The 72,089-nt window shown below is 46.0% G+C and overlaps 1 protein-coding gene across 1 annotated transcript; it reads left to right on the forward strand.

Moving 5' to 3' along the window:
• Positions 1–17,531: 17,531 nt before the first annotated feature.
• On the forward strand, positions 17,532–28,335 carry MEX3D (mex-3 RNA binding family member D). The gene is made up of 2 exons (XM_030219490.1): positions 17,532–18,238; positions 25,193–28,335. The coding sequence occupies exons 1-2, from the start codon at positions 17,692–17,694 to the stop codon at positions 26,497–26,499; spliced, it is 1,854 nt and encodes a 617-aa protein (XP_030075350.1). The 5' UTR covers positions 17,532–17,691; the 3' UTR covers positions 26,500–28,335.
• Positions 28,336–72,089: the final 43,754 nt, after the last annotated feature.

The raw sequence follows: 72,089 nt of genomic DNA on the forward strand, positions 1-72,089 counted from the left end.
CGCATTCATTATGAATTCAAGGTTTAAATCAACAGCAAACGTGATATTATTTGTCCAAAGACAAGTAGTAGGCCTAAATCCTGTGAGTGTCAAAAGTACATAAGTATTGCCATATTGGGAAAGACCAAAGGTCCATCAAGCCCAGCATCCTGTTTCCAACTATACTGCTTATCCCAGAAATAGTGGATTTTCCACAAGTCCATTTAATAACGGTCTATGGACTTTTCCTTTAGGAAACCGTCCAAACCTTTTTTAAACTCCGCTAAGTTGACCGCCTTTACCACATTCTCTGGCAATGAATTCCAGAGTTTAATTACACGTTGAGTGAAGAAAAATTTTCTCCAATTCGTTTTAAATTTACTACATTGTAGCTTCATCGCATGCCCCCTAGTCCTAGTATTTTTGGAAAGCGTGAACAGATGCTTCACACCTACCCGGGTGTTCAACCGCACTCATTATTTTATAGACCTCTATCATATTTCCCCTCAGCCGCCTTTTCGCCAAGCTGAAGAGCTCTAGCCGCTTTAGCCTTTCCTCATAGGGAAGTTGTCCCATCACCTTTATCATTTTCGTCACCCTTCTCTGCACACAATATTCGAGGTGCGGTCGCACCATAGAGTGATACAAAGGCATTATAACAGCCTCATTTTTGTTTTCCTTTCCTAATAATACCTAACATTCTATTTGCTTTCTTAGCTGCAGCAGCACACTGAGCAGAAGGTGTCAACGTATCAACGACGACACCTAGATCCCTTTCTTGGTCCGTGACTCCTAACGTGGAACCTTGCATGACGTAGCTATAATTCTCCGAGGACAAGCAGGCTGCTTGTTCTCACTGATGGGTGACGTCCACGGCAGCCCCCTCCAATCGGAAACTTCACTAGCAAAGGCCTTTGCTAGTCCTCGCGCGCTCATGCACACCGCGCATGCGCGGCCGTCTTCCCGCCCGAACCGGCTCGTGTTCGTCAGTCTTCTTTTGTCCGTGCTCGGTACGGTCGTGTTTTCGCCGTGTCGTGCCCCGCAAAGTCGACCTCGCGCGTTCTCTTGTGTTTAACAAAAAAAAAAAAAAAAACCATTCTGTGTGTGGAAAGGGACTCTTCGGTCTCTTTTCCCCCGATATTTCCAGCTTTTTCGCCCCGGTAAGTTTTCTTTCGTCGTCGGGGTAGGCCGCTTTTAGGCCTCGGGTCGAAGTTTTCTTCCCCTTGTTTTTGTGGTGCCTTTTCCGCCATTTCGACTTTTGATCTCGCCAGCGTGATTTTTCCGCCCATGACATCGAAGTCTCCCAGCGGCTTCAAGAAGTGCACCCAGTGCGCCCGGGTCATCTCGCTCACTGACAGGCACGCGTCGTGTCTTCAGTGCTTGGGGGCTGGGCACCGCCCGCAGGCCTGTAGTCTGTGTTCCCTTTTGCAAAAGCAGACTCAGGTAGCGAGATTGGCCCAGTGGAACGTTTTGTTCTCGGGCTCTTCGTCGACATCGGCACCGGGGGTATCGAGTGCATCGACGTCTTCAGCGTCCAGACCTTCATCCTCGGCCGCCAGTGCATCGAGTGCATCGAGGCATCGGCCCTCTGCATCGGCGCTGAGACATCGGACAGCTGCATCGATGTCGGTGGTACCGGGACCTCGTCTGCTGATGTCGTCAGACAGTGGTGCTTTGTCTGGAGTGCAGGTGAGGGCTGTCCATTCCCCTGCTGGTGGCGGTGAGCCTTCGGGTGGGTCTCCCCCTAACCTGAGGGCTCCTGCGGTACAGCCCCCCCAAGACCGACCTCCTTCGGCCTCGGCCCCGAGGAAGCGACGGCTGGATTCTACGTCCTCCTCGTCGGTGCCGGGAAGCTCCGGTGACATGCTTCGTTCCAAGAAGTCGAAGAAGCATCGTCATCGGTCTCCTTCCTGTGTCGGCACCGAGAGCTCTGGGTCGCCGAGGGAGTTGGCACCCAGTAGGCATCGGCACCGAGAGGACCGCTCACCCTCTGTTCAGGAGGTGTCGATGCGCTCCACTCTGGACAGCCCAGAACAGCCTCCACGCCCGGAACAGGTTCTGACGTCAACGCCTGCATCGACCTCCATGCCTTTCTCTGCAGCCGCTCTGAACGAGAGCCTCCGGGCCGTTCTCCCAGAGATTCTGGGAGAGCTGTTGCGCCCTACCCCTCCGGTACCGGCGGTGCTTGCGCCACCGGTACCGTCGAGCGTGGCGCCGGCTGGTCCATCGCCCGGGGTGAGGTCTCCGGCGTCGGTGCCGCGTGCGGTACCGGCTGCCGTCGCCTCCCAGGAGGGCTCCCCGACTACGTCGGCGGAGGGATCTTCGCCGATGCGGGCGAGGGAGTCTACCTCTCGACGCCCCCATCGTGGACGTGGCTCCACAGAGTTGAGTCGGGCACGGTTGCAGACACAGGTCCGTGAACTTGTGTCTGACACCGAGGGTGAGGCCTCGTGGGAAGAGGAAGAAGACACCAGATATTTCTCTGACGAGGAGTCTGAGGGTCTTCCTGCCGATCCCACTCCCTCTCCTGAGAGACAGCTTTCTCCCCCCGAGAGTCTGTCTTTCGCTTCCTTTGTCCGGGAGATGTCTACGGCCATCCCCTTCCCGGTGGTTGTGGAGGACGAGCCCAGGGCTGAAATGTTTGAGCTCCTGGACTATCCTTCTCCACCTAAGGAAGCGTCCACTGTACCCATGCACCATGTCCTAAAAAAGACATTGCTGGCGAACTGGACCAAGCCTCTAACTAATCCCCACATTCCCAAGAAGATCGAGTCCCAGTACCGGATCCATGGGGACCCAGAGCTGATGCGCACACAGTTGCCTCATGACTCTGGAGTTGTGGATTTGGCCCTAAAGAAGGCTAAGAGTTCTAGGGAGCATGCTTTGGCGCCCCCGGGCAAGGACTCTAGAACCTTAGACTCCTTTGGGAGGAAGGCCTACCATTCTTCTATGCTCGTGGCCAAAATTCAGTCCTACCAACTCTACACGAGCATACACATGCGGAACAATGTGTGGCAGTTGGCGGGCTTGGTGGATGCGCTCCCCCCTGAGCAAGCCAAGCCTTTTCAGGAGGTGGTCAGGCAGCTGAAGGCGTGCAGAAAATTCCTGGCCAGAGGGGTGTATGACACCTTTGATGTTGCGTCCAGGGCCGCTGCTCAAGGTGTGGTGATGCGCAGACTCTCATGGCTGCGTGCCTCCGACCTGGATAATAGAATCCAGCAGCGGATTGCGGACTCGCCTTGCCGTGCGGATAATATTTTTGGAGAGAAAGTCGAACAGGTGGTAGAGCAGCTCCACCAGCGGGACACCGCATTCGACAAGTTCTCCCGCCGGCAGCCTTCAGCATCTACCTCTACAGGTAGAAGATTTTTCGGGGGAAGGAAGACTGTTCCCTACTCTTCTGGCAAGCGTAGGTACAATCCTCCTTCTCGACAGCCTGCGGCCCAGGCTAAGCCCCAGCGCGCTCGCTCTCGTCAGCAGCGTGCGCCTCAGCAAGGCCCCTCGGCTCCCCAGCAAAAGCAAGGGACGAGCTTTTGACTGGCTCCAGCAGAGCATAGCCGACATCCAAGTATCAGTGCCGGGCGACCTACCAGTCGGGGGGAGGTTAAAAGCTTTTCACCAAAGGTGGCCTCTCATAACCTCCGATCAGTGGGTTCTCCAAATAGTCCGGCACGGGTACACCCTCAATTTGGCTTCAAAACCTCCAAATTGTCCACCGGGAGCTCAATCCTACAGCTTCCAGCACAAGCAGGTACTTGCAGAGGAACTCTCCGCCCTTCTCAGCGCCAATGCGGTCGAGCCCGTGCCATCCGGGCAAGAAGGGCTGGGATTCTATTCCAGGTACTTCCTTGTGGAAAAGAAAACAGGGGGGATGCGTCCCATCCTAGACCTAAGGGCCCTGAACAAATATCTGGTCAAAGAAAAGTTCAGGATGCTTTCCCTGGGCACCCTTCTACCCATGATTCAGCAAAACGATTGGCTATGCTCTCTGGACTTGAAGGACGCCTATACGCACAGCCCGATACTGCCAGCTCACAGACAGTATCTGCGATTTCAGCTGGGCACACGTCACTTCCAGTACTGTGTGCTACCCTTTGGGCTCGCCTCTGCGCCCAGAGTGTTCACGAAGTGCTTGGCTGTAGTAGCAGCGGCACTTCGCAGACTGGGGGTACACGTGTTCCCATATCTCGACCATTGGCTGGTGAAGAACACATCCGAGGCAGGAGCCCTGCAGTCCATGCAGATGACTATTCGCCTCCTGGAGCTACTGGGGTTTGTGATAAATTATCCAAAGTCCCATCTTCTCCCAGTGCAGAGACTCGAATTCATAGGAGCTCTGCTGGATTCTCGGACGGCTCGCGCCTATCTCCCAGAGACGAGAGCCAACAACTTGTTGTCCCTCGTCTCGCGGGTGCGAGCGTCCCAGCAGATCACAGCTCGGCAGATGTTGAGATTGCTAGGCCACATGGCCTCCACAGTTCATGTGACTCCCATGGCCCGCCTTCACATGCGATCTGCTCAATGGACCCTAGCTTCCCAGTGGTTTCAGGCTGCTGGGGATCTAGAAGACGTGATCCACCTGTCCACGAGTTTTCTCGAATCCCTGTATTGGTGGACGATTTGGTCCAATCTGACTCTGGGACGTCCCTTCCAAATTCCTCAGCCACAAAAAGTGCTGACCACGGATGCGTCTCTCCTGGGGTGGGGAGCTCATGTCGAAGGGCTTCACACCCAAGGAAGCTGGTCCCTCCAGGAACGCGATCTGCAGATCAATCTTCTGGAGTTACGAGCGATCTGGAACGCTCTGAAGGCTTTCAGAGATCGGCTGTCCCACCAAATTATCCAAATTCAGACACAAAACCAGGTTGCCATGTATTACGTCAACAAGCAGGGGGGCACCGGATCTCGCCCCCTGTGTCAGGAAGCCGTCAGCATGTGGCTCTGGGCTCGCCGTCACGGCATGGTGCTCCAAGCCACATATCTGGCAGGCGTAAACAACAGTCTGGCCGACAGGTTGAGCAGGATTATGCAACCTCACGAATGGTCGCTCAATTCCCGAGTGGTGTGCCAGATCTTCCAAGCGTGGGGCACCCCCTTGGTAGATCTCTTCGCATCTCGAGCCAACCACAAAGTCCCTCAGTTCTGTTCCAGGCTTCAGGCCCACGGCAGACTGGCATCGGATGCCTTCCTCCTGGACTGGGGGGAGGGTCTGCTGTATGCTTATCCTTCCATACCTCTGGTGGGGAAGACTTTGTTGAAACTCAAGCAAGACCGAGGCACCATGATTCTGATTGCTCCTTTTTGGCCACGTCAGATCTGGTTCCCTCTTCTTCTGGAGTTGTCCTCCGAAGAACCGTGGAGATTGGAGTGTTTTCCGACCCTCATCACGCAGGACGAAGGGGCGCTTCTGCATCCCAACCTCCGGTCCCTGGCTCTCACGGCCTGGATGTTGAGAGCATAGACTTTGCCTCTTTGGGTCTGTCAGAGGGTGTCTCCCGTATCTTGCTTGCTCCAGGAAAGATTCCACTAAGAGGAGTTACTTCTTTCTGTGGAGGAGGTTTGCCGTCTGGTGTGACAGCAAGGCCCTAGATCCTCGCTCTTGTCCTACACAGACCCTGCTTGAATACCTTCTGCACTTGTCTGAGTCTGGTCTCAAGACCAACTCTGTAAGGGTTCACCTTAGTGCAATCAGTGCATACCATTACCGTGTGGAAGGTAAGCCGATCTCAGGACAGCCTTTAGTTGTTCGCTTCATGAGAGGTTTGCTTTTGTCAAAGCCCCCTGTCAAGCCTCCTACAGTGTCATGGGATCTCAATGTCGTTCTCACCCAGCTGATGAAACCTCCTTTTGAGCCACTGAATTCCTGCCATCTGAAGTACTTGACCTGGAAGGTCATTTTCTTGGTGGCAGTTACTTCAGCTCGTAGACGTCAGTGAGCTTCAGGCCCTGGTAGCCCAGGCCCCTTACACCAAATTTCATCATAACAGAGTAGTCCTCCGCACTCACCCTAAGTTCTTGCCAAAGGTTGTGTCGGAGTTCCATCTGAACCAGTCAATTGTCTTGCCAACATTCTTTCCCCGTCCTCATTCCTGCCCTGCTGAACGTCAGCTGCACACATTGGACTGCAAGAGAGCATTGGCCTTCTACCTGGAGCGGACACAGCCCAACAGACAGTCCGCCCAATTGTTCCCAATAGGAGGGGAGTGGCTGTGGGGAACGCACCATATCCAATTGGCTAGCAGATTGCATTTCCTTCACTTACGCCCAGGCTGGGCTGGCTCTTGAGGGTCATGTCACGGCTCATAATGTTAGAGCCATGGCAGCGTCGGTAGCCCACTTGAAGTCAGCCACTATTGAAGAGATTTGCAAAGCTGCGACGTGGTCATCTGTCCACACATTCACATCTCATTACTGCCTGCAGCAGGATACCCGACGCGACAGTCGGTTCGGGCAGTCAGTTCTTCAGAACCTGTTCGGGCTTTAGGATCCAACTCCACCCCCCGGGGCCCTGTTTGTTCTGTTCCAGGCTGCACTCTCAGTTAGTTGGTAAATTTTTTAGGTCAATCTCAGTTATGTCCTCGCCGTTGCGAGGCCCAATTGACCATGGTTGTTGTTTTGAGTGAGCCTGGGGGCTAGGGATACCCCATCAGTGAGAACAAGCAGCCTGCTTGTCCTCGGAGAAAGCGAATGCTACATACCTGTAGAAGGTATTCTCCGAGGACAGCAGGCTGATTGTTCTCACAAACCCGCCCGCCTCCCCTTTGGAGTTGTGTCTTCCCTTGCTTTGTTTGCTACTTATGGGACTGACGAACACGAGCCGGTTCGGGCGGGAAGACGGCCGCGCATGCGCGCGCGAGGACTAGCAAAGGCCTTTGCTAGTGAAGTTTCCGATTGGAGGGGGCTGCCGTGGACGTCACCCATCAGTGAGAACAATCAGCCTGCTGTCCTCGGAGAATACCTTCTACAGGTATGTAGCATTCGCTTTCGGGTGCCTCTTTCCCACATGCATTACTTTGCACTTGCTCACATTAAACGTCATCAGCCATTTGGATGCCCAGTCTCGTAAGGTCCTCTTGTAATTTTTCACAATCCTCCTATCCCATGCCTCTCCAATTTCCTCTGGAGTCTTTCATGAGGTACTTTGTCAAACACCTTCTGAAAATCCAGATACCAAATAATCAACCGGCTCACCTTTATCCACATGTTTGTTCACCCTTTCAAAGAAATGTAGTAGATTGGTGAGACAAGATTTCCATTCACTAAATCCATGTTGACTTTGTCTCATTAATCCATGCTTTTGAATATGCTGTGTAATTTTGTTCTTAATAATATATACCATTTTGTCCGGCACCGATATCGGACTCGCCGGTCTATAATTTCCCGGATCTCCTCTGGAACCTTTTTTAAAAAATTGGCGTTATTTTAGCCACCCTCCAGTCGTCCGGTACCACACTTGATTTTAAGGATATATTACATATTTCTAACGAGCTCTGCAAGCTCATTTTTCAGTTATATCAGTACTCTGGGATGAATACCATCCGGTCCAGGAGATTTGCTACTCTTCAGTTTGTAGAACTGCCCCATTACATCCTCCAGGTTTATAGAGAATTCATTAAATTTCTCTGACTCGTCAGCTTCGAATACCATTTCTGGCACCGGTATCACTCCCAGATCTTCCTCGGTAGAGACCGAAGCAGAATTCATTTAATCTCTCCGCTACGGCTTTGTCTTCCCTGATTGCCCCGTTATTGGAAGTTAGAGAGGGCAGAGTACAGACAGTATTTCAATATTTAGGTACTTAGCGTCCATTACATGAAATTCTAAAATAAGAGCTTTGTCACAGACCTACATTGTAAATGGTTCACCTGCTGTAAACCACCTTGGGTGAATCTCTTCATAAAGGTGGTTAATAAATTCCAAAAAATAAAAAATATCACAATTGGGTAATGCTGATGATCCAAATGGCCTGGTCTTTTTGGAGAGAGCAACACTACACAGCGCATGCCTTCCTGCTTGTCACATCGATGCAGTCTCAGTTCTCTTTTTTTTCCATGTGAAGTGAAGGTGTGCTTTTTCAGGCATCTCCTCATTCGCCTGGTTCAGAGAGCTATTTTTTTCCTCAATTTTATTGTGCTTCCTTTATTTTTCTTACTTTCACAAATAAACTTGGGCAAAACAATGTCATTGGGCCGTTTTTAGGCCCTGACTCTGGTCAGGTTTTTCCTCTGTGCCTTGCCCCTTTTTTTAGGCACCATCAAGTCGTTTAATTTAGCTGATGAGATCTTCCTGTCCATGTCCATGAAGACTCCCAGTGCCTTCAAGCTCTGTACGCGGTGCAATCTGACCATCTCGGGAAAGGACCAAATTTCATCATAACAGAGTAGTCCTCCGCACTCACCCTAAGTTCTTGCCAAAGGTTGTGTCGGAGTTCCATCTGAACCAGTCAATTGTCTTGCCAACATTCTTTCCCCGTCCTCATTCCTGCCCTGCTGAACGTCAGCTGCACACATTGGACTGCAAGAGAGCATTGGCCTTCTACCTGGAGCGGACACAGCCCAACAGACAGTCCGCCCAATTGTTCCCAATAGGAGGGGAGTGGCTGTGGGGAAACGCACCATATCCAATTGGCTAGCAGATTGCATTTCCTTCACTTACGCCCAGGCTGGGCTGGCTCTTGAGGGTCATGTCACGGCTCATAATGTTAGAGCCATGGCAGCGTCGGTAGCCCACTTGAAGTCAGCCACTATTGAAGAGATTTGCAAAGCTGCGACGTGGTCATCTGTCCACACATTCACATCTCATTACTGCCTGCAGCAGGATACCCGACGCGACAGTCGGTTCGGGCAGTCAGTTCTTCAGAACCTGTTCGGGCTTTAGGATCCAACTCCACCCCCCGAGGGCCCTGTTTGTTCTGTTCCAGGCTGCACTCTCAGTTAGTTGGTAAATTTTTTAGGTCAATCTCAGTTATGTCCTCAGTTAGGATCCAACCTGTTCGGGCTTTCTGTAGACACAGTGTCTTGGGCCCAACCACACCGCTGCTGTGTTCTCTGTCTTCGTATGAAGAAGAGGACCCAGGTTTCCAGAGAGGCTCAACGAGAGAGGATTAAGCCCTGTGCATCGGCATCGAGGTTGGCGGCGTCGGCACTGACGTCGAGCATGGCATTGGGAGCGTCGGTAAGCGTGGCTGCTTCGAGATCCTTAGACACTGGGAGCAGTGAGGCGTCGAGTGGGTCTCCACCTGTCTCAAGGCCCCTCGCAACTAGCCATTGTCAGACCTGAACCCAAGATGACGAGGATTTAACGTGGGCACTGAGGAGCCTTGGTGACACGCTCCAGATGAAGGCCAAGAAGCATCGTCACCAGTCATCCTTGACACACTTTCCCCATTTATGACTATCAGAACCAGTGTCGTTCTTCCCCTCGTGGGTTGTCACCATTTGTCTGAGCAGAGCACTTTGTAAGGTGTCCACACTTACTTCTTTCCAGTGCCACAGATGGAACGTTCTAATCTGTAGGTATCTGGCAGGTTGAAATGTGCCAGGAACAGTACCTCTTTTCTTTCCCAGCTTTTTGATATCTGTAAACAGATCTTTATCTAGTTCATCTGATTGTGTCTGAGGTCTGTAGACAACACCTATGTGGACAGAGGTTTCATAATTTCTTTTCAAAAGTGATCCATATTGCTTCTTCCTTTCACCAGACCCCTGGCATTTCAGTCGCTGTGATATCGTTTCTCACATACAAAGCTACTCCTCCACCTTTACGACAATCTCTATCCTTCCTAAATTGATAGTAGCCTGGTATGTTTGCATCCCCTTCATGGCAATCATTGAACAATGTCTCTATGCTAGCAAAAATGTCTAAGTCTGTCTCTAACCTTTGCCCTTTGGTCTGACCATTCTAGAGTTGTCAATTTTTTCTTCTGAGATGGTACACATACTGTACAGCACCTTGAGTGAATGTTTTTCAAAAAAGCAGTAAATAAATCCTAATAACCTTAACTTACAGGTGCAGGGAAGGTGTTCAGTTTTTCTGTCAAAAATCAGATGTGTATGTATAGTCTATAATTATTTCACAATCCCTGCCTGATGTTAATGACATTCTATTAAGTTTTGCTATCCTTTCACTAAGGCCAACCCATAATCCCGCCACTGGAAGACCATATCATAATAGCACTAATACCCAAGATTCAAGGAGCAACCTTAGCTACATTTTGGGCCCTAGAATACCAGTATATCATCTAGCAATAAAACAGAACTGGGATTGCTACACAGAGTTCTAGCAATTTCTGCACCTTCGTCACATGTGCAAAGCACAGACAGACCTTCAGCAAATATGAAACAAGGGACCACAGATCAGTAATAAAGCTATGAAGGTAAAACGAAGGGCTGCTTTTATCAAACTGCTAGCGGTCCCCGGTGCAACAAAGCCCATTCACTTTGAATAGGTGTTGTTGGCACTGCAGTGTGGGAACCACTAGTGTTGCTTGATAAGAGGCCCAAACCCTCAAGAGCATTTTATTTTCCCATTTGCTGTGGTCTGTGTCTCTTCTGGTTTTCCTTTCTTTCCTTGACCTATTTGACATTTCTTCTCTGTCTACCCTCATCTGTCTTCTTTGTGCATAACTATCTGTCTGTCTAGCACTGCCTCATGTTCCTCCATGTGTAATTACTATCTGCTCTTAGTGTCCCTATCCATCCCTTCTATTTAACATCTCCCTCCATCCAGCATTGTGTCTGAGTCCCTATCCCCCCCCCCCATTCTTATATAAGCAGTATTGTATCCTCATGTTTACTCTATGTCCAGTATCTTCTCTCTAGGCCCTCTCTCTTCTTCCTTCTGCATCCTTAGTCCAGAACCAGCATATCTCCACTTTTCTCCTCTGCTTCCCAGTTTCTCTCCCCCCCCCCATGAATCCAATATACCACCCCACCCCTAATGAGGCAGGGACTCTCCCGATTGTCTAACATAGCTCCCAAGGGTCTTCAAAACTTGCCTTGATTGCTAGCAAGTGAGGCAGGAAGTTGCATCATAAGAATAGCCATACTGGCTCAGACCAAAGGTCCTTCTAGCCCAGTATCCTTTTCTAATTGTGGGCAATCCAGGTCCCAACTACTTGGCTAAATGCCATACTGTAGCGGAACGGTAGCGCCCCCCCCCCCCCCCCCCCCCCAAAATGTCTACCTCAAGAGCAGAGGGAGAAGGCCCCAACACTGGCCAGAGGTAGTGTGCCGTAAGTGCTGTCAATGATCAAGGCAAGATTTGGAGGGAGGGAGGGAGAGAGAGAGAGTTGTGGATTTGAGAGCAGAGTGGGGCGAGAAAGGACCAAGCTTGCTGTGGTGGTGGTGGTGGGGGGGGGGGAAACCTTTTATATTGCTGGTTTTAAGGGGGCTGCTGCCAGTTACCTTGAAGGCTGAAAACCTGGCCTCAATATCATTATCCATCATTTTACCGCCATCTGAGCTACTCAAAGATGCTACCATCAACTTTCTCAGCTAGAAAATCCTCTTACTGATTGTCAATCTGAGCTACAGCCATGAGTAATTGACCCACTGAAGGTGGTCTCTGCCTAACACCTTGTGTATCAACACTGCCCAGAGTCACCACTGGAGCGAAATAGCACCTGCACTCCACATCAGCAAAACAAAGCCGTTCCATAAGACTTCCTAACTCTTCATCACATCCCCAAGAGATGAGGCAGCTTAGTTATTAAGTGAATCATGATTGGCTAGATATCCCATTGCATTATATGTGCTGTATACATAGAGCAGTTAGACCTATCGCTTTCTGGCAGAGCTCACACACCAGCTGTTGGGTCTACTTACATTCTACACCCTAAAAAGATAGTTGCAATATTGCCACCTGGTCCTCCATACACATTTTCACTATTGCGTGGACATCTCACTCCAAATTGTTTTGGATGCTTGCTCCTCCAAGCAATGGTCCTTTGGGGCTACCCCCCCCCCCCCAGATACCGTGTCATAGTGTATGAACCACCTTCTGATTCTGTTGCATTCTCTAGATATACTAAGTTCAGGTATGTGTGCCTGTTGTGGGCTGAGTATATTCATTATCTGCATATATGTGATTCTCCAGTCAACACTGATGGTTCTGACTCTTTTGTTTGTTGCTAATAAACAACCTTTGGTAAGTCATATGGTCTCTTCTTATCTTCTATTGGTTGATTTTTGAGGGCTCAATTCATCCCACCATGAAGGACGCCTGTGTACCAGTACTTTACATAGAAAAAGTGAGGCTACTTAACTGGAACAGGGGTTCTTTGTGGATAGTAGGATAAGTTGGCTCCACAAGTTGCTCCGCTCCACTCAGCTGAACTGGGGCCTACTTGGGACTCTAAGGCAGAAAGTGGGTTAGCAATGCAAACAGGGCTGCTCATGTATACCCAGCTGGACCCTATAGAAAAAAGAAAGAAGTGCGTGGGGACTGGAGGGAGTCTGAGATATTGGAGAGCAATTCTGTCTAAAGGGATTTGGATTAGGTCACCTACATGTGGCCGACTTATCCTACTGTCCATGGTGAATCCTTACTACAGCTAGTAATTATTAGGGAGGACATATCTGTAATATGCTAAATCACTGATTCCACTTGCCTCTGTGCCTCAGGCATATTTACTGAGAAAATTCAGATGGCGGGGGGGGGGGGGTAGGATTACGAAGATATGCTTTAAAACTACTGTACTGAGGCATTAGTATGACAAAAAAGCTGCAGATGTTTTGTAAATCAACCTAAAGCACTGCCTAGAGAAGATGAGAAACAGGAGCCTTGTGTGACAAAGTATTGAAAAGGTTTATTTTTCAAAATGTATATACTGCAAAATTTTCAAAATCAAAATAAACCAAAATGCATAGCAACTAAACTTATCATTGGAAAGAGGTTCTAGAACTTGAGGCCACAATTTCAAGATCCAATAGGATAGATTCAGAACAATGTCAAAATATTTTTTCAACACAAAAAGAGTAGTAGATGTAATACATTTCCAAAAGTAGTGAAAACAAAAAGGGCAAGATAAAAACAAAAATGCTTAGTCTGTAGCATCATCCTCCCCCTCAGTCCAGCCCAACACTAACCACTACCTCCAGGAATCTCCAAGCTGTTGACCCCCCCACCTTATCCGCTGGTATCTCTGAACTCCTCCCGTCCATCACGTCCTCCGAGTCTGTCGACTAGGCTGTTTCCAATTACAATGCCACTCTCTCCTCCGCCCTAGATACCCTTGCACCGTCCGTTTCCCGTCCTACAAGGCGCACTAATCCCCAGCCCTGGCTTAACCCTTGCACCCGTTACCTTCGCTCCTGCTCCCGATTGGCTGAACGCCTATGGAGGAAATCTCGCACCCATACTGACTTCATTCACTCCAAATTCATGCTATCCTCCTTCCAGTCCTCCCTATTCCTCACCAAACAGGACTACTACACCCAATTGACTAATTCCCTCAGCTCTAACCCTCGTCGTCTCTTTGCCACCCTCAACTCCCTCCTCAAAGTGCCCTCCACTCCCCCCCCCCCCCCCCCCCACTCTCTCCTCAATCACTGGCTGACTACTTCCGCGACAAGGTCCAGAAAATCAACCTCGAATTCACCACTAAACCTTCTCCTCTTCATCACTCCCTCAACCAACCAACCCAGGCCTCCTTCTCCTCTTTTCCTGATATCACCGAAGAGGAAACCACCCATCTTCTCTCCTCCTCGAAATGCGCCACCTGTTCCTCAGACCCCATCCCCACCAACTTACTTATCACCATCTCTCCTACTATCACGCCCCCCCCCCCCATCTGTCATATCCTCAACCTCTCTCTCTCCACCGCAACTGTCCCTGACACCTTCAAGCATGCTGTAGTCGCACCTCTCCTCAAAAAACCTTTACTTGACCCTACCTGTCCCTCCAACTACCGCCCCATCTCCCTCCTACCCTTCCTCTCCAAAATACTTGAACGCGTCGTTCACAGCCATTGCATTGATTTTCTCGCCTCTCATGCCATCCTCAATCCACTTCAATCTGGCTTTTGCCCACTACACTCGACAGAAACGGCATTATCCAAAGTCTAATGACCTGTTCCTCCCCAAATCCAAAGGTCATTACTCCATCCTCATTCTCCACGACCTATCCGCCGCTTTTGACACTGTCAATCACAACTTACTTCTTGACACACTGTCTCTTTTGGGTTCCAGGCTCTGTCCTCTCCTGGTTCTCCTCTTATCTCTCCCATCGTACCTTCAGAGTACAATCTCATGGTTCTTCCTCCGCCCCTATCCCACTCTCTGTTCTGTTCTTGGACCCCTACTTTTCTCTATCTACACCTTTTCCCTGGGCTCCCTGATATCGTCTCATGGCTTCCACTATCATCTTTATGCTGACGACACCCAGCTTTATCTCTCCACACCTCCGGCACACTGCGGAAACCCAGGCCAAAGTATCGGCCTGCTTATCCGACATTGCTGCCTGGATGTCCAACCGCCACCTGAAACTGAACATGGCCAAGATCGAACTTCTTGTCTTCCCACCCAAACCCACTTCTCCTCTACCTCCACTCTCTATCTCGGTTGATAACACCCTCATCGTCCCCGTCTCATCTGCCCACAACCTCGGTGTCATCTTCGACTCCTCCCTCTCCTCTGCGCATATCCAGCAGATAGCCAAGACCTGTCGCTTCTTCCTCTATAACATTAGCAAAATCTGCCCTTTCCTCTCTGAGCACACCACCCGAACTCTCATCCACTCTCTCGTTACCTCTTGCCTTGACTACTGCAACCTACTCCTCACTGGTCTCCCACTTAGCCACCTATCCCCTGTTAATATATGGCCTAGCTTTAAGGCTACCACTGGAATAGTGATGGCCAAAGCTATGCAGCCTAAAACAACTGAAAAAGTACTGACTAGGCCAAACAACAAGTAAATGATTTAATATTTGAGAATCTGCAAAAAGCAGGTCTGAATAATGACTTCTGACACAAATTGGTACAATTTTTAAATCAAATATAGCATCTGTAATGAAAGATCAGATGAATAAAATGGAGCTTATTAGTTTTGGTATACAATGATACAGAGGTAATACAGAGTTCATGAGAAAGGTATGAAAAGTATTGCAGCCGGAAGATGTGAAACTGTTATCTCAACGCTTCCCAAAACATGTTGATAATTAGCAGTAGCTGAGAACGGAAGGAGTTGGGTACATCAGATAGCAGATCGCATGGGAAAGTATGATCTCAGAAAGTGAGAAAGATTAGGAGCAAGGTATCTCACCATTCACTTCTATGGAGAAGATAGAGTATAAAAGAGGGGAGATTTTGGCTCAGTTTGAGTGTCCTCTCCAAAGCTTCTGTCAGACGGCGAAGCCCTGTGCGGCTGAAACCAGAATCTGATGTCTGTATTTGTATCAACTTGAAGACTTGTGTTTGGGTAAGAAATAAAATGTACTTATCTATCTAAACCTATCTCTGTCTTTATTTTTATTGATTCCATCTTCTCCTTACCTTACATCTAGCCTACAAGGTAGATCATATACAAGTGACACTCAGTCTTTGCAGAAACTTAGACAGATGTTTAATAAGATTTATGTAGGAACATAAATGGCCCAGAATATACCTAGACCCAGAAAAACAGTAAGCAGTAGTTATGGGAATTAGTTTTCAATTATGGCTCCTAATGCCACCCTCTTATGATTGGGTGACAATGGAGGTTAGAAAAACTATACAGAACCTGATATATGAACTAAGTACCTTTAGTCCCCCGTGTGACGGAGTCAGAAAGAGGTCTAACAGGGGGGGGATAGAAAAACACCCCCCTTCAGTCCGTTTAGAACTCTGCTGCACGTCTTATCTTCCGCCTGAACCGATACACTCATATTACCCCTCTCCTCAAGTCACTTCATTGGCTTCCGATCAGGTACCGCATTCAATTCAAGCTTCTGCTAATAACCTATAAATGTATGCGATCTGCAGCCCCTCCTTACCTCTCAACCCTCATCTCCCCTTACGTTCCTACCTGTAACCTCCGCTCTCAATACAAATCCCTCCTTTCAGTACCCTTCTCCACCACTGCCAACTCCAGGCTCCGCCCTTTCTGGCTCGCCTCACCCCACGCGTGGAACAAACTTCCCGAGCCCATACGCCAGGCCCCCTCCCTGCCCATCTTCAAATCACTGCTTAAAGCCCAATGTCGCCTTCAGCACCTAACCACTACACCTCTACCCAGGAAATCTAGACTGCCCCAACTTGACATTTCGTTCTTTAGAGTGTAAGCTCCTTTAAGCAGGGACCGTCTTTCTTTGTTTAATTTGTACAGAGCTGCGTAACCCTAGTAGCGCTTTAGAAATGTTAAGTAGTAGTAGTAGTAGAGTCCCCCCCCCTTTTTTTTTGGTTACCCAATCCCTGAAGCAGAAATACGTAAAAGCCGGATCCCCTGCTTTCCCACCTTATAAACCAGAGTATCTTTTTACTTCTTTGCTCGTCAGGTTGCCGTGTCTTCTCTGGTTGTGGCACTTGTCCTTAAACCTATGGGGAGGGGGGCAATCTCAGGACACCCCCATATCTGTGTATTACCAGGAAAAAAAAAAAGTCTAAAGGTTAGTAATCCGAGGGGATTCAGAGCTAATCATCCAGATCCTCCGGATCTCCTTTTAGGTTTTAAAAGCAAGTGCCCCTCCCCAGCTCACCTGCATCCTCTGACATTTTTATGGTGCAAAGCAAGGAATCCGGTTTTTACCCGATCCCTCCATCCACTTGAGCTTACGTGTTATCCTGGAGTACAGAGATGCACACCCATGCCAGTACTTTTGCAGATATTTAGGTTTAGCAGGTCTCTAAAACTCAAGCCGCGAAAGGTGTATGTCACGACAAACACCACCCTTTGGTTTTATTTCTGTTTGGCACCTGGTCCTTGTCCATCCGACCGGTTCTAGAGAACAGATGCGCGCTATATGTGGGAAGATGGGACATGCAGGAGTAACTCCAGGGGCAAGATGTTATAGCCTCTTCGAGCTAAAGTAAAGCAGCTGCATACAGTTTTCCCGGCCTGAAGCAGCAGCAACAAAGTAATATTTCCCCTAACAGTGGCTCGAATTGCTCCCAGTACCACACGTGCAATTGCCTCCTTGCTCATCTCTCTGCCTGCGTCCTCCTCTTGTCCTGAGTACTTCCTGACCTCCTCCTTCCCCCTCCCCTCCCCCGGACCATTATTGCGCAGGGACATGACGTCACGCACTGAGGAGACGAGGCAGGACTGAGAGGCGTGGAGGGATGAGGCGCATGCGCCGGTGCAGGGGCTAGGGAAAAGGGGTAGGGGCGGGGCGGGGATGTGACGTAAAACTCCTTGTCTGGGGAGGGAGGAGGAAAGGAGGCGGGGTTACCCCGTGCGCGTGCGCGCCCGCTTCATCTTTTTCTGTCTATCGCGCGCGCTCTCGATTTAGCAGAGCTGACAGTCTGGCTCGCAGCTGGTGGTGAGGAGTAGGAGAACGAGAGGGAGGTAGCGGCGCGTGCGCGCACGTGTGAATGCACGAGACGGGGCGCGGGACAGCACAACAAAGGAAGGGAGGGGTGCCGGGGGGTGGGAAGAGTAAGAGCAAGCCGCCGCGGCGCGCGGGAGAAACCCGGGAGCAATAGGAGCCGGCCCCGGCACACAACGAGCGGGCGCAGTGGCTCCGGTGCCACCGCCGCCGCCGCCGCTCCTCCCTCCTGGCTCCTCTCGCGCAGTGCCATGCCCAGCTCCATTTACCAGCCGGAGGGGGAGACGGGCTGCGCCGGGTTGGAAACTGCGGGGGAGCAGCAGCCACCGCCGGAACAGGAGCAGGGGGAACAACCGCCTCCGCCGTCACTGGAGCCACCACCGGAGGGAGGCGAGGAAGAGGAGCAGCAGCAGCCGCCGCCAGATGATGAAGCCTTTAAGCTGGCCCTGGATCAGCTCTCCATCTTGGGACTGGAGGAAGGGGTGAATGAAGCGGAGGAAGCCGGGCAGCAGCGGGAGGAGGAGGAGGAAGCGGAGGCGGACGAGGAACAGGAAGGGGACCGGGATCTTGGCAGTACCGGCGGCGGTGGCTTGCTGACGGGGTTGCACATGCTGGAGCCCAGCGGCGGTAGCAGTCCCGGTGCGGCGCCCGATCTCTTCGCCAGCTTTCCCCAGCTCAGCCATTCCCTCCTGGCCGAGCAGCTCAGTATCATCGGCAGCCGCAAGAAAAGCGTCAACATGACCGAGTGTGTACCAGTGCCCAGCTCCGAGCACGTCGCCGAGATCGTGGGTAGGCAAGGTGAGGAGGGTCGGGAGCTGCAAGACATGCCCTGGCATGACCCCCGTGATCGAGAGGAGGGGGGGAGCTCGATCGCTGCTGCAGTGTGTGCCCACACCCGGGGGCGCCTGATATATGAAGGAAACGGAATGAATTATACATTAATGCTGGTGGCCTGAGTAATCATCTGGCTCCTTGGATTCTGTCGCCGGATAATATGCCCTCGCCCATTCTCTTCTCTTTCTGTAATAATAGCACTGTAGTAGTAAAGTCAGTTTTCGGTCTCTTTGTTCCATGGCTGCATGCAGACTGACCGATCCACTCCCTCGTCCCTTTCCTCCAATTACGGATCCCACTCACTTTTTTTAAATAAATGAACGCATTGGACATAGAGCAGATTTAGAATCCAGCCGCGCCTCTGTGGTTTAGTGCAAATTTTGCTCTGCTCTTCCTTGGGTCAGATAAATCACGCAACAGCACTGGAGAGTTGCAGAAGATAATGACTTATTTTTGTCCAAGCTTTGACACTAAACTATATTATTAAGAAAATATAGATTACTATACTGCTTAACTCAAAATAAGTCTAGAATAGATGTCATATAATTTTTAGAGGCCAAATTATTGACAGGAAAGGGTCAAAAGTCTGGTACAAGGTCTGCATGAGCATGCTTCGCGTTGTACCGATGATGTCTGTTTGCCCAGAATCTCTTTTTGTTTTTCTTTAATGAAAACCACAGTATACTACACATAAAGGCAAATGTTTATTATTTATTTCCTTTAAGATTTATTTGAACGTGCAGGGCTGGTGCGCTGATGAGTTTTGTCCGAGATCAGGTTTGCTTGATCTGGTGGATATCTGGCGGCTGCAGTGCTGAACTTCTTGTGCAAGGTGAAGGGGGGATTTATTGGGGGCAGCTGTCTCGCAGTTCCCCCTGGCTGGGGTTGCCCTATTGTTCTCTTTGTTAGAAGGAGCCATGCTGTGATTAGCATGGTGACATCATACCACTGGGCTCTTATTGGAGCAGGGACTCCGCCCATTCTTGCTTTCCCCTCCCCTGTCCGATGGGGTTGGGTGTGGGGTAGACGTGCAACCCCTAAGGGTGCAGAGATCGGGCTTTAAGTGGGGGAAGATTTCGAGGTGGAATGTATTTGTAATTGGCTTTGAACTTTCTTTATCGGTCCAATCCGAATTAGACAGCATGTCACACCGCAGCCTTCCAAATCATTGGATTCCTGTATATCCTCTGCTGTACAGCATGCTTTTATTTATTTACCTATTTATATTCTGGCTATAACTAAGCGGTTCATAATATACGAAATAACATGACATATCCAAGGGCTGAAACGTTTATTTTTAGTTTATTTCTTATATATTTCATGCAAGCCCGAAAGCTATTAAGTGCAATCGGGTACAATAGTGTGTTCATTATTGTTCCGGCCACACTGACTTTAATCAAGGGGAATGCACAGCATTTTTTTTTTTATAAACCGCTCTTTTGAAAGAGAATTATGTTTTTCATGTTTCTAGGGACAACCCCCCCCCCTTAGATTTTCCTGCTCTGTGCCTGCATGCCCTTTTTAACATTTATTTTTGGGAGGTAGTTGCAGTCAAAATGGACACATCTTGAATGCAGGGAGGACTGGCATCCGATTATGTAGGAGTGTGGCAGATATGTGTGTGTGTGTGGGGGGGGGGTGTAATAATGAGAATGGTGAGAAATCATCTTTCATAGCTCTGTGCTCAGACCCTTGTAATTCTAGGAGGTCAGATGGGGACATCAGGGATTCACTTAGTTGGGAGGGGGTGACACAATCTGGGCTTACTGTACTGAGAAAAAATGAAAAAAAGGGCTGGCTGTAGTGATTTGTCTTCAATAACATTCCCTTTTCCTGCATGATCACCTGCAGTTACACTATATTGTGATGTGTCCAGTGCCTGAACTATCCCTTTATAGAAACTCTTCTCCTTTACATGGAGAGCAACCCACAGTGCCATATACAGGGATCCCAGGATTTTGCTCCTTGTACAGTAGAAGGTGTGAGTTGAAAATGGGGCATAAACAGACTTGATTGGGGGGGGGGGGGGGCAACTAGCCCTATCATATACTGTAATATGGTTTACCATGTCTACAAACTTTAATCCTGTAAGAGTTCCCAATAGTGGTTGCTGTGGATGGGCCATTTGGCTGTTATCTGCCGTCATGTTTCTATCCTAAGGTCATGCTGTAGTTACCGTGTTTGGTACTACAGAGAACACATTGCTGTGCCTACCACTGGAAAATGTACCATTCTTTTCCTTAAAGTATAATTAAAAGGACAGTATTAACTCTGGGAGGTTTGGTTCCACTTATTTTTTCCTTAAACTAGGAGGATCCCAGAATCAGCAGGTATGTCGCATGGGATCCTGTTGTCCAGAGAAGGCCTCAGTGCAGTTTGTCAGCAAAAGGTCTAAACACAATAGTTGGTTGACAGTGAACTTCCTGAATTCCATAACTCTAGTGCACCTAATCTGATGTCCCTGTTATTGTCTTTTCAGATTCTGGGTTCAGCAGCAGTTGTAGTTCTTGCCCCTACTGTGCTTCCTAAGTTCTTACCCTATTTAAAAAATATTTATTACCCATAGTTCTGAGTGGGGTGCAATAAAATATATATGACAGCTTTTTCTATGGGAAGAATTAGGAATGGCGCTAAAAAGCATCGTCTTCACTGGTGCACATGGTTTTTGAATGCCATAAATGCCCATTTAATTTTTAAAATAGCTATGGTGTTTTGCTGTTTGGGGAGAGGAAGGCAACTGCATTATCTTGCCAAGAATTACATTTTGTTAAAACCACCAGAGATGGAGTAGACTGGATCCCTCTCTTTTAGGCTAATCAGGTGTCTTTCTTATGTGGTTTGTTATGTTCATGGTTTTCCAGGCTCGGGGAGAGTGAAGAGTGCATAAGTTTGGGAGAGAAGAGAAAGGGGAGATTAGTTTACATGGCACTTTGCTAAAATGAAAATTTACGATGACTTCTAGTACCTGTGTACTCCACTTATTATTCAAAATGAAAATGGTGTTTTGTATATTCACTGCAAAGTGGAAATACTGTGCAAAGCCAAGAATGTATTTAATCAAGAGTGTAATCATTTTCTGGTGATTTCAGCTTGAGGATCAGAAGACTGTTATGACCCCACTATTCAACTGAGTAAAGTTGAAAAACACACAAGCATATACCTTTTTTCCTCACAGTTTATGTATATATCTTTCCACTTTATTCGAATAGATGTAACAACAACAGGAAAAGATTAGTATGGGGTGGGTGGAGTGTGACCAGCAGCCTGTAGCTCTTTTTTTTTTTTTTTCTTTCTCAGTGGTGGGCACTGGAAGCCGTAGTTCTGGAGGAGCTGTAGTGTCAGACGAGCATGATGCTGCTTAGGAAGAAAAGAGGCGATTGCCAGCACCCAAAGTTACCGGAGAAGGGAGGGTTTGCACTGAGGATGTCGGTGTCCAGGGCAAGATAACTGGTGATAATCTGTATCAGATAAAAGGACCCCAAAATGGCCAAAGCATAGATTCTTTTTCATGTAATAGCTCTTCCTCTCTACGATTCCCTAATGTGTCTGTACACACGAACCTTATTCTACCACAACACTACTGTATTTGTTCATACCGGAATTGGCGAATGCCTTTACGGTACTATGTAAGCCACATTGAGCCTGCAAATAGGTGGGAAAATGTGGGATACAAATGTAACAAATAAATAAAATACATAAATTTTTAGCAGAAAGCTTCTGCTATCACGCTGTCCACTGGATCTCATCATTTCCCAGTTGGCAAAAAGGTGTTGGTTTTGTGACATTGGCAATTTCATAAAGGCCCGTGAGAACCTGTCTGAAGAAGGGTGGGGGGAAGCACTTGGGATGATGTTTTGTAGCAGAAGCTGCTGCTGGTATCACGTTTTTGTTTTTATGTTTGGGCAGTGTAAATCTAGGGTAGCAGTGAAAGTGCTTATTAGGTGCCTGGGAATGGTGAGATTTTTCTTTGCCGAAAGCCAATTTTCCCATTGGTATGCAGCAGCCACTAACCAAGAGTTGCATTGCAACTTGGTTATCCTGGATTAGGATCCCTTCCTCCCCCCCCCCCCCCCCCAAAAAAAAAAAAAAAAGAAACATTTTAAAAGCAGATATGTACCTGCCGTGTATCTTGCATGGGAAGAAAGGGGCATCATTAAAGCCTAGTGTATCCCAAATCTAAAAGCTAATTCATGTCTACAATATAATCTTAAGAATATTTATAATGATTCTTTGGATTCCATAATTTGGGGAGCCTTGTAAAACTTCATATTTATTTATTTAAAACTTATATCCTGACTATCAACAAATCTAAGCGGCTTACAAGAATATAAGTGTCTGTAAATGTAAATGCCTGTATCTGGTTAGATGCCTATGGTTTATTAGCCACCTAGAATCTATTGATAAGGTTAGTGCGGACTATAAATCACAAGAATAGAATAAAACTTGGAATAGAATAATAAATTTTGACACTGTACATGAAGGATTTGGCAGCAGGGGATCATTTTCATTCTCCTGGAAGATGCAACAGGGTTAGAAGAGATCCTTGCGATCCTATGTCCCTTCTGTAAATGGTGACTGGTTGTGTCTTTTTATAAGCGTTTGTTGCATCCCTGCTTTATGCAGACTAAAATATGGGGATTTCTATTTTCAGCAAGGTTGTGCAGTGTAACAGTTTTAACGGGATATAAATAAATAAATAAATAGGAAAACAGCCTTTCAAAAAGACATGCATGGTACCTGGTTGATCCCACTGGAACTATTTAGAGATGGAGGAGTGGAATTGTATGTAAGTGCCTGTGCAGGGGGTTGATGTCATGCAGACCTGCAGCAAGTCCAGAAGAAATAATCTCAGCCTGCTAAGGGCGTATAATGCTATTTCAGCCTTTGGAGAAGGCAGGGCTCATATTGAAATTTTCACAATACCTAGGGCAGTTAACTTTCTCTTGGGTCTGAGAATAGGACAGGGCAGCTAGATTAAAAGTATCCTTCAGACACAGAGATCTGTAATAGCTGGAATTTGTTAAAGCTCATACTGGGGTCCCCAGCTATAGGAATATGTTGGGGAGCTACTAGTTCCAGTGATCGGATCGGATTGCAATGCAGTGAAATCCCCATCCAGCGCTTGCAGGAGACCTTACTCTAGGTTATACAGGGAATAAGTAATGGTGGTGGCATGCAATAATTTGGTTCCCAGCAGAGGCACTTTTTTTAATTCTTATATATCGCCTGCAAGTCTGAAGCCATTGAAATGGTGTACATTCAGGTATTTTCCCGTCCCTGGAGGGCTCACAGTCTAAGGGGCTCTTTTACTACAGCTTAGCCTGCATTAACAGAATTAGCATGTGCTAAATGCCAAGAAGCCTATAGGCATAAAATAGGCACCTGAGGGTAATGGAGGTTTTAAGAACATAAGAATACCATACAGGGTCAGACCAATGGTCCATCTAGCCCAGTATCATGCTTCCAAACGTGGCTAATCCAGGTCACAAGTACCTGGCAGAAAGCACCATTTTATGCCACCAATCCCGGGGGCAAGCAATGGCTTCCCCCATGTCCATCAATAACAGACTGTGGACTTTTCCCCCAGGAACTTGTCCAAATCTTTTTAAAACCCAGATAAGCTGTTCAGTGACTTGCCCAAGATCTCAAAGTTGCAATGAGATTTGAACCAGGCTACCCTAGTTCCCAGCCTTCTGCTGTAACCATTAGGCTACTCCTCTGCTCCATTTCCCCCTCCCTGTGTCAGTGACCCTGCAGAAATGAGAGATGGATCACGGCATTATCAAACCACTTATCATCTCTGCTGCCACTAAATAGGTTACCTTCATTATATGTTTCACAGACATGCTTTTATTCCATGTGTAACAATCCAGCTTCATTTTCTAAGTTGACAGAAGTGGGTGTCTAGATGTGAGAAGCATAGCTGGACCGGAGAATAGGGGAGTGGAAGTCTAGTGAGTGAACATCATATTTTGTATGTTGGATTTATACGCTGAAATAACAAATGTCCTTACCACCTTTTGCTGCCCCACTGGCCACACATTTAGCAGAACAGCACAAACAAAACTAAGCTTCATTTTTTCATCCTTGCTTGCTCGGTGGTGTTGTATATCATTTGATGCCTGTGCTCTGTACAGATGCATTTAATTCTGTGTATGATTTTATTTTTGGGTGATAAATTAGAATGTTTGCATCGGTTTGAGCCATTTTATCTTTTCCTTGAGCCTTATAAGGCCTGTTAAAACCTTATACCTACTTACATAGCTTGGATCTACTCACCTGCTCAGGTGGGGCCAATATAAAGCTCCTGGTAAGAGCTACAATGACTCGAACTGCTGAAAAATGGGAGTTATCGAAAACAGGAGAATAAAAGGCTGCAATATTAAAATGTGAATCCAATAAACAAGCAAATATTTAACATATAAACATATAAGCTATTGTTAAGGCTTTTTGTTTTTTTACTGTGACATTACGTTGAATACTTTTTTATTGGAATCGCATTTTGAATATTTTGTTATGTTTTAATGATTACTTATTTTGGTTCGGTGTAAAATAAGCCTTAGTTTATGATTTATAGTTGGAGCTATTGCTGCCTTTTATTCCTCTATTTTTGGTTTGTTACACTTCTGTTGATTGAGCAGGGAATATTTCTTATTTTGTTTTTTAATTGTTGTAGCTGTTGATTATCTCCTGATTTTGTAGTTTAAATATGGTGATAGAATTTTCACTGGATAGCATTTTGTGCAGTCATGGGGGTTACAAAACCTTGTTGTCTTTGCTCAGGAAGGGGGAGGTGAAGTGGTCTGCAGGGACTGCCAGCAGGCTCTTCTAGGCCCATTAGAAAGGTGCAGCATTTATATGTTTCTTCCTGGCTTTACATGGTGTTTATATTTTGTTTTCTTCTCTTTTCATCCTTAGGATGTAAAATTAAAGCCCTGCGAGCCAAGACAAACACCTACATCAAGACTCCAGTGAGGGGAGAGGAGCCTATTTTCATTGTGACTGGCCGCAAGGAAGATGTGGAAATGGCAAAGAGAGAAATATTGTCTGCCGCTGAGCACTTCTCCATGATCCGGGCCACACGCAACAAGGTCAACGGGCTGACTGGAGCCATTCAGGGCCCTCCCAATCTGCCAGGACAAACCACTATCCAGGTGCGGGTCCCCTACCGTGTGGTAGGGCTGGTGGTAGGGCCCAAGGGAGCCACCATTAAGAGGATCCAGCAGACCACCCATACATATATTGTGACACCAAGTCGTGACAAGGAGCCTGTGTTTGAGGTGACAGGGATGCCAGAGAATGTGGACCGGGCCCGTGAGGAGATCGAAGCCCACATCACCATGAGGACTGGATCCTTCATAGACATGAACACAGATAATGACTTTCATTCCAATGGTACGGACGTCTGCCTGGACCTGTTAGGTAACACGGCCAGTCTGTGGGCAAAAGCCCCCAATCCTGCCCGAAGGCCTTCTTGCAGCCTCCGCAATGACAGTCTCAGTTCCCTGGGCAGCACCTCCACTGAGTCCTATTATAGTAGCCGTGTGGCTGACGCCAGCCCCAGTAGCCCTTTCAGCACCAATAGCAGTGGTGGAGGGGCTGGCAGTGGTGGAAGCAGCGGGTTCACCTTCAACGACTCCCATACCACCCCACTGAGCACAGAGGAGTGTGAGTTTGGATTTGAGTTTCTCGCTCTTGACCTGACCACACCCACCACCATCTGGTCTCCCTTTGAGCGAGCCAACCCACTACAGACCTTCAGCAGCTGCTCGGCCATCAATGGCACCCAGAGACGCAACAGCAGCATCAGTGGTACCGGAACCCCACGTCACTCCCCTACTCTTCCTGAGACTGGAATTGCCCTGGACCACCCCCTAGCCCGGCGCATCCACAGCGACCCGGTCAATACGCTCTCCTGGCTGCCTACCCAAGGTTCGCTGTCCTCGTTCTCCAACAGCACAGGGTATTCCTCCTCGTCTTCCCTGCCAGGAAGCATTTCTGCTGCCTCCGGGTCCCCGACCGATTCCAGCAGCTCAGCAGATGGGCACAGAAAAAGCACACGGGACTGTATGGTGTGCTTTGAGAGTGAGGTCATCGCAGCCCTGGTGCCCTGTGGCCACAACCTGTTCTGTATGGAGTGTGCAATCCGCATCTGTGAAAGAGCCACCCCGGAGTGTCCTGCCTGCCACACTCCTGCCACGCAAGCCATTCGCATCTTTTCTTAGTTGCCCTCCAGTGTCCACCAGCCCTTACTGTCCAGAGAGCTGGGGCATTTCTTGAGGGAAGAGGTCCTAGAACACTTTTTAAGAACTTTTATGATATATCCCCTTTTTAAAATTCAACTTTTTATTTAACAGATTGGAAAGAAACAGACAGTAGTTCTTGCCAGGAGGCCAGGAGATGATTGGGAGGGTATGAAGATTTTTTTGGGGGTGGGGGGAAAGATTAAGGTTAAAAAGAATAACTAAAAGAATAGGGGCAAAATTGGAAGAAAAACAAAAATCAGATGTTTACAGAATAGCTTTAACTCTTCACCCAGATATAATGACTGGGCTAGGGAAATGAGAGGTAAAACACAGCTATTCTAACTCACTGCTTTCCAAATAACAGTATTCCGTTTGAGAAAAGTTAAATAAACTGAACATAAAGATTCAATTGCACTTTTCATTTAGGACATGCAAGGGTTCTTTTTTGGTTGCTGGGTTGTTGTTTTTTAATTTTTTTTTTGTTTTAGGTTTTTGGTTGGGTTTTTTTTTTTTTTTTTAAGGGTTTTTTTATGTAGCTTTTTTTTTTTTCCGTGTGGGGAGGGAGAAGGATAGGTTTGTTTCGAGGAGCGCTTTGTTTTTCCCCTGGATGCACATTATACATACTTACCTACACCCAAAATGTTCCATTGGACCTTCCCTCCCCCCCCCCCCCCCAACCTTTTCCTAACTGTTGGCTCTAGCTCTTTTGTGGACACTTTGATCCAGGTCATATTTGTGCTTCCTGGCATGGTCTGGGCTTCTTGCTGTGAGCAGAAAAAATAATCTTGTGGCCACAGCAAGATGGGGTCAACCGATCCTCTGAGATAGGAAAGAACACCCATCTTGGGAGGTGGTAGGTGGGGCTTGGTTCAGGATGCCTTGCTGATCTCTTTAGCTCTCTATTCTCTTTCCCCAATCACCACCACCAATATTCTTAAGGATTCATATGGATGGGTCTGCCCTAGGAGAGCGCCACTCCTGGAACAGTTTGCACAAGGCTCAAGGAGTGTCACTAAAGAGGAGAGCGGAAGTCTTGACGATCACAGAATTGCGCACATCCAGTTTTATAAAGGTCAGGCTGATGTAGTCCTGCCTCAGCCCCTATTTGCATGGATTTGTCCTCTATTGATTAGGGAAGTCAGGAAAGCAAGTGCCATGGTTGTGGTGGGAGAATCTTGAGATTGGATCAGCCCAACTCCAGGCTTCAGGGAACAGTAAGTTGGTGTTGTGCTGAGTGGCACCATTGCATTATGAAATTTGTTGCCCTTGCTCTTATTTTTCTAAAGAAATTAGAACACAACCCTCCCCGAATACGGTAAAAGTAAAGCCAGAACTAGCTCAGCCTTCCCATTTTGACCTAGAGCTTATTTCTCTGTTTATCCTTACAGCCTGAGTATAAGGCCATTTTCTAGTCTTGTATTTGCCAATGTGAATATAGACCCTTTCCCTTTAAAAATAAATAAATCGGGAATATTTTGGGGGAGCAGGAACCAGTGGTGGGAATGGGAGATTAGGGGTGTCTAGTTGCAAGTGGGCTTTGGGATTTATACTGGTTTAACTTTTTTTTTTTTTTTTCTTTTGGGGTTTTTTTTTTGTATTTTTATTTTTTTACCTCTTGTGTAAATGTAGGGAATTTATAGAAAGAAAATATGTACTTTATTGAGTAAATTTTAAAAACTAAAGTATATTTTATTTTAAGAGAAAATAGCAGAACTTTAGCCTCGTGTGGTTAAAGAAACTGGTTCTATATTTGCTGCATTGACTTGATGGTTATTGACAATTGTATCAAGAGTTTTATTTTTTGACTTGATCTTAATAAAGACTTTTTACTCTGTATGTATATATGTATATATACACACATATATATGTACACACACACACACTCTGACACACAAAACTTCATACTGTGCACTTGGGCTCTCTGGGTGGGGAGTATGTAGAGGTTTGAGTTTGGACATGTGATGTGTGTCTTGTACTCTCTTTACTGTATGTATTTTAGACTCCTAAACAAAGCAACTTCTTCCCTTATGAAGGAAGTAGAATGTTTGCTTCTGGTCCTCACATTTTTTTTTCTCTGAAAATATAGGGGCCTGATATTCAAAAGGGTTTGAGTGGACAGGTGAGGCTCCTGCCTGGTTAGTCCACATTCTGCTGGCCAGCCAACATTATTCAGTAGTGCTTAAGCAATAACTGCTGTTGAATGTTGCCTCTGACTGCCACGGCCCTGTCTGATTTGTGTGGTGGTAGAGCCACCACTTAACCAATCCATTAACCAGTTAAGTAAAAGCATAAAGGGGCCCTTTTACTAAGCTGTGGTAGGCCTAACACGGGCACTGCTGCAGGATGCGCTGAGGTGTCCCGTGTTAATTTCCTACTCAGCACGTGGTAATCCCACATTGGAAGATATTTTTCCTGATTAGCGCAAGAGCCATTACCGCCTCCTAAATAGGTAGCCATGCGCTAATGGGGAAATTTAGTGCAGGGAGATCATTTTTTTTTTTTTTTTTAAGTATAACATGGTGGCCATTTTACTGCCATGCTAAAAGTGGCCGCAGCAGGCAGAAAACCCAGGCGCCGACACCAGTGCTGACCACATTTTAGTGCAGCTTGATAAAAGGACCCCAACGTTAGGCCCGCTGTCCTAACTTTACCAAGCCCACTGGACACCAGTCTGAATCTGCACGTACCCAGATCTTCAGTGCCAGAGCCTGGACATGACTGGGCCTTGAATATGCAGTGTTAATTCAGCCTTTGTCTATAAGGGGACCTTTTGCTAAGGTACGCTAGCTTAGGCAGTGTTTTGGGAGCGCGCAGATCCAGTTTTCAGCGTGCCTGTAAAAAAGGCCTTTTTAAAAATTTTGCTGAATATGGACATGTGGCAAAATAAAAATTGTCGCTTGTCCATTTTGAGTCTGAGATCTTATCACCAGCCACTGACTTAGCGGTAAGGTCTCATGCGTTCACCGGGCGGTAATTGTCTACGCGCTTAGAATGGCGATTACTGCCTGGTTTCTGCTGCGCACCAGAAAATAAAAATTATTTTCTGGCGCATGCAGTGGACATGCATCAAAAATGAAATTATTGCAAGGGCCACGCATTAGCCGGGCAGTAACTCTGAATTGATGCGCATTGGGCATGCGGCTTAGTAAAAGGGCCCCTTAGTGACTTACAAGCTGCTGTGACCTAAATGTCTACCCTACGTCTTTTTTTTTTTTTTTAACTCTTTAGCACAACCAGTGCCTCCCACTGTAGGTGGATTGGTCTGAGTGTCTATGTTTGGCCAGTGCTGTCTGGGAAGTTCTGTGTAGAGGTGGAGCCTGGAAGCATAACCTGACACAGCCAGGCAGGGAGCACAAGGTTATTAGAGAGGCAACCCTGTGAGAGTTTTCAGGAGCTAATTGGAACTTTTTGCAATTTTAACTTTATTAAAAAGGAAAAGATAATGGACCCGATATTCAGACTGTGGGAGTTAGCTGGATTTTCAGTGCCGAGACATTTCCGGTGACTACATTGCATATCCGCTTTATTTTTGGCTGGTTTGAACTTAACCGGCCAAGCTGCTATTCAGTATTGGCCAGTTAAGTTGGAATTGGCCAAAGATATTCTGCCTGTTGATGTGGCCATCTTTGGCTGCTAAACATGGCCAGTCAGACCAGCAATGTCATGCAACATAACTAGTCACTCGGCTAGCTGCTAAGCGCAAATATTCACCCAAGATGGCCGGCTACCTCGCACTGAATATTAGGTGTTGTTACTAGATGCTTAAATGATTTTGAATAGTGGGGGCAATGTGTATAGTATAATAATCATTTTCTACCTTCTCCCTTAGCCCTAAAGATCAGAGGTTAAATTTACCCTCTCCCTCCCCCCCCCCCCCCCCCCCCCCCCCCCCCCCCCCCCCCCGGTTCCTGTTACTTTGCTGTGTTTATTTTACTCTTCCACAATTTAGGCCCCCATGCATTAAAGTCCTGGTAACATACTATGTCCGTTTAGATCCATGGTAGAAGTTACTGATTTCAAAAAAGCGTATGATGCTCAAAGGAACTAGCATGCAAATGAGCTGCTTGCTGTTTTACAGACCGATGCATTAAAGTCCTGGTAATGCATTTAAATTTACAGAAGAAAGGGTGCTAGCACATGCGCACAGTAGTCATTCGCAAAGCTTGGTAAGCGTCGCTGTTATACACATGTCCAAGAAAATCACATCGGGCATGCGTCCAAGGTGTGAGTGAAAAATGTCTGCCATTATGTTACCAGTCTGTGGTTTGCCATGCTATCCTTTGTGGTGGTGTGGTAATCGGCATTTTTGTGTTTTGCTTTGTTGCAGAATATTGTGTTTTCTCATTTTTCCCCACAATCAGCCACAACACATCCATGTCACAAAAGTTGGACTTGTGGGGATGAGACCTGAACTTTTCCATTTTCTGCATCTCGCACACACAAGATGCCACAATAATGTGTACATATTTGTTAACAGCGGAACACATGCACATATTGGAGGTGTTGATGTTCAGGGCATATTTGATATACACTTGACAGCTGACAGCTCTGCCAAGAAGCTACTGCCACGTTACGACAGCTCCAGACCACCTGTAAAATTTCACTTGTTAAAGGTGAGCAGTCTTTTCTGTGTTTCCATTGTAATGCTCATTTCAATACTAAATCAGCTCATTGGCATATGATTCTTGTATGTTGCAGCGAATGGAAAACAGCTTGCTGTACTTCTTTGTGTGTCTCCCACTAAATACATTGCTTATTAGATCAGCTGGAGCCAGTTGAGAATTCATATTGCTGTTATGACAGACTATAAGCATATATGTACCTTTTCTGTTGTTTTATACTTTCTTCAGTTTTGGCATCCAAAGTGATCTGACCCCTTGGATTTTTTTTTCTGCCCTATTTCTTCTTTTATCTTTTAAAAGTGTCATTCAGTTTAATAATTTATGTTAGTCTTCTCTCTTTCTAGCAGATCTATCCTAATCTATACAAATACAGCATTTCAAAAATGCCCTTTTCACCACTTTGCATTTTCCCTCTGCCTCTAATGCTTGCATGGGCTGACCTGGGCTTTTATTTTTTCTCTTAAAGACGGGTGATATTGATTATGGCTCACTGACCACAGTCACAGATTGGCAGATGAGAAAAGAGATGGAGATGCGGAAAAGGGAAATTGAGATGATAAAAGACAATAGCTTTTAGCTGGGATGAGTGAGCACCTTTTTCCTCCCATCACATTTAGCACAGCGGATTTACTGGGAGCAAGTGCTGTCTTTGTGAGATATAGGGTATGAATGGAAGAACTTGCTTTTCAAAACGTCTAGTCAAACCTATAGACTCAAAACAGCACCTTGCTGATCCCATTTCATGTACTCTGTCCAAGAAAACATCTGAGATGGCCAAGGTAGGTGTTCACAGGGTCTGTCCACTTGCTTCCATCCTGCTACTGAAAATACATCTGAAGCAGGTGAATCGTCTTTGAAATATTTCAATGTGAGACCTGGAATCCAGCCACACTGAAGCTAATGCCAATAAGCAGAGGACAACTGTCCAGGTGAAGTAGGAGGGATAAGTAACCCAAACCACATGATGGCGAGAACAACCATTTGGGGGGGGAGCTTTACAGGTTGTGGCCATGATGGGACAGTTGGGGGGGGGGGAGGGGGCTTGGAAGAACTTAAGAGTTGCCCTACTGGGTCAGACCAAGGATCCATTTAGCCCAGTCTCCTGTTTCCAGCAGTGGCCAGTCCAGGTCACAGGTACCTGGCAGAGTCCCCAAAAGTAACAAGTTTCCATGCTCTTTAAGTCTCAAAATAAGCAGCAGTTTTCCCTTAATAATGGTTTATGGACTTCAAAAATTTGTCCAAACCTTTTTTTAAACCTAGCTACATTAACTGCTTTTACCACTCATTGCAGCGATGAGTTCCCAAATTTATATGCTGAGTGAAAAAATATTTCCACCTATTTGTTTTTAATATGCCACTGTGTAACTTCATGGAGTGTCCCTAGTTTTTGTACTTTTTGGAAAAGAGCAGAGAACTAATAAGGCAGGGATTCTGCCAGAATCAAAGAAAGGGGCAATTTTTTTTTCTAAATAAGAACAAAGAAAAATATCTTTAAAGAAAAATATTACAAAAGGAATTAAATTTGAATGACATAACATAGATATCACAATTATAGACCACATATAGAGATAAACGAATCTAAAGCAGTGTTTCCCAAGTCCGGTCCTGGAGTACCCCTTACCAGTCAGGTTTTCAGGATATCCACAATGAATATGTATGAAAGAGATTTGCACATAATGGAGGCAGTGTATGCAAATCAAGTTCATGCATATTCATTGTGGATACCCTGAAAACCTGACTGGCAAGAGGTACTCCAGGACCGGGTCTGAGACACTGATCCACAGGAAGCTAGATTAAACAGAAAATGCCAGACAAGAAAAACAAGCAACCTAATCTAAGTGCTTCTTTTACCAAGCAATGGTAAAAGGGGCCCTGCGGTGACATTGGCGCAAAGCTTTGCCCCGCATTGAGGTCCCATTTTACTGCTGCCGGTAAAAGACTTTTTTAGAAGGAAGGAAATGACCGTGCAGCCATTTCCTGAGGGAGACCTACAAAAATATTTTCTAGTCCAGGAATGGTGCGCAGTGGGGGTCAGAACTACTGCTGGGCCCACGTGGGAGCCTGGAGGTAGAGCTGAATTGCCGCACGGCAAGCCTGTGGTAGGCTTGCCAAGCCATCATAAAAGGGCCCCTAAGATACTAAGCACCCAGAAAGGAGGAGTGGCCTAATGGTTAGAGCACTGGTCTTGCAATCCAGAGGTGGCCGGTTCAAATCCCACTGCTGCTCCTTGTGATCTTGGGCAAGTCACTTAACCCTCCATTGCCTCAGGTACAAAATTAGATTGTGAGCCAGTGGCGTAGCTTCGTGGGGCATGAGGGGACCTGGGCCCCTGTAGATTAGGCCCTGGCCCCCCTGCCGATGATCCCCTTGAACCCCCCTCCCACCACCAACCCTCCCCCGCTGTTGTTGCCTGCCCCGCTGCTGCATCAGATACCTTGTTTGCTGGCCGGGGGGGGGGGCCCCGAACCCGCCAGCTGAAGAGAGTCTTCATGTAGCCCTGTGCAGGATGTAAGGCGTCAGAAACAGTTGATCACACCAGGAACTTAGTTGAACGAAGGCACAACTCCAGCGCTGAAGAAGACTCTCTTCAGCTGGCAGGGTTCAGGGACCCCCGCCAGCAAACAAGGTATCTGATGTGGTGGCGGGGAAGGGTTGGTGGCGGGAGGGGGGTTCAAGGGGATCGTCGGCAGGCCGGCAGGGGGATCCAATGTGGCAGGGGGGGTGGCTAAACAGTGCCCCTCACCTCGGGCTCCGGACCCCCCTCCCCTGTTGTGAGCCCTCCTGGGACAGAGAAATGTCCAGAGTACCTGAATATAACTCACCTTGAGCTACTACTGATAAACGTGTGAGCAAAATCCAAATAAACAAGCACCTGTTTTCTTGGCAACATTAAGGCATGCACTGTCTCCATTGTATGCAAATCTAACTCAGGAATATTCATTGTGGATATCCTGAAAACCTGACTGGCTGGGGTTCCCTCAGGACAGGTTTGGGAACCACTGCAATACACTACTGGTGTATTGTAATGGGTTGCTCAGATGGCTTCTTTCCCACATGCAGGTTATCAATAGAAATCAAACAAAATAAAACATGGAAAAGAAAATAAGATGATACCTTTTTTATTGGACATAACTTAATACATTTCTTGATTAGCTTTCGAAGGTTGCCCTTCTTCGTCAGATCGGAAATAAGCAAATGTGCTAGCTGACAGTGTATATAAGTGAAAACATTCAAGCATTACTATGATAGTCTGACAGGGTGGGAGGATGGGGGTGGGTAGGAAGTATGCATGGGGACATCAAAGCATATCATTGATATTCTAACAGGATGGGTGTGGGTAGGTGAGGGGAGGGTGATCAACAGAGACATACAGTTTTATGGTTTATAATGGGCTAGGAACCCCAGGTCCTTGTTAAGTCCTTTCTGTTGGGTGTTAAAATATTCAATCATTTTGACTTCAAAGGTCTTACGTTCTTGTATGGTTTTAAAGTTACCTTTCAGTATTCTCACTGTGAAATCACTGATACAGTGTCCTGGTTCTGTGAAGTGCTGTCCCACCGGGGTGGGGGCCCTACTGGCTGTATTGTTCATGTGATGTCTATGTAAATTGAATCTTGTCTTAAGCATCTGGCCTGTTTCTTCAATATAGCATCCTTCGTTACATTTTTTACACTGAATGATATATACCACATTGGAAGATGAGCAAGTGAAAGATCCCTTTATGTTGAATATCTTTCCTTTGTGGATGACTTTGGGGTCCTGTGAAATATTTTGGCATAGTTTGCAACTGGATAAATTACAGGGAAGTGTGCCCTTCTGTTCCTTTTCAGTCTGTGATGGAAGTTTACTTCTGATTAGCTTGTGTTTTAAATTGGGTGGCTGTCGGAAGGCCAGTACTGGTGGGGATGGGAATATCTCTTTCAGTAATTCATCCTCCTGGAGTATAGGTATATGCAGGGAAAGAAGGCAGTTGGGAGAGTCCTATTACTCATTGGGAAGGGCTGATTATCCAGCTCACACAGATCTTCCCTTTCCTTCTGATGCCTCCATTCATCTACTATATAGTCAGATGGGCACTGAGTAGCTGGTTCCAGAGCTGAGTGGGTCTTTTTCTTTCAGGTCCTATTTTCAAGCACTTTGGTAGTTTTATAGAGAGGACTTGTGAAGAATTTAGAGCTGATCCACCTGCCTCAGGGGGCCTTTGGGACTGCTTCAGGCAGGTAGTCACTCTTTTCTAACCTGGAGCATATCTTCTCCCTTTACAGCTTCTGCACTGCATTGCATCATGGAAGACAGGAAAGTCAAGAAGCTGTGATTTTTGAAACCTATCTATAAACTGGTTTAGGGTTTGTCTTAAAAGTGGACTAACATGGCTCCCACACCACTTCACTCTTATAAACAAAAAAGGCCCTCAATGTGGTCAATATCCACTAACATGTTACGTTTAAGTGCTTATAATTTTCCACACGGTTTCATGGTTGTTTATATGTTCTGGAATTCTAAGGTTTCTTATGTGTATGGTGAAATGCCTGGGGTGTTAACTTTGGATGAGGTTTCCCTAATGTGCAATAAACGAATAAACAGATCTAACTATCTCTGTGCAATAAACACCTAACATTTCAATTTCAAAGCCTATTCAACACAACATATTATGACCATCTTTCCCTGAGCCCTGGCTGTGAGTACTACTACTTAACATTTCTAGAGCGCTACTAGGGTTACGCAGCGCTGTACAAGTTAACAAAGAAGGACGGTCCCTGCTCAAAGGAGCTTACAATCTGTGAGCTGGTGAAGCCCCAGAGGAAGTTTGTGTACTGTAAATAAATAAATATCCAAGGGAAGTGGATGTGTGCAGAGGTCAGGAACTGAATGAAATTTAATTGTGGGAGGGGGGAGGGCATATTTTGTTTCACTCTATTTTATGTCATTTATCTTTTTTTTTTTATCATCCTAGGATGGTAATTTGGTATAGAAACACTGTAAATATTTGAATAAAAATATAAATAAACCAACACTAACTGCAACTGTTCCTGATGCCTTCAAGCATGCCATAGTTTCACCACTCCTAAAAAAAAAAACTATCGCCACATTTCTCTTCTCCATTTCTTATCCAAGCTACTTGAATGTGCTGTTCACTGCCATTGTCTTGACTTTCTGTCATCTCAAGTTATTCTTGATCACTTCAATCTGACCGGTGCTATTTAACATATTTATAAATGATCTGGGAATCGGAATGACAAGTGAAGTGATTAAATTTGTAGATGACACAAAACTATTCAAGGTTGTTAAAACATTCAGACTGTGAAAAATTGCAGGAAGACCTTAGGAAACTGGAAGACTGGGCATCCAAATGGCAGATGAAATGTAATGTGGACAAATGCAAAGTGATGCATATTGGAAAGTATAATCCAAATCATAGTTACCTGATGCTAGGGCCCACCTTGGGGGTTAGCACTCAAGAAAAATATCTAGGTAGCACGTTGAAATCTGCTCAGTGTGTGCTGGCGGCCAAAAAAGCAAACAGAATGCTATGAATTATTAGGAAAAGGATGGTAAGACTGAGAATACTATAATGCTTCTGTATCACTCCATGATGTGACCTCACCTTGAGTATTGCATTCAGTTCTTGTCGCCATATCTCAAAAAAGATATAATGGAAAGAAAAAGTTCAAAGGAGAGTGACCAAAATGATAACGGGGATGGAACTCCTCGCATATGAAGAAAGGCTAGGGCTCTTCAGCTAGGAAAAAAGACAGCTGAGGGGAGATATGATTGAGGTCTACAAAGTCCTGAGTGGTGCAGGATGAGTAGAAGTGAATTGATGTTTTGCTTTTTCAAAAAGTACAAAGACTAGGGGACACTCAATGAAGTTATATGGAAATACTTCTAAAACAAATAGGAGGAAATATATTTTCACACAACGAATAGTTAAGCTCTGGAACTCTTTGCCAGAGAATGTAGTAACAGCGGTTAGCATATCCTTGAGGAAAAGTTCATAGTCTATTATTGAGATGGACATTGGGGAAGCCACTGCTTGCCCTGGGATTAGCAGCATGGAATGCTGCTACTATTTGGGTTTCTGTCAGGTACTTATGACCTGGATTGGCCACTGTTGGAAACAGGATACTGGGCTAGATGGACCATTGGTCTAACCCAGTATGGCTATTCTTGTGTTCTTATGGCTTTCACCCTCTACATTCAACTGAAACAGCCCTTGCTAAAGTCTCCAATGAGACATCCAGGCAGCAATATCAGACAGGTAGACTGAGACTTGGGCCTGGATTCCTGCTGAAATTTCTGATGTGGAGAGGTAGATCTGGGAGTCATCAGTATAAAGGTGATACTGAAAACCATGGGAGGAGATCAGAGCACCAAAGGAAGAAGTATAGATGGAGAAAAGAAGAGGTCCCAAGACAGAGCCCTGAGGTACACCAACTGATAATGGGATAGAAGTGGAGGAGGATCCACCAGAGCTTACATTAAAAGTGTGATGGGAGAGATAAGAAGAAAACAAGAAAGAACAGAGCCCTGAAATCCAAGTGAGGAAAGCATATCAAGGAGTAGGTGGTGATCAACAGTATCAAACAGCAGATAGATCGAGAAGAATGAGGATAGAATACAGACCTTTGGATCTGGCCAGAAACAAGTCATTGGAGACTTTAGCAAGGGTTGTTTCAGTTGAATGTAGAGGGCAAAAGCCAGATTGAAGTGGATCATGAATAGCTTGAGATGAAAGAAAGTCATGAAAAAGGCAGTGAACAGCATGTTCAAGTATCTTGGATAGGAAAGGGAGGAGGGAGATGGGGCGTTAGTTGAAAGGACAGGTAGGATCCAATGAGGAGTGGTGTAACTGGCATGTTTGAAGGCATCAGGAACAGTTACAGTGGAAAGTGAAAGACTGAGGATATGACACTAATGTCAAAGCTGTACTGGATAAAATTGGTCCAATTACAGCTGAAAAGGTCAAAGATGATCAGAAAATCTCCTTGGTTTTCTGAAAACTTATCTAAGCTGAAATTGGAATGTTGATACCTTGAAAAGCAATGGAGAAAAAACAGAGATACTGTTGATAAATCCAATTGGAAGTTTGCTTTTCGTCACTATAAATTGAAAGTAGCTGAATCCAAACAAAGTACTATAGCAGCTTAGTAGGTCAGGATATTCTTGACAATAAAAAACTATTCACCTTGGGGCGCGTGTCAAGATGGCGGCACGCTGCTGATCACTGCTTGACTCTCTTGTGGAAAGCGTTGAATTAAAACTTTTCTTCAGACTTCAAAATGCAAAGGGACGGTTAAGGCCAGTCCCTCGATGGCCAGAACCTCCTCACCTCAGCAGCAAACCATTGAGAGGTTCACAACGAGAGCTCCCACCCATAACGCTGGGAAAATCCCTGTTGTTGCTCCGGGAGGAGGAGACACCGGAGACTTGAGGCTTGATGTCACTCTTTCTCACCTGGCGCTCAACACTCCGCCTCTCCCCAAAGGACCCGTGTCTCAGTGGAGGCCTTCTGAACTCGAAGAAGCAGCAGGAAGTCCTCTGGATCAAGGAATTGAGAACACGGGACCATTTGGGAGATTTGAAGCCTTTCTGTGCTTTGATTGAGCGTGTTACGCCATTAAAACAGCCAGAGTCGGTAACGCTGAAGCTCTCCAACAGTTGGATAATACAGTGGCTAAATCTACAACTGGAGTCTTGACTTTAGTAAGTACTGTTGAAACTTTATCACGGAATTTAACACTCAAGTGGATAAAATTAAAGAAGATGTAAAGAATTTGCAAGATTGTGGCGCAATGGTGGTAAAATATAAAGCGATATTACACCGTAAGATTGAACAGATAGAAAATTATAATGGTAGATTGAATCTTCGCTTTCTGAATTTCCCAAAATCTTTGGAAGTATTTAAGAAATATTTGCTTGAGATTTTGAAATTTACCCCGGAAATGATTCCACCGATAAATCGGATATACTATTTACTGTACCTAATAAGAAAATCTTGGAGAATTCTCTGGAAATGTCTGGTCAAGAAAAGAAAGACTTATTAAATATATCTGAACTCTTGGAAACATCATTATCACCAGACTCGGAAAGGACGACCTTATTGGTCTCATTTGTGTTTGAGCAAGATTTGGAAGTGGTGAGAAGGTTATCCCTCTGCAATTTACAAACTTTGTTCTATGGGAAAAAAGTTTGGATATTTCCAGACGTAACAAAGCAAACACAAGATAGGAGGAAAGCATTTTTGGCTTTAAGAACAGACACTTTGGCATTAGGGGCTTCCTTTTTATCTTAATTACCCATGCAAATGTGTTGTTAAATATCTTGGCATAAAATATGTCTTTTTTCTTCTGGAACAGTTACGTGCCTGTATAGATTTGAAAAAGATTCATACTGTATTACCCTCGGTTGAGAATAAGTAAAAGGGGTAAGGAATAGCGTGCTATAGCGTTTATGTTGTGACCTGTGTAATGATATTGTGCAGCTTTTCTCCAGAGCTCTATGTTATGTACCCCCCTCCCCCCCCCCCCCCCACACACACACAATTGTGGTCTAAAAGAAGATTAACCATTTGTTTTCCTTAGTCTTTATATTACTGATGTAAAGCTTTTATTTTATTTTCTGAATTTCTTGATCAAGTGTTATGACTTGTAAATTGATTATATACTAATAAAAATTTTCAAAAAACAACAACTATTCACTACTACTGTTGATAATATGCATCAAGCATGTCCTTCTGCTCAAGAATTAGCTGACTATTTCACCAACAAGATCATTCAAAGTAGGTCTGAATTAACTAAAGCTAATCATACAGAGGAAAATGGAACTCACCCTGATTCGGAATCAAGAACCGGCTTATGTCCAATCCAGAGAAATAAAGCAGATCAGATATGGGATGTGTTTCAACCACTGGCATTTGAAGATGTAAGATCATTGTTGATGATATGTTCACGCTCCCACTGTTCCCTTGCTTATTGCTCTGAATTCTTATTCCTATCTGTTCCAACTGAGGTAGTTCAATGGCTGTTGGATAGACTCAATGGGCTGTTAGAATCAGGCTCTCTTCCTCTAGATATGGGCAAAATTTTTCTTACACCTTTGCTGGCTAGCATACCCCTTTGCACTAAAATGCTGGAGACCTATGTTAGTAAACAATTTTCCTTATATCTGGAAAGATTTTCTAAACTGCATTGGTCACAATTTGGTTTCAGGCCTGCATACAGTTCGGAAACCTTGCTGCTTGTTCTGACAACATATGTTAAACAATATCTATGAAAGGAGGATCAAGTATTATTACTTCAGTTTGATATTTTGGTGGCATTTGATGCAGTCGATCACGTATTGCTACTGGATCGGCTGGATCAGGTAGGAATAACAGGATCTGTTCTTAAATGGGTCAGCGAATTCCTATCAAACCGGTTAATACTGTAAAGCAAAATAAACAACTTTCCAACTAATGGTTTCCGAAATGCGGGGTTCCTCGGGGATCCCTGCTCTCTTCTATTCTATGTTTAATTTCTTTATGTCCTCCCTTGGCTCAATTCACCTGGGATTAGGTGAACTATTGCTATCCTATGCTGACGACATCCTGCTTCTCCTACCATTAACTTTTTCATGTCAAGACCCCAATCCAATCTGTAACAACTGGGATGAATGTTATTCAATCGTGGGCTAAAACTGAATGCACAAAAAACTAAGATCCTGTGGTTCTGGAATCAAGGAGTTATGGTCCCAACTTCAATAACACTGTTTAATGATAATATTTTTGTATCCAAATCTGAATCTGAAACCAGGGTGCTTGGGGTCTTGCTTGACTCTTCCCTGACATGTTTCTTCCATATTAATCAATTGTGGAAGAAAACTCAGTTTTAAATGAGACAGCTACATCTAGTCAGGTCATTTTTTGACCCAAAAGCCTTTGCACTGTTGATCCAAATGCTGGTCCAACAACATCTGGATTATTGTAATGTCTTATTTTTCGGTATTAAGTGTCAATATCAGAAAAAATTGCAAATTATATAGATAACAGCTGCTAGACTGATTTTCAAACTGAATAGATACACTAGTGTTTCATCATATCTTGTCAAACTATATTGGCTTCCCATAGCCGAAAGAATCAGGTTTAAAGATGCTTGTCTAGTTTTCCAAATTTTACATGGCTTCACATCTGAATTGTTGATTAATGTCTCATTATTATGTTTGATTCAATCTAACAGACTAAAGGAACAATTGGTGTTAGCACCGCTGCTGTACAAGGAAATCTGGTCTCAGAAGATTTTTAGCTCTCTCTTCCCTGTATTAGAAGTCTCACTATGAAATTCTTTACCTACTGATGGTAGTAGGTCTGATAATAGCTACTTCAGCTTCCGGAAGAGGTTAAAATCTTTTCTCTTTCCAAAAACTGTTATGTATCAAACCATTACTACTGTTGTATCCTTTTCCATCTATAACACTATTCATGACGTACCTTTATTACTTTTATATATTCTAATCAGTTTATGTCGTCTACTTAGGATGTAAACCACAATGAAGGGGATTTTAGCAGTATATACGATTTGATTTGATGACAGTAGGAGAGATAGTGCTGAATAGATGGTGGGCATAGGATCAGAGGAACAGGTAGTCAATTTGGAGGAGTGATTTCAGAAAAGGAGGCAGGGGTTGAAGCAGGGTTGACAGAATGAACTGGGAGAAGGACAGGTGGATGTGACTTGGTTGAGAACTCAAGGTTAATCTCGTGAACCTTATCATGAAAGTACTCGGTCATAGTCTGTGGAGAAAGTGAAACGAGGGGTTGGCGGTGAAGGCACGTTGAGGAGAGAGTTCAGTGTGGCAAAGAGACATTGAGGGTTTGAGCCAAGAAAGTATGTCAAGTGGATGTAGTAGTCCTGTTTGGCAAGTGAAAGAGCAGGCTGGAAGGAGGTCAGCAAGAATTTGAAATGTATGAAGTCAGCACGGGCATGGGCTTTCAGTCAAAGGCGTTGGGCAGATTGGGCACAGGAACGTAGGTAGTGGATTCTAGAGGTCAGCCAAGGCTGGGGTTTGGTATACCTTACAGAATGGGGAAAGGGAAGAACAAGTATCCAGAGCACAGCAGAGAATAGTATTATAGGAAGAGACAGCCTCATTGACAGACTTGGATAACAATAGTGGTTGAAAAGAGGGATGAAACACTGGTAGAGAGAATGCAAGAGTCAATAGCCTGAAGATTTCTAAATGTATACCTGGAGATTGGATGGGACTGGAGAGGAGGGTGTTTAAGTATGAAGGATATCAGATAATGGTCAGAGAGGGGAAGAACTGAGGTGCAGAAATTGGAGAGTGAGCAGTTGGAAAAGAAGACAAGATCAAGACAATGGATATTCTAGTGAGCAGGGGTAGTGGAACACAGGACTTGTTGAAGATTGAAGGAGGATGTTAAAGCAAGAAACTGAGAGGCATATGAGTCAGAGGGATCATTAGCATGAATGTTAAAATTCTCAAGAATGAGGGAAGGAGTTGAGGGATCAAGAATAAAGGAAGCCAGGAGTCAAAGTCAGTGAGAAAGGAAGAAAAGGACCTATCAGGGGGTTGATAAATGACTGCTACTTAGAGAAATAGAGAAGTGAATAGACGGATGGAGTGGTCTTCAAAGGAAGAAAAGCAGTGAGTCTGAGGTGAAAGAACAGGTTTAAATCTACAAGAGGGTGAGAGTGGTAGCCCAAAACCAGCTCTGCGGCCAACCGGGCAAGGTGTATGGGAGAAAAGGTAATGTTCCTGACACAGGGCAGCAGCTGAAGCAGAGTCTTGAGGGCAAAGCAAAGTCTCAGTTAATACAAGCTGATGGAGAGCAGGGGCGTATCTGCGTGGGGCCTCAGGGGCCTGGGCCCCCGCAGATTTCGCCCTGGACCCCCCTACCGCTGCCAACCCTCCCCCTCCGTTGCTGTCGCCTACCTTCGCTGGCGGGGGACCCCAACCCCCGCCAGCCGAGGTCCGCGTCCTCCTGCCACTGCCGGCTGCCTGTAAAAGAATTCCGTCAGCTGGCGGGGGACCCCCAACCCCCGCCAGCCAAGCTGAGGTCCTTTCATTTCTTCCACTAAAGCTGGCGCCGAAAGTTTCTTCTGAGTCTGACGTCCTGCACGTACAACGGGGGAGGGTTGGCAGCGGCTGGGGGGAGGGGGATCGGCAATGGCGGCGGCGGGGGGGGGGGGGGCTATAATGTGCCCCCTCACTCTGGCCCTGGCCCTGGCCCCCCCTACCGCCGCAGTTCAGATACGCCCCTGATGGAGAGTACAAGAGATAAAGAGGTCGTGGATGTAGGAATGCTTGTTGGAGACAGAGCAGGCATTCCATTGGGCACATGAGAAAGGCAGAGAAGAGGAGAGGAACAGAAATTAGTTTGGAGACATTGCAGTGTGACCTGCATGAGTAGGGTGAGAGCTGATTTGGAGGATCAGGATTGGGATTGATATCCCCATCAGAGAACAGGAGAAGGAGCAAGAAAATGCAAAGAAGAGTAGGAGAGGCATGATGACAGTGACAAAGATGAGATGCTAAAAACTGCTGTTTCTTTCTCTACAATATCACCAAAATGTGTTCCTTCTTTCCTGAGCACACTACCAAAACCCTTATCCACACTCCTATCACCTCATGCTTAGACTTCTCATAGGGCTCCCACTAAGTCATCTCTCTCCTCTTCAATCTGTTAAAAATTCTGCTGCTTGACTTATATTCCTCCAGTGTCGCTACTCTCATTTTATCCTTCTCCTCAAGTCACTTTATTGGCTCCCTATCTGTTTTCGCATACAGTTCAAACTCCTCTTTTTGACTTACAAGTGCATTCACTCTACAGCTCCCCAGTACCTCTCCACTTTTATCTCTCCCTACACTGCTCCCCAGGAACTCCGTTCATCAGGTAAGTCTCTTATCTGTACCTTTCTCCTCCACTGCCAATTTGAGACTCTGTTCTTTTTATCATGCTGCACCATATCCCTGTAATAGAATTCTTGAGTCACTACGTCAAGCTCCGTTTCTGGCCGTCTTCAAATCAAGGCTAAAAGCCCACCTTTTTTAGGCTGCTTTTAACTCCTAACTCCTATTCACTTGTTCAGTACCCATGTCTGTTTTATCATTCCCACCATAAGTGATTCCCTAATCCCTTATTTGTCTTGATTAGATTGTAAGCTCTGTCGAGCGGGAATTGTCTCTTACATGTTTAGTGTATAGAGCGGGAATTGTCTCTTACATGTTTAGTGTATAGCACTGCGTACATCTAGTAGTGCTATAGAAAATGATAAGTAATAGTAGTAGAAAATCCAACTGGTGTAAACCTTAAAAGTTATTTTAAATATAATAGATGATGGTTGTTTTCCAAGCATAATAGAAAATGCAATCAATAATATATTCTAGTTCTAAGACAGTGGTTCTCAACCCAGCCAATCAGGCTTTCAAGATAGCCACAAGGAATATGCATGAGATTAATTTGCACTTGATGCCTCCACTGTATGTAAACCAATCTCATTTTGGATATTCTGAGAACTAGACTGGTTGTGTCCTGAGGATGGTGTTGAGAAATCTAAGGATCCTGTCTGGGAATTATCTCACTGCAGTCAGTCCTCATAATCCCTTGGATTCAGATTTCACAGTCTTGCATGCATTTCTGGTGGGGGATGGGCAGCAGGCGAGGAATCCTCTTTCTCCTATTTCACTAGTGTGCTGCATCCCACCAGGCCCAGTTGCTCAGTGTTGGGATGTGCTGCATATCCCTAGATAGCAGGCACAAACCGTTACTCAAGGAGTTTGCTTTAAGCATTCCTACCACTTCATACCAGGTCGGGGATCCCTTTCCTACAAACTAGGCTTTCTTGTGCTAGAGATAGCTCTTTCCAAAGATTTCACTTGCTCTCACTGCCTGATCTTCCTTGTCCAATTTATCATTTCTCAGGCCTGCATTAGAAAGAAAATGCCTTGATTTAAACATACATTTTAAGAAATAAAGTACAAGTTTATTATATTTTACTAACCCACCAGTCGGAGGCACCATCTAGGCAGCTTACAATTTCAATACTAATATCATTACGAGTGATATACGACAGACATTGAGGGAAGAACTTCAATATTACAGAATTAAATGGGGGGGGGGGGGGGTGCATTAGGATGCTCTTCAGTACTCTGAAAAGAAACAAACAGTTAGTAATAGGAAGAAAATCATGGCCAAATGCAAGTTCCTGCCCCTCCCCCAATGATTCCACTGCAGACTTCTGTGTCCTTGACCATTCCACCTACGCACACTTGTGCTAGCCTCTCCCTAGGCTATCTTCTAGAGCTTTTTCATCACCTTCCCCTGCTCCCTCAGGTCATTACCAGCAACAAAATATACGGTAGCAGCGGGCTGGCAGACTGTAGTCTGATAGTTACTAACCAGACCCTCTCATAAGGGAATGGCTGAATTTTACCCTCATACATATCTGGATTTGCAGTCCTGATCCAGAAATAGGACCCAGTCATCAACAAAGGGGTAAAATACATGTTTTAGAAACATTTGAACTAAACTATCCCTTGAATGTAGGAGTAGTTTAGCAGTTGGAATTGTGGGCCACATGCTGGGGAAGTCATTGAAAATTTTTCTTCTGTGACTGGTGCTCCTTTTGACCTTGGACTTCCATTGATTGCAAACTATCTGGCACAGACAGATCCTACCTACTGTAGCTGGACTTTAACTTTAAACTCTGGTTTGGAAGGGTAATGAATTACAATCCTGTACTCTGCATTTATCTCTCTTTCTTCTCCCATGCCTGTGTGGTTGGTCTAGGGATGGAGAGTCTGGCTTTTCCATTCCCAAGATGGGAAGACAGTGCAGAGCCTTTAGTACTAGGGAGAATTAGATCCAAATGAACAAACAGACCCAGGGTAGAACAGGAGAACTTCTGACTCCTCAGAGGTGGAGCCTAGTGGCAGAAGAGACTGTACGGGTGGAGTAAAAGAGTCCATACCTCTCTAAAGGTTGACCATAGAGCAGCAGAGAGGACAGGGGCGTCCATGTGAGATCACATCTTGGCTTAGGTCTCTTTGTGGTGGGAGTGGACGTCCTCCATGTTTTGGGGTTGGGGACCATTGGGGCCCCAGTATGCCTGAAATATAGCATTAGCTGAGCATTATAGCAAGGTAAAACTAGAGGGAGGGAGGGGGAATGGGTAAATTGGAGCCAAGCGCAAGGTCTGAAGTAGACTGAAAACACGTGCTGCCCTTCTGTAGCCTGGAGGAGGCTGGGGGCCCCTGTTCCAGCTGGCGGTAAGGTTTGGGAGGGAGTAAAAAAACTGGTCCCTCCCTCAGGAGTGCCGGTTAATATGCTTCTAGGCCCTGGAACTGGGTATATGTTGTCTGTTTTCAGGTTCTGATAAATAGTTTGTGTGACCCAGTCTCTGGAGCAGTATTGACTTACCCTTCCATTCCCCTACTCCCCCATGTAATTTCTGGTACTGATTTAAGCAGCAGAAAGTGGGACAGGAGATGTAGATAGTTAAGATGTCGAACTACAGGTCCCTGATGCCCTTTGGCAGAACCATTATGACATGGAGCCTTCTGCTCACACTGAGGTCAGCTCTTCCCAGCTGCCTTGATGGTTTGCTTCTAACCAGTTATTTTGTTTGCTAATCAGGAAATCCCTTTATTCTCTATACGTAATTCTTTCCCTTGTTTATCACTTGCTTTCTGTTGCAATCAGCACTGGGTGGTCCTTTAATGGATCAGAAAGGTGATAGCTCCCTGCACCCTCCCCCCCTCCCGCTCCAAAGTGCATCCATCCCCTCCCCTGGAAAAAGCTCCCTTCCCAAAGACCCCCATAAATACATCCAGCTTCCTCCCAAGGACCCACCCATACCATCTTGAAAGCCTCCCTCCCCCAAGAAGAAGCCTTCTTCTAAAGAACCCTCACCACCTCCTTGTAGCCCCCTCCCCCTGGGCCTACCTGAAGGATACACTGATGGTCTAGGGTAGGGTGGACAGCCTATTGCTAGAGGTTGCAGCTGCTATTCTGAACCTGGAGCAACATGGACAGCAGCAACTGGGGACCACAGACCACCGTATATCTTACAGGTAGATGGGGGGGGGGGGTGGATTCATTTGGGGTCATCTTTGAAAGGAGGAATTCTTCTGTAGGGGGGCTTGCAGAAGGAGGATGGATGTGCTTAGGGGTGTCTTCAAGCAAGATTCTTTTGGGAGGCTTTCAAGAGGAAGATGTATGATCTGTGGCAGTTTGGAGGGCAGGGGCACCATGGCAGGCAAGTCACATAAGGAGCAATATAGCTTCCTATGGCCCTGCATGTGATGCTGTGGTGAGTAGATGCTTAGTTGCTGAGGGAAGATGGGAAGTCTCATGATCCCACCTGATGATGGAAGCATTGTTGCACCCAGAGTCTCTTGAAATTTTTTATGTTGCAGAGAACCTGGTTTGCTCTTGGACCAAAAGCAATGACACTGTAATGAGAAGCACTTAAAAAAAGTTTCTAGTTTTTCAAGAGCTCCATTGAACTGGTCACACCACATCCTGTAAATCTAAAACCAGGGTGCTACTGTGCTGATTCTCATCAATGTACATCTATTGCTCACACACTTAAAAATTACAGAATATATAACGTAAAAGCAAATCACAGATGTAACGAGAAAGTTCAATAACAAAGTCTTGTTTGCTGACCTTTCATTCAAGTCATAGGCAGCAGAATGGGATGGGCTTCCCAAATAAAAGATGTTACATTGCCCCTGTTTTCAAGTGGACTAACATGGAACCACAATTCAAGTAACATATATGAAAGACAGCTAGGAATAAAATCAAGGAACAGCAGTGACAGCTGTCAAGTGACCCACTTCCAGTGAGAGAGTTTTGTTTGGTTTTCAAACTTGCACCTTCACTTCTGCCATTTGACATGGGCACTCTGGCTATTAGAATGTCAGAGGAGACCTAAAGTGTCTGACTGGGTTAGGAACTGGTTGAGTGGAAGGTGACAGAGGGTAGTGGTAAATGGAACTCATTCTGAGGAAAAGGATGTTACCAGTAGTATGCCGTAAGGTTCGGTTCTTGGGCCAGTTCTTTTTAACATTTTTGTAAGCGATATTGCTGAAGGGCTGTCTGGTAAGGTCTGCCTTTTTGTGGATGATAACAAAATCTGCAATAGAGTAGACACCCCTGATGGTGTTGATAACATGAGTATGGACTTAGCGAAGCTAGAGGAATAGTCTGGAATTTGGCAGCTTAGATTTAAAAATGCAAGGTCATACATTTGGGCTGTAAAAATCCGATGCAATGGTGCAGTTTAGGGGGTGAAGTACTTTTGTGCATGAAAGATGAGTGGGATTTGAGTGTGATAGTATGTGATGATCTTTAGGTGGCCAAACAGGTAAAAAAGGCAATGGCGAAAGCTAGAAGGATGCTTGGGTGCATAGGGAGAGGAATGGCCAGTAGGAAAAGAAGGTGATGATGCCCCTATATAAGATTCTGGTGAGACCCCATTTAGAATATTGTGTACAATTTTAGAGACCACACCTTCAAAAAGATATAAACAAAATGGAGTCTGTCCAGAGGGCGGCTACTAAAATGGTCAGTGATTTTCATCATAAAGCATATGGGGACAGACTTAAAGTTCTCAATACTTTGGAAGAGAGGCAGGAGAGGGGAGATATGATAGAGACATTTAACTACCTATGTGGCATAATTGCCCAGGAGGTGAGTCTGTTTCAATTGAAAGGAAACTCTGGAATGAGGGGACATAGGATGAAAGTGAAAGGAGATAGACTCAGAATGAACCTGTCATGAAATGCCTAGCCACCCGCCTGAGGTTACCCTGCGGCCACTTAGAGAATCTATCCCCAGCACAGCTCAGGTCCGCCTGCACCTGCTGCTTGTGCTCTACACTAGCACCCTTCACCCACCGACTGGGTCACAACTGCCTCTGGACGAGTCACCCGCTCTCAAATTATCCTCAGTGATTTCTAGGTTACTGGATCCACACTCCCAGTGGTCCCACAGTTCCCAGAAAGCACTCACAGATCTAACACACAAACCACCAGGATTCTTTACCAGTCCAGACAAGCAGGGCAAACAATTGTGTTTATTTTCAAAACTTGGAACAGTGGACAAGAAAAAATGTGCAAATAGCAAACAGTAAGAAGTAACTGAAAAATGGATCAATTAGAAAACTAACTAAACATTTGCATACTTCCTAGAAAGTAACTGGGGAGATCAGGGCATATATCTGTTCACAGAGCTTCAGCAAAGAGATTTCTCTCTCTCTTCTCTCAGGCTGAACCTGAACTCAAAACAGTAAAGTCCAAATGAGATGAGTTTCTGGGTCAACCGGAGCCCAGTCAACAAGATTTCAAATATATACTGCTTCTTTCTTGCTGTTTGTGTCAAACTAAAGAAAAAACACTCAGTTCTCTGAAACAGCTTTACAGCAAAGAAACACCACCTGCTGGTCAAATAGGAGAAATACACTTCAGAACTTAATCAATGCAGGAAAATAATATCCAATACATTTTGCAGGCTTAAAACACACTGTTTCTTCACACTGAGGAAATGCTTCTTCATAGAAAGGGTGGTGAATTAGTGGAATGGTCTCCTGGTGGAAGTGTTGGAGACTAAAACAGTATCATTCTGAATTCAAGAGAGCTTGGGACAAGTACATAGGTTCTCTAAGGGAATGAAGGGGGAGTAGATGGCATGGATGGGCAGACTGGATAGGCCATATGATCTTTATCTGCCTACATTTTTCTCTGTTTCTATGAAGGACCTGCAACATTTTTTGTTTTGTTTAAGGGGATGGATTAAAAAAAAAAACCCAAAGTGGTAGGGGGATGAGAAGCTGAGGTGATCCTGTCATTGAATGCAGAGTTAAGGGGGAGTGCCATGGGTGGAAAATGAACAGCAAAGTGCTAGACTGCAGGAATTTAAATGATATACCAATAATAGCTGAGATTGGGTGGCAGAGCCGGTGGTGGGAAGCAGGGCTAGTGCTGGGCAGACTTCTACGGTCTGTGCCCTGAAAATGGCAGATACAAATCAAGGTAAGGTATACACAAAAAGTAGCACATATGAGTTTATCTTGTTGGGCAGAGTGGATGGACCGTGCAGGTCTTTTTCTGCCGTCATCTACTATGTGACTATGTTAATATTTATATACAAATAGCATTTCAGACATGCACATACCCCCAGATATTTAGGCGTCAATCCAAGATGAGCGCCCAACTAAATGGCTCACGTGTCAATAAGTGGGCGCTAATCAGCACCAGTTTGGATTTGGGCGCACTATTCTATAACAATGCATGCCCAAATCCCAAGGCGCACAACTCAAAAGGGGGTGTGGCCATGGAAAGTGCATGGGCAGGTCAGGAGGCGTTCCTAAAATCTGTGTGCAATGCTATACAATAGGTTGGGTGCTGGGACTTATACCTGGTGTGAGGAAGTGTAAATTTTGGTACCTAAATTTGGGTGCCAAAATTGGCGTTCAGTGCTATAGGCACTCATCTTTCAGTGCCCATGATAGAATAGTGTTGCGCGCCAATCTTTTTTGCTGCTGATCTTTGAGTGCTATTTACTGAATCTAGTCTATAATGTATGTTCTTGCATTGCCAGGTGCCCATACAATTTTCAGTGTGCAATTCTGCTGCTGATGTATGGCTGTCTATGCATATTTCTGTGTCAATAAGCATGTTCTCCTGTGTTTACGCTAATTTTTTGCATGCCTTTATAATTGCATATAAGTTGGTTATGGGGTTGGATGCATAATTTTCTTTGGTATGTGCACATGTTGACTACATTTTTCTCAAAGGAAGGGATCTCATGTAACGCTTGAGAACAGCTTGCCAACATGAGGGATGAGAGACACCCTTCACTGAATTGTGTCGACTTTACTAGCACACTGAATCCAACCCCCCCCCCCCCCCCCCCCCCACACACACACACAAAAAACAAACCTTTGCTAAACAGAGGTTGGTATTCTGTAAACACTACAGCCAGATAAAGCAGAAAGCCTGATAAGACTGATTTGTTCCCTTGGGGGTGCATTTTTGTACTGAGCTCTGCTGGAATGGGGTCAGAGTCCTCACAACTCAGAACCTAACCTGAGAGAATTAAGATGTGCTAGGTATTAAGGAGCATGAGGTGATGAGGAGCACCCTCATGCCCCGTAGAGAAGAGCATTTAACAAATGCACTGTAGGGGGAGAGATAATATGTAAAGCACAGGTCAGTGTAAGATTTATGAACCTTCCTGGCACATTTCCTCTAAAAGCTCCCTATTACAGTGTCACTGTATTTGGTTCTGTAGTAAATTGTATTCTCTGTAGTATACAAATAATGCCAAAAGCTTCTGGGTACACAGTGCTTTCGAAACATCACAAGACTCTCCTTCTTCATAACACCGTCCATTGACAGCTTCTTTCACTGAGGTTGATGTGGTCATTCACAGTACCTTCCAGAGACTCCCTACAATATATACAAAGCAAACTTTTGCTGAGGAACTTGCTAGAACACCCAAGTCTCAGCAGTCACCTCAGTGGGCCTTCTTTAACAGTCCTGGTGGTCTAGTGGTGGTCGAGTTGGAGTGAGCCCATTCCTGCTGCTAGCAGCTCCAGATCATACACTTGATCTTTTGCCATCCTGCAGCACTCTGGTTGATGTGGAGGCTATGGTTAGTGGATATTATTCCAATTTTTCATGTTAAGCAGTGGCAGGATTTTTTTTCGGGAGGGGGGGGGGGGGAGGGAGAGAATTTAAAAAGAATATATCTGTCCAACCCAAGAGACCTGTGCTCTGGTCTGAGTCCATTTTCTATAGAGAAATCAGTGTAGGTTTCCTTCTTTAATATTTGGTTACATATAGATTCCGACATGTATGTCTTCATCTCAAGATAAGGTATCCCTTTTCTGTTTTAGAAATTCTACTATACCTACATTTTGATGTTTAGTTTACTATCAGATAAAAAATGGCTGCCTCAACTTCTAGCGGTAGGATCTGCTGGGACTTGGGGGGGGGGAGGAGGGGCTGGATGGGTCCTTTCCCAGGTTGAGGGGCTCAAAGGGGGGGAGCCCATTCATAGTGGAAAGGATGGATCATGTTGGGGACTCCATCTCAATTTGGAGGGGGATCTGTCCTTGTTGGGGGGGGGGGGGGGGGAAGAGAGGAGAGGAGAGATCAGCTTCAGGCCACTATCCAGTAGTTATGTGGGTGTTGCCCAGTATTGAGTGCCAGCACCTGTATAGCTAATCAGGCAAAGTTAGAACTGATAAGCATGTGATCCAGGCACGGTTCTAGATCAGATCCTACCTGGACAGTTTCCACCATACAGTTCCCACCCATCAATTCCCATCTGGACAATTTCCACCACACCAGGAAGGACAATTCCCACTCATAACCCAAAAAAATACAAAACACACTAGGAGAAGTGATTTCTCTCCCTTTCCTCTTCCTGATTGATTGGAGGGCCAGTACTTCTCCCCCCCCCCCCCCCCCACACACACCCCAAACTAGGTTTCAACCTATTTCATGTTTAATCTGGGATCTAAATGTCATAAATAAGTAAATCAATAAATAAATAAATGCAAACTGCAGTTCATATTGGGGGGGGGGGGGGGGATTGTCCTAGGTGGGAATTGTCTCAGGTGGAATTGGTGGGTGGGAACTGTCCGGCTGGGAACTCGCCTGATTACCCCAGGCACCCTGCATAACTCCTGACTCCACCCCCTAGAACACCCCTCTCCTACCTGTTTTCTAGTTGTCTGTTTAGTGGCACTGCCCGGTTAAGTACTGCTGACTCTTGGCAGCCAGCTTGCTGAGCCCCTTCTGCTCACATAAATCGCTTTGAATATCAGGTCCACGATGTTTAAAATCAATATCAAATAAACAAATAAATAAAATAGCAATTAAAAAAAAAGTATAAACTGATGTGGTGAGGTAGCGCCACAGATTCTATTCCATCCTAAAACATCTATCAGTGAAGCACAAAATTGAATGATAAAACAGAGAGGAGTGTAAGAAAAATACCACCAACAGATGTCACTATTGCACTGCTTCCCAAATCAGCTTATAAAATGTCAAACCAATGTTATGCTGTATAAAAACTAGGCTATAAATTTTTTAAAAAATTGTATCAATAGAGATACAAAAGAGCTAATCACATAAAGAACTACCTTTCTGAAAAACTAATCTATCTTGTGAAACTAAATCCATTTTTTATTAAAAATATGAAGACTCAATTAAAAAATATAGATACTAAGACCACATGAAAAGATCATTTTTATAATGCATGTATAATATGAATACAAAAATACCTTCACTGTATATTTCAATATTCAAACAGTTCTCAAGACCAAAATACTCTCAACATTATCACTTAATATCAGAAGGAAAAGCCTATGATAATCTGAGGCTTTTCCTTCAGATATTAAGTGATAATATTGTAAGTATTTTGGTCTTGAGAACTGTTTTTGAATATTGAGCACATATACAGTGAATGTTTTTTTTTGTATTCATATTATTTATATATTTCACTCCTTCTTATTTGGGTTTGTAATGCATGCGTGTCATGTACTTTTCTTTAAAATATGGATCGTTGTACGTGACAAAGACACTTAGGGGTAAATTCTCAAAAGCCCGCTGTAATATAACTGTTGGGATGATGCGCGCTAAGCACGAATTCCATCATGGCAGTGTTGTGTACTTTATACACGAGCATAAATGTTTACACCTAACGTAGGCAATTAGGCATACAAATTCTAGTATTCTATAATCTGCATGCTTTACTGCCTGACACACTCCTACCCGTCCACGCCCCTCCCAAGTCCACAACCCTCTTGAAGTCGCATGCTCGAGTAATTGAACGTGCAAATTATAGAATGGCGACTAAAGGCAGTTACGCACATAACTGCTAATTGGTGACAATTTGCACCAGTTAAGGCTAATTACAGCCCATTATTGGCTGTTCATTCCAGTTTAAATGGATGCTAAGACATATCTTTTTCAATGTGCCTTCTCAGATTATTTGAGAAGTTAATCAAGCTGTATATACTCATCTATATGTTGCAACTTTGCCTTACCCCTCACTACCAATTATAATGATCTAGTACATATTGTGTTGTCATTGCAAGTAGTATGCCAAGTATACAAGATGGAGGATTTCCAATGGTTTTCTCTTTTTGCACGGGTATCTTATCTATCAGTCTAGACAAATAAAAAAAGAAAAAAAGGACCAGTGATAGGATTAGCTCCATTTATTTTTTGTTACATTTGTACTCTGTGCTTTCCCACTCATGGCAGGCTCAATGTGGCTTACATATTGTATACAGGTACTTATTTGTACCTGGGGCAATGGAGGGTTAAATGACTTGCCCAGAGTCACAAGGAGCTGCCTGTGACTGGAGAAGGAATTGAACTCAGTTCCTCAGAACCAAAGTCCACCACCCTAACCACTAGGCCACTCCTCCACTCTACAATTTACAACTTTGGCGTTCTTTGTAATAAAAGGGCTCATCCACCTGAAGGTGAAATGCCAAGAGTGGATGCATTGAGCTCCAGTTAACTGTATTTTAAACATTAAGGCAACCACACGCTGTGAGAACAACATTTGAGTTGTCGTGTCCCTGTTGTTTCTTGGTTGGTGAGCCCTCAAGTTCCCCGAGGCCCCACAAGGCCCCAGAGGGCAGCCGAGCACCCCGAATCTTCACCCGCGGCGACCGCCGTTCACCAAGGGTTGAGCCCTCAGCTGCAGGCGGCCAGCAGGACTGCTGGAACCGCGGGGTGACGGCTGACCTGGCTGACAGTAAGCACGCAGTCTTTAAGGGAGGACTAGCAGAGGCGGCTAGGACTCCGCAAGGAGATTCAGGCTCTGGAGATGGCTAGCCGGATGGCTAGCTGAAAACACAGTCTCTGAAGGGGGCTAGCAGGATGGCTAGCTAAAGAGGAGAACTGTCTCTGGAGTTGGCTAGCAAGGACGGCTAGCGGAAGACACAGTCTCTGAAGGGGGCTAGCAGGACGGCTAGCTGAAGAGGAGCACTGTCTCTGGAGTTGGCTAGCAAGGACGGCTAGCGGAAGACACAGTCTCTGAAGGGGGCTAGCAGGACGGCTAGCTGAAGAGGAGCACTGTCTCTGGAGTTGGCTAGCAAGGACGGCTAGCGGAAGACACAGTCTCTGAAGGGGGCTAGCAGGACGGCTAGCTGAAGAGGAGCACTGTCTCTGGAGTTGGCTAGCAAGGACGGCTAGCGGAAGACACAGTCTCTGAAGGGGGCTAGCAGGACGGCTAGCTGAAGAGGAGCACTGTCTCTGGAGTTGGCTAGCAAGGACGGCTAGCGGAAGACACAGTCTCTGAAGGGGGCTAGCAGGACGCAACCCCTGTGTCGGCTTCTGACAAACAAAATGGAAGCGCTGGATCCCTTCCGTCTCGGGGTTTAAATCCCCCGCCCGTCCTTCCTCTGGTAACAGCTGGAGCCAATCCTCTTCGCCCAGGCAGGCAGAGGGGGCCCGGATTGGTCCCCCTGTCTGGCGGGCGGAGTCTCCCCGTTGGTGCGCCAATCCGGCGCAAGTGGGCGGAGCTGCCTCGCTGGTCCTGCTCCAACGAGGAGGACGACGACGCCGGCGCCGCCATCTTGGCCGGCGGATCTCCTTCTCCGAGGCCGGCGCTTGCTCCCTCGGATCGCCGGCCTCGGAGCAGCCAGCGGCAGCGCCGGCCCTGTCGGCAGCCTCATCCCGCCGTCCCGGATCCCGTGGGCGCCCCTGGTTACCGCTCCCTCCTGCGGGCCGCCAGGTAAGAGCCCGGGACGGGACAGTATCCTCCCCGGATGCCCCCTTCTCCCGGGGCCCGGGTTTGGACGGATATCGGGCGTGGAAGGCTTTAACCAACTCTGGAGCATGTACATTAGCAGCGGGTTCCCAGGAGTTGTCTTCGGGACCGAAATATTTCCATGATAACAAATAATACAGCCTTCCCCGCCGCCTTTTAGAGTCAAGGACCTCTTCTACTTCATATTCCGGATCAGGAGTAACCTCGAGAGCTTCCTCTTCGGATGGGTGAGGGTGCCACTTGGACCCCCGAAATCTCTTCAATAGGGAGATATGAAAGGCGTTGTGCACTCGCAGGGTCCTTGGTAACCGCAACCGGTACGTGACTGGTCCAATTCGTTCTTGGATAGCAAAAGGTCCAGCATACCGAGGTCCCAGTTTCCGGGAGGGCACCCGGAGCCTCAGGTACTTAGTGCTTAACCATACCTTCTGCCCCGGCTGGAGCGCTGGGGCGGGTCGCCGGTGGCGATCGGCAAAGACCTTATCTTGGGCAACGGTCTTCTGTAGTTGCTCCCTAGCCATCCCCCAGACCTTCTGCAGATCCGCCAGGGTTTGGTCCCCCACAGGGGTTACCGCTGTCGAAGGGAACGGCCCTAGAAGCCGAGGATGTCGTCCGTATACCAAGAAGAACGGGGAGTGTCCTGAGGATGAATGGTCACTCTGGTTATAAGCAAACTCGGCCCATGGAAGCAGAGAGGCCCAGTTATCTTGTCGTTGGTTGACAAATGCTCGCAAGAATCCTTTCAATGTTTGGTTAATCCTCTCGACCATGCCGTTGGTTTGGGGATGGTAGGCGGATGAAAAATGAGTCTCTACTCCCAAAGCCGTGCACAAGGCTCTCCAGAAGCGTGAGGTAAATTGGGGTCCCCGGTCACTGACGATCCGACTGGGCAGCCCATGTAGCCGAAAAATGTGTTGAATGAAAGCTTGGGCTAGAGAGGCCGCCGAAGGAAGGCTCGATAATGGAACAAAGTGAGCCATTTTAGAGAAACGGTCTACCACAACCCAAATCACAGTATGGCCCTGGGAGCGGGGTAGGTCGGTGATGAAATCCATGGATAACTCCGTCCAGGGAATGGTCGGTACGGGCAGTGGTTGCAGGTCCCCCACGAGGGGCCCTGTTAATGGCTTGGTCCGTGCACATACAGGGCACGAGGTAACAAATTGGAGAACATCCCGCCTCATTTGCGGCCATTGGTACTGTCTTGCGATGAACCGGAGGGTTTTTTGATACCCGAAGTGCCCCCATTGCATTATTCTTTTTCGGTCGGCGGCCGACACGAACTCCTTAGTCGGCGCAACTTCCCCTGTAGCCACACTGAGACATGCGGGATTTAACATAGGATGGACCTCCTTAGTCTCTTCAGGAGCTTCAAATGCTCGGGAGAGCGAGTCCGCTGGGGTATTCTGAGACGCCGCCCGGAATACTAACTGAAAGTGAAACCTGGCAAAGAATAACGACCATCGGGCCTGTCGGGGGTTTAACCGCTGAGCCTCTTGGAGGTATAGGAGGTTCTTGTGATCAGTGATTACCGTAAATCGGTGCTCCGCTCCCTCCAGCAGGTGCCTCCATTCCTGTAGGGCTAATTTCAGGGCCAAGAGTTCTCTATCCCCTACCGTATAATTCCATTCTGCTGGGGAGAATTTTCGTGAGAAGAATGAGCACGGTTGACGCCGGCCTCCGGGGTTGATTTGAGAGAGGACCGCCCCGGCCCCCAAGGCGGACGCGTCCACTTCTACAATAAATGGTTTCTCGGGATCGGGGGCCAGCAGGATGGACGCTGACTCGAAGGCCTCCTTTACCTGACGAAAGGCCGCTTGCGCCTCTGGCGGCCAATCCCGGACCTTCGCGTTCTTTTGGGTGAGCGCCGTCAGTGGCGCTGTCAGTTGGGAATACTGAGGGATAAACTGGCGATAGTAGTTTGCGAACCCCAGGAACCGTTGCAGTGCCTTCAATCCCAACGGTTGTGGCCACTCTCGAATTGCCCGGAGTTTGTCTGGCTCCATCTGTAGGCCCCCGGGTAACAGAATATGTCCTAAAAAGGGTAATGACCGCTGATGGAAAGCGCATTTACTGAGTTTAGCGAATAGACGGGCTTGTCTTAACCGGTACAACACAGCGCGGATGTGGCCCGTATGCTCCGCGGGGTCCTTAGAGTAAACCAGAATGTCATCCAGGTATACAATCACCGTGGAGTTCAGCAAATCCTCTAGCACGTAGTTGATAAGACGTTGAAACACCGCAGGGGCATTACATAGGCCGAACGGCATCACCCGATATTCAAAATGTCCCTCGTGGGTGTTAAAAGCCGTTTTCCATTCGTCCCCTGACCGGATTCGAACCAAGTTGTAGGCCCCCCGCAAATCCAATTTAGTGAATATCTGCGCTCCTTGCAACCTGTCAAAGAGCTCGGGGATGAGCGGGAGAGGAAAACGATCTTTCACGGTGATGGCATTTAATCCCCGATAGTCAATACAGGGCCTCAGGGACCCATCCTTCTTGGTAACAAAAAAGAATCCCGCCCCCGCTGGAGACGTAGAGGGCCGGATGAACCCTCTCCGCAGGTTCTCCCGGATGTATTCTTGCATTACCTTGGACTCTCCTCGGGACAGAGTGTACAGTCGGCCCCGAGGGGGCACGGTTTCCGCCTTCAGATTAATGGCACAGTCAAAAGACCGATGAGGCGGTAGCACCTCCGCTTCCTTGGGATTAAACACATCTGCAAAGTCTCTATAATCCATAGGCAGCGAGCCCAGCTCTACCCGTCCCTCACCGGGCAGCGTATTTAAGGCAGGGCAGCTGCCAGCCCGGCCCTTACAACAGGTCTGCTGACAGGGACTACCCCAAGCTTGAATCCTTCCCCCAGGCCAGTCGATAATAGGGTTGTGGCACCGTAGCCACGGCAGCCCCAGGACCACCGGGTGGATGGTCCGGGATAGCACTAGGAATTGGACCTCCTCCCGGTGATCCTCCCCCACCTGTAATCCCAACACGGGGGTGATCTCCGTGACCGGCTGGGGAAGGGTAGTTCCCTGGATGGAGGTTATTCGCAGCGCCGGCCGCCGCGGGAGCGTAGGCCAGCCCATTTGCTGCAGCAGTTCGAGTCCGATAAAGTTGCCCCCGGACCCCGAGTCCACCAGGGCCCGGGTCTGGATCGTGGCCTCTTGCCACCGTAACATTACAGGCAGGGTTATCAAGGAGTCCGGTAGGGGAGCGGAGTGCCCCAAGAACCCTCCCCTCAGGGTGCCTTGGGGGGAGCATTTCCCGGCCGGACGGGACAAGTCCGGATGAAATGACCAGCCTCACCACAATAGAGGCACAGTCCGTTCGACAGGCGTTTCTGTCTGTCGGAGGGAGCCAGCCGTTGACGGCCCATCACCATCGGCTCTTCCCCGGGCTCCGTGGAGTCCCGGTTCCCCTGGCGCGGGGATGGCCCTTTGCCCATCCGGGACGTCCCTCGCGCCCACTTCTGCCGCTCTGCCCGGGCTCTGGCTCGCTCCTGGAACCGGGTGTCTACTCGTATACAGAGCGAGATGAGGGCATCCAATTGTCCTGGGACCTCCCGTCCAGCCAATTCGTCCTTGATCCGTTCTTTTAAGCCTTCCATAAAGATGGCCATCAAGGACTCCGGATTCCAACGCAGCTCCGTGGCTAAGGTCCGAAACCGGATGGCGTAATCGGCCACCGTCCCTTCTCCCTGATGAATCCGCAGCAATTCCGACGCCATGGAGGAGGGTCTCCCAGGAAGGTCGAACACCATCCGGAACCGGCGCTGAAATTCACTATAATCATCCAAGATGGGGTCTTGCTGTTCGTTTAGGGGGGCCACCCAGGCCTGGGCCTTCCCTTCGCAGAGGCCCATAATGTAGCCCACCTTACTTTGGTCCGAAGCAAATGCCTCCGGTTGCATCCGGAAGGCCAGGTTACACTGGTTGAGGAACCCCCGACAGCCTCCGGGGGTCCCATCATATCGAGCTGGTTCAGGGAACCGAGGTCCCATGCGGAACCCTCCCACACGGGGAGCCGCTGCGGCCCCCTGGACCGCAGCGGCCTGGTTCTGTACCTGAAGCGTGGAAAGTTGCGAGCATACGTTCTGAAGCGCCCCAGACAGGGCGTTAAGCTGCTCCTGCTGCTGCTGGAGTACCTTGGCCAGGTCCCGTAGATCAGGTTGCGTTGGCGAGCTCATGGCTTCCGTTTCCTGTCGCGTCCCTGTTGTTTCTTGGTTGGTGAGCCCTCAAGTTCCCCGAGGCCCCAGCAAGGACGGCTAGCGGAAGACACAGTCTCTGAAGGGGGCTAGCAGGACGCAACCCCTGTGTCGGCTTCTGACAAACAAAACGGAAGCGCTGGATCCCTTCCGTCTCGGGGTTTAAATCCCCCGCCCGTCCTTCCTCTGGTAACAGCTGGAGCCAATCCTCTTCGCCCAGGCAGGCAGAGGGGGCCCGGATTGGTCCCCCTGTCTGGCGGGCGGAGTCTCCCCGTTGGTGCGCCAATCCGGCGCAAGTGGGCGGAGCTGCCTCGCTGGTCCTGCTCCAACGAGGAGGACGACGACGCCGGCGCCGCCATCTTGGCCGGCGGATCTCCTTCTCCGAGGCCGGCGCTTGCTCCCTCGGATCGCCGGCCTCGGAGCAGCCAGCGGCAGCGCCGGCCCTGTCGGCAGCCTCATCCCGCCGTCCCGGATCCCGTGGGCGCCCCTGGTTACCGCTCCCTCCTGCGGGCCGCCAGGTAAGAGCCCGGGACGGGACATGAGTTGCTCTTGGTATAATGTTATAGAGATAGATTTGGAACCAAGAGACCTCAATAACAAAATAGAGAAGTAGTATACCATGCCATACTTTGTATTGTTGTTCGAATATTTTTACTGCTCTAATTGCCTCCTGCTCATGTTTGATCTATTCTTACTGTACATCGCCTTGAGTGAATTCCTTCAAAAAGGTGGTAAATAAATCCAAATAAATAAATAAATAAATAAATAAATAAAATATAGTGTTGTCTTGCCAAATGTTAGCCTGGTTGCTGCGACTTTTGGATCTATAATAAGAAGGGAGTGTGTGTGGGTTTTATGTGTAATTATATATGGTTTTGTATAAAACACTTTGTATGTTTTATTGTACACCGCCAAGAATGATAGATTGTGTGGTTCTTGCGACGGGCCAATCTGGAATTACTGCTGGGCTACTGCAAGAGGCCAGCGGTAATTCCCACCCCCAAGCCTGTGCTGTAGTTTCTATTTTTGTAGTGCCAGTGCTTACCCAGCGGTAATTGGGCAATGCCGCGTGCTGCCTGGTTACCGCTGGGTTAGCGCAGGAGCCGCAAGGTAGCAGTAAGTGCTCCCCTCCTGAAATGGTTCACTTACCGCACAGCCATTTCTTGTCCTCAAAAAAAGATAGCCTTTTACCCGCTGCGGTAAAAGGGGGCCTCAGTGCATATCAAAAACAGGTGCTCATGTTAGCGCAATCCCCCTTTTACCGCAGCTTAGTAAAAGCACCCCTAAGTTATGTGCGCAACTGACATTATTCTAGAATTTCTGCATTAGTTGGAAATTTCAGCACCCAAGTGTATAGAATTAGGGATTCAGTGCCAAGGTTATTAATAAAAACATTCTTTAAAATCCAGAAGGATTGACACAAACTGAGAACATTGTTCTGCAAAATGATGTATTGTAGAGGATTAATGCAAAGGTAAAGAAAAGAAAAAAACTTCCATAGACAAACAACAGTTCAACTCTTCACAACTCTTCATTTATAGTCAGCTAATCTAATTAGGATATTTGTGTGCTCTGGAATTTGAATGCACAGCTTATAAAACAGCAACTAAGGGCAACTACCCGTGTAAGAAGGGTGACCAAAATGATTAAGGGGATGGAATTCCTTCATATGTGGTTAGGACTCTTCAACTTGGAAAAGAGACGGCTGAGGGGGGATGTGATTGAGGTCTACAAAATAGTGGTGTAGAATGGGTAAACGTAACTCGATTTTTCACTCTTTCAAAAAGTACAAAGACCAGGGGACACTCAAGGAAGTCACTTGGAAGTACTTTTAAAAGTAACAGGAGGAGATATTTTTTCACTCAACGAATAGTTAAGCTCTGGAACTTGTTACCGCAGGATGTGGTAATAGCGGTTCGAGTATCTGGGTTTAAAAAAGGTTTGAACAAGTTCTTTGGGGGAAAGTCTATAGTCTGCAATTGAGACAGACGTGGGGAAGCCACTGCTTGCTCTAAGATCAATAGCATGGAATGTTGCTACTCTTTGGGGTTCTACATGGAATGTTGTTACTCCTGGAGATTCTAAATGGAATCATGCTTCTCTTTTGGGTTCTACACGGAATGTTGCTACTCTTTGAGATTCTGAATGGAATTTTGCTACTCTTTGGGGTTCTACATGGAATGCTACTACTATTTGGGATTTTGTCAGGTACTTGTGACCTGGATTGGCCACTGCTGAAAGCAAGATACTGGGCTAGATTTTATTTATTTATTTATTTATTTATTTATTTATTTATTTGTAGCATTTGTATCCCACATTTTCCCAACAATTTGCAGGCTCAATGTGGTTTACATTTGCCGTAATAGCGGTTGCCATTTCCGGGTAACAGAATTACAAATGGTAATGTGTTAAGTTGCATACATACATGGTAACATACATGTAACATAACATACGTGAACAGATCATGGTATAGATATATATCATGTGCATATATATGATAAGGAAGAATAAATTATGGTAATACATGAAAGTTCCTGAGTACGAAATTGGAAGAATAAATTATAGTAATACATGAACGTTCCTGAGTACGAAATTGGGTTGTATCATTCTTTAGGTCATCGACTATGGAGAGACCATATTCGACATAGAGATTGAAGTGGTTATGCTTATTCATTAGTGGTAAGGAGGTTGATCAGTCAAGTGATAAGATTTCAATTATTTCTATGTCGTGTAAAGTCTTATTTTTTGGTGTTTAAGATGGGTGTTTATGGTATGCCTTCTTGAACAGATCTGTTTTCAGTAGCCTTCAGAAGATAGTTAGGTCTTGCGTTATTTTTAAGGCCTTCGGATCATTGGTTTGACCCAGTATGGCTGTTCCTATGTTCTTATGTTCTAACTGCTAATTGGTGCCAATTAAGGCCAATTATAGTCTATTATTGCTCATTAGCTCCTTTTATCAGCTCATTATTACATTTTGTTATGTGTGCAACTGACCTTATTCTATGATTTGTGTGCTAGTCGTAAATTTGAGTGTACAACTTTCTAGAATTATGGGGATTATATAATATCTACAGTCATGATAACAATCCTATTCTGGTTACAAGCACCAGTGAACTAACTGGTGGCAAATAATGATCAGTTGCCCCTACCCAGCCCACAGTGCTGTAGCTAAGAATCAGTCCCAGCTGTTTGGCTGTGCATGATTGACCACATATGGATGTTGTCCCTTATGCAGGTTGACTTCCCTGGTTCTCTGTATATCTATTTATTATAACTTTTAACAAAATCCTTTCTCATGAAACAGACTCTTTTTGGTCAATCCCACCCCCCTTGGATTGGTTTGTTTTGGTCTGTGGAAGCATTTGTTTTTTCTCTTGTTTTTTGGACTTCCTTGGTTCTCTGCCAGATGATCATACAGGTATTCATACTCAGAGCTGGTGCTAGATATGATGGGGCCTAGGCCAGACACTAGGGAGGGTCCCCAAAGCTTGCTTGCAGATTGTCCCTCTTTCAACTTCAGGCAGGTTTGAGGCCCCCAGTGACATGCCCTGTTTGCCCACCCCTAAAGCCAGCCCTGCTCATACTTACAACATCTATAAGCGAGCAGAAATCACTGGGGTAAGGGTAAGGGAGTATCACCAGCAGGGTGCAACAAAAATCAATACTAGTTTTGGTCCCCTTCGGTGTTTTTAGAAGTACGTTGGGAAAGTGTCTGTCCACAGAAATGAGTACACATATCAGAGAGGGTAAATAAGATGAAAGATTTGAAAAACAGAGGGTAAGTGAATAGATATAAAACAAAAAAAAAAGTGAAGATAAGTTGATACATTTTCATTGGAATAACTTAGTACATTTTTTGACTAGTTTCCCTAGGTAATACCTTCTTCTTGGAATAAGAAATGAGCAAAAGATGTCAAATATCAGAGTATATAAATTAAACATAAAAGCATTGCAATGACAGTGTCATGGGGAAAGGTGGGTTGTGGGGCTGAGAAACAGGGAGAGATAGATGGGTGATCATAGGTTGACAAAGCAGTATAATTTTATGGTTTACAATGTGATAGGAAACCCAGATCTTTGTTAAGTCCTGTCTGGTGGGTGTCAAAATATTTCATCATTTTAACTTCAAAGGTTTTACATTCCTGGATTGTTAAAAAAATTTCCTTTTAGTCAGGGGCATAGCTATGTGGGGTCACGGGGGCATGGGCCCCTGTAGATTTGGCCCTGGCCCCCCCCCCGCCGCCAACCCCTTTAACTCCCCCTCCCACCGCCAACCCTCCTCTGCCAATGCCGCCGTGCAGGACGTCAGACTCACAGAAACAGAAGCCTTGCAGATCAGCAACGCGGCCGCGCCAGAGAAAAGGACTTCGGCTGGCGGGGGTTGGGGACGTCTGCCAGCAAAGGTACCCGATGGCGACGGCAGCAGCGGGGGAGGGTTGGTGGCGGCAGGAAGGGGGGTCGAAAGGGTTGGCACCGGGGGGATCAAAGGTGGTGGTGACGGCGGTGGCAGCAGGGGGGGGTCGGCAGCACCGGGGGGAGGGGATAAAATGTGCCCCCTCACCTCGGGCTCTGGACCTCCCTTCCACCGAAGTCTGGCTACGCCCCTGCTTTTAGTATTCTCACCATAAAGTCATTGATGATCTTGCAAAGTCTTTTCCCACAGAGGTGTCACCCTGGTTAGCTCTGGGGTGTTTAATATGGTGCCTGTGTGAGTTGATTCTTGTCTTTAGCATCCTTCTTCACATATTTTGCAATAATATACACTTTGAAGAATAATATGGAGTGGAGGAGTGGCCTAGTGGTTAGGGTGGTGGACTTTGGTCCTGAGAAACTGAGTTCAATTCCTGGCACAGGCAGCTCCTTGTGACTCTGGGCAAGTCACTTAACCCTCCATTGCCTGCCGCATTGAGCCTGCCATGAGTGGGAAAAAGCGTGGAGTACAAAAATAATAAAAAATATGAGTAGGATCCCCTCTTGCTGAATGCTTTTCACTTATGAGTAACTGTAGGGTCCTCTGATATGTGCTGGCACAGACAGTTTTCAGCTTGGGAAAGGGTATAGGGAATCCCATTGATCAGAATCAAACATGGAATCCAAAATATTGCTAGGAATGCAGAGCTCAGGAGCTTTTCTGCTAGGGATTTATGTTTCAACATTTTTATTGATGACAATTCAAAGTAAACACATCCAACAATATAAGTATACAGAATTTCAAATATCAAAATGTACACAATAAAGACATAATATTAAAGGCAGTCATCAAACTTTAAACAATTTTATCCACCCACCCCTACCCTCTCTTTTTTATATAAATAATTTTTATTGAGCACATTAACCGGTATACATTAGTACAACCTAAACATCTATTGTTCAATGTTCCTACCATTTTTGAGTACACTCTGTTTGTTACATGGAAACGATATCACAGATTTAAATTATTTCCATATATTCCTATTAATTTCGATTTCAGTTACCTCTCTTCCTGGTCAAGCTATTGAGAGAGTCCTTTTCACCACCAGGGGGTGCCAGAGTCAAATCTATGTAGGAAATCTGCAGGCTTTGGGGAACTTGTGGGCTGGAAGGGATCTTCTGGCCTCTCATTCCCCTCTGCTTTCTTTGATTGCCCAAGCAACTCTGCACCTACTTTGTAATCAAAGTTCCAGGCTGATTGAGCTTGCTACTGAAATTTTTGTGTGGAATTATAATCAAACTTTTTAAGGTCTGTTGTCTGTAGAAGAGTCTGACTCTGCCTGCTCCAGAATTACACATATAGGAACAGTACCTGTCAGTAGTATGGGAATGAAAGAAATGATGGTGGTACATCTCCTTTCTAAGAGTCTGCCTGTTGTTTTTTTTTTTTATCATGCATAGGGGGTTGGATTGTGGACCTTTCTTAAAGGAGTGGAGTGGAGGAGTAACCTAGCTGTTAGAGCACTGTGCTTGACATCCAGAGGTGGTTGGTTCAAATCCCACCACAGCACCTTGTGATCTTGGGCAAGTCACTTAACCCTCCATTGCCTCAGGTACCAACTTAGATTGTGAGCCTGCCAGGGACAGGGAAATACACAAAATAAATAATGAAATCATTTGAGACAGACATGGGAAGCAACTGCTTGCCCTGGGATTTGTAATATGGAGTGTTGCCACAATTTGGGTTTCTGCCCCGTACTTGTGACCTGGTTTGGCCACTGTTTGGAAAACAGAATACTGGGCTAGATTGACCATTGGTCTAACCCAGTATAGCTACTCTTATGTTAAACTTGGGTTCAGCCTTACCCCAAAAGAAACTGATGGTCAAAATGTCATACTCTACTCTTTCCTCCTTTCTCCAACCTATTACTTATAAGGGTGTATAATACCTACATAGGCTACACATTCAGTGATCCAGGGTATTTTTATTCTATACCGGTCTAAACTGGTAGCTGAACTTTTGCAAGAGGAGTCCAAAGATGGTAGCGTTCACTTGCCTAGGGCTTCTATCATCCCAAAGATGACTTTAAGGTTTATCAGGAGACCCAGTCAGCCTGCAGCAGAGAGCACAGGAAGACTGTTGGCTTTGAGAAAAGAGGCTAAACCAATACAGTCATAGTGGTACTGATCCGTGATTTATTTATTTATTGTATTTGTACCCCACATTTTCCCACCTTTTTGCAGGCTCAATGTGGCTTACAGAGTATGGAAATGAGAGCGTCATTACATGATATAAGAAAACAGTCGATCATAAGCTGAGGTGAAAGAGGAATTTAGGTAGAAGGTGTTGGGTAAGGTCGTGTGAGAGGTGTTTTGGTGTACTTGGGTGGTTTAAGGAATGATTTGTTTCATTGAGGGTGACTTTTGTAGGCTCTGTGGAAGAGATGTGTTTTCAAAGCTTTGCGACAACTGGTTAGATTGGTCATGGTTTTTAGGGCCATGGGTAGTGCATTCCAAAACTGTGTACTTTTGTACGCAAAGGTAGTAGCATAAGCCTGTTTGTATTTCATTTCTTTACAGCTGGGAAAGTTCAGGATGAGGAATTTGCGGGCCGATCTTTTGGCATTCCTGGGCGGTAAGTCCACTAAGTTTAGCATATAGAGTGGGGCATCTGCGTGAATGATTTTGTGTAGAGTCATTTTTTTAGTCATTTGTCATTGGAAACCCAGATAAAGGCTTCATGTAATGTTTTAGGTGGGTTCTTGAGGGAAGTGTTACATTGTGAGGACAAGCAATTAAATAGAAACTGATTCTTCACTCAGAAGTCTCTCAGGCATTTAAGTTTGTAAAAAAAAAATCTAATAACTGAGCAGTAGAGAATGAGAAGTGTTTAACACAACTAATTTGATTTACATCAATAGAATTTTGTGGTCAATGTGATTCTCTTCTAGACATGGTGGAGATAGTCTGAATGTTTTCCCTAAAACGTTTGTGTTTTTTAGAGAGGTATGTGATGCTTGTCTGATTGAAGATCCATCTTTTTCCGCCAGCTTCAGTTCAAAGTCCATCAACTTCTAGAAAGAGGTTCTGAACACCACAACCCCTCACTATGTGCGTTGTATCAAGTCCAAGGACCAGAAACAGCCCTTTATGTAAGTGGAGAAACCCTGGGTATATTGTGGTCCACTGGATATTGTAGTTGAGGGGGGGAGGGAACAATAAGCAGCCCAATGGGCCAATAACCTGGGAAAATGGGTTCAATTCCCACTGCAGGTCCCTGTGACCCTGGGCAAATCATCAAACCCTCCATTGCCCTGGTTAAAAAAAACAATACAACAAAAACCCTTATATTATGAGTCCACTAGGGACAGAGGAAGTACCTACATACAATTTAAAAAAATTGTAAACTGCTTTGGTTGTACCACAGAAAAGTAATATAAAAAAATCCATCTTCTTTATAGGGGCTGACATCTATAACTAGCAAAAGTGAAGCAGGACAAGCCTGTGCCTAATACAAGCTTTTATTGATTAGTAGAGCAATGTGCATTCAAATAAATCTTTAATGTTTAGACACAAACCAGTTTTTGCAAAAGGTTGTACAGCATTTCTTCCTTGTGGTTTATAGCACACACTAACATGATTTTAATCTTATCTATCTATTTATCTATCGTCTGTGGAGTCTTGGAAACAATTGGTATTAACGTGACAGTCTACCCCTCTATGTATAAAGCACAGCAGAGAATATCTGTTCTTCCGCAATCCCTGTCAGGGTTGGGGACAGAATTTCAGTGTTTCTCTTCTTGACTTTCACTCTTCCTTCTGCCTAAATTTTGTGTTATTTGTCCTTACAAAGGTCTAGACAATTTAAAGTTAGGATGATGGAGCACAGAAGTATATCTAGTAGTGTATCTAGATTTTCAGAAAGCTTTTGATAAAGTTCCTCATGAGAGACTCCTGAAAAAATTAAAGGGTCATGGGATAGGAGGCAAGGTTCTGGTGTGGATTAGGAAGTGGTTATTGGACAGAAACAAAGGGTAGGGTTAAATGGTCATTTCTTTCAATGGAGGAGAGTGAACAGTAGAGTGCCGCAAGGATCCGTACTGGGGCCGGTACTATTTAACATATTTATAAATGATATGGAAATCAGAAGGACGAGTGAGGTGATCAAATCTGCTGATGATGCAAAACTATTCAAGGTTGTTAAAACACGTGCGGACTATGAAATATTGCAGGAAGACCTTAGGAAATTGGAAGACTGGGCGTCCAAATGGGAGATGAAATTTAATGTGGACAAATGCAAAGTGATGCATGTTGGAAAGAATAATCCGAATCACAGTTACCCGATGCTAGGGTCCATCTTGGGGGTCAGCACTCAAGAAAAAGATCTGGGTGTTGTTGTAGATAATACGTTGAAATCTTCTGCTCAGTGGCAGCGATGGCCAAAAAGGCAAACAGGATGCTAGGAATTATTAGGAAAGGGATGGTGAATAAGACTGAAAATACTATAATGCCTTTGTATCGCTCCATGGTGCGTCCACACCTTGAGTATTGCATTCAGTTCTGGTCACCATATCTCAAAAAACATATAGTGAAATTAGAAAAGGTTCAAAGAAGAGCGACTAAAATGATAAAGGGGATAGAACTCCTTTTGTATGAGGAAAGGCTAAAGAGGTTAGGGCTCTTCAGCTTGGAAAAGAGATGGATGAGGGGAGATATGAATGAGTTCTACAAAATCCTGAGCGATGTAGAACGAATAGAAGTAAATCAATTTTTTACTTGTTCCAAAAGTACAAAGACTAGGGGGCACTCGAGGAAGTTACATGGAAATACTTTTAAATCAAGTAGGAGGAAATATTTTTTCACTCAATGAATAGTTAAGTTCTCGAACTCTTTTCCAGAGGATGTGATAACAGCGGTTAGCATATCTGGGTTTTAAAAAGGTTTGGACAAATTCCTGGAGGAAAAGTTCATAGTCTCCTATTGAGACAGACATGGGAAGCAACTGCTTTCCCTGGAATTTGTAATATGGAGTATTGCCATAATTTGAGTTTCTGCCAGGTACTTCTGACCTGGCTTGGCCACTGTTTGGAAAACAGGATACTGGGCTAGATGGACCATTGGTCTGACCCAGTATGGCTACTCTTACGTTCTTAAGTACTTTGCAAAGGAAAAAAAAAGGCACCTTTGGTTGACTATTGTATGAAGTTTGGTCATTCTTACACTGACCTCTGGTCAGGGGCGTAGCCACGGGTGGGCCTGGATGGGCCTAGGCCCACCCAGTTTGGGTTCAGGCCCACCCAGCAGCGGAGCGGAGGGAGCAGGCAGCGCTGATCCTGCATCTACCTCCTTCTCTCTGGCGGCAGCGCTTTCCAGACGCTGCCTACCGCCGCCACGATCTACCTCCTCCCGACTTCCCTCTGTCTCATTCTCAACAGCAGCGGTAGCGTCGCGATTCAAACACGCTGCCTCCTGCTTCTAACCCGGAAGCGTCTCCTCTGCAGAGAGTTGCTGGACATGGGTGGATGGAGGGGAGGGAAGAGGAGAGAGGAAGGTTGCTGGACATGGGTGGATGGAGGGGAGGGCAGGAGGCAGAGGAGGGTTGCTGGACATGGATGGATGGGGGGAAGGGCAGGAGAGAGGAGGCTGCTGGATATGGATGGAGGAGAGGGAAGGGAGAGAGAAGAAATGCTGGACATGGATGGAGGGGAAGGAAGAGTGAGGAAGGAGATGAGATGAGGGGAAAGGAAGAGAGGAGAAAATTGCAAATGGATTAAGAAAATAGGCAGAAGCTGGATCCACTGGACAGTCAAGTCTACGGAGGACCCAGAGCAAGAAATGAAGAAGAAAGGCGGAAAGTAAAGAAATAAATGGAAAGGAAGCCCTGGAAACGGAGTAAAGAGGACAGATAGCAGCAGAATCAGATACTGGGCCAGTATGATCAGAAAAACAAAGTCGCCAGACAGCAAAGGTAGAAAAAAATCATTTTATTTTCATTATAATGATTGGAACATGTCCACTTTGAGAATCAGGTGCTCAACATTAAAAGTTTATATTTATTTACTTATTTATGGCATTAAACATGAATTAGATTGGAACCTGAGATCATTTAATGTTTTTTTTCCTGGAGAGAGTAATGCATTGCCTCCCCCTCCCCCCAGGCTCTCTCCCTGGCTATAGCCAGCTCTGCAATTTTGAGGGGAGGTGCACAGGTGGACGGGGGGGGGGGGGGGGGGGGGGGGGAGCGCAGAGGTGCACCGGGGAGAGAGCCTGTTGTTAAACATTTACCAGCACACCACTGTCTAGTGCCCACCTATCCAACCTGTTGGCCCACCCAAAAATTGACTTCTGGCTACGCCACTGCCTCTGGTGTTTTGTTTTTAGATGACGTTCCCCTGAGTACGAGGATAGGTGATTGATAGCAAGTATTACAACAGAGAGAACAATATTGAATATATACATTGAAATCAGTGAAATCACAAGGATTGAATAGGGAGATTGATTGGTTTTATTTTTACTGAAGATTTGCTGTAATGAGGGATGCTGTAATGAAGGATTGGTTGAAAACAGTAGTGACATCAGATGAAGGAGGAGTCCCCTGTTGATTTGAGACTCACTATGAAGAATGCGACATTATGATTGAAGATTTGTAAGTTTTCTTGAAACTTTGAATGGTTCATTAAGATTTATGAGGTGCTTCAATGTGCTAAAGTTATGTTTCTTTTCATAAACAGGTCTGTTCATACAGACCCTGAAGCAGTGGTTGTTGTACCACAAAACAGTGGTCATTGTCAGCAGGACTGAATGATTGAAGACTGGAAGCTGGAGAAGTTGTGCCTTTTCTTATACATGAATTTGAGCATGTTAAGTGTTTGCAGAATATTTGAATTTGAAAATGTAATGAACTTGTAAAAATCAAAATAAGAATGTATGAATGGAGTTTTTTTCTGCCCATGATGAATAAATATAGTGTGAATTTAGCGGTGCTATTATAATTACTGAGGCTTTTTCCTCCATAACATAGTATTCTTACGACTTTTTGTCCTTTGAGCCTTGGAAGAGTATTTACAAGGTACTGGATTGCGTTTGATATTTTGAAGTATAGGTGGACCTATGATGAGATTCTTGGCCCTTACCAGCCCAGGTCCTGATGAGCAAGGAGGACTTGACTAGCTGAGATAAGAATCAGGCTGCGGGCTTACAATGGAGCATTTGCTGAAGGTTGTATCAGCCTGAACAGAAGCTCTTGGGAACTGTAAAGCAGTGGGAGGGAGGTTGGAGGTGGCACAGAAAGACACCATACTGCTCAGAAATCTAAGCACTAAGTTAGAAAGTCACAGAGCATCTCAGGGTCCATATTCAAAGCAATTTAACCAGCCAGAAACAGCTCCTGTGTCACGGTTGGGGAAGGTAAACCCATGGACCGTGACGAGGTTGGTTCTACTTGTACGGCATAAGCACAGCCCAGGGGCCTTTGTCGACAGTTGCTAATGGGAGCTGGAGAAGGCAGGACCTGACTCGGACAGGCAGAAGC

The sequence above is a fragment of the Microcaecilia unicolor genome, chromosome 11, assembly GCF_901765095.1.
Source record: "Microcaecilia unicolor chromosome 11, aMicUni1.1, whole genome shotgun sequence".
NCBI lineage: Eukaryota > Metazoa > Chordata > Amphibia > Gymnophiona > Siphonopidae > Microcaecilia > Microcaecilia unicolor.

Excerpts from the sequence above, each read along its gene's own strand:
- MEX3D (XM_030219490.1), top strand. The coding sequence starts at position 17,692 with ATGCCCAGCTCCATTTACCAGCCGGAGGGGGAGACGGGCTGCGCCGGG. Across the intron at positions 18,239-25,192 it reads CGAGATCGTGGGTAGGCAAG|GATGTAAAATTAAAGCCCTG; the intron begins GTGAGGAGGGTC and ends TTTCATCCTTAG.